The 55,216-nt window shown below is 26.3% G+C and overlaps 2 protein-coding genes across 3 annotated transcripts in view; one reads left to right on the top strand and one right to left on the bottom strand.

Moving 5' to 3' along the window:
- Positions 1-9,680, top strand: part of LOC145834015 (nuclear cap-binding protein subunit 2-like) — a 22,638-nt gene extending 12,958 nt beyond the window's left edge. The window contains exons 3-4 of the mRNA XM_082941320.1: positions 5,487-5,625; positions 9,503-9,680. Coding sequence (XP_082797446.1) covers positions 5,487-5,625; positions 9,503-9,583 — 220 coding nt within the window. The 3' untranslated portion in view covers positions 9,584-9,680. The remainder of the gene's footprint in view (positions 1-5,486; positions 5,626-9,502) is intronic.
- A 12,286-nt stretch (positions 9,681-21,966) lies between these two features.
- LOC145835120 (molybdenum cofactor biosynthesis protein 1-like) lies at positions 21,967-51,758 on the bottom strand. Of its 2 annotated transcripts, XM_082942668.1 has the most exons (10): positions 51,603-51,758; positions 48,146-48,278; positions 42,892-43,059; positions 38,486-38,730; positions 36,294-36,405; positions 33,547-33,659; positions 33,138-33,248; positions 31,401-31,515; positions 24,937-25,008; positions 21,967-22,705 (listed from the first exon to the last, which is right to left on the bottom strand). In XM_082942668.1, exons 1-9 carry the CDS (start codon positions 51,702-51,704, stop codon positions 24,953-24,955), a joined length of 1,155 nt encoding a protein of 384 aa, XP_082798794.1. In that variant the 5' UTR covers positions 51,705-51,758; the 3' UTR covers positions 21,967-22,705; positions 24,937-24,952. The 2 variants fall into 2 exon arrangements, with proteins under 2 accessions (XP_082798794.1, XP_082798793.1); XM_082942667.1 differs by lacking the exons at positions 21,967-22,705; positions 24,937-25,008 and adding an exon at positions 30,274-30,341.
- Positions 51,759-55,216: the final 3,458 nt, after the last annotated feature.

Below are 55,216 nucleotides of genomic sequence, written 5' to 3' on the forward strand. Positions count from 1 at the left end.
GTTCTGTTTTTATACTTTCCTTATTTTTTTATCTAGACCAGGGTTTCCCAAACTTTTTTTTTTTTCATTTTTCATTTCAGTTTTTCATCAAACCCTTTAAAGAATTCAAAAAGGCTATTGCCCCCTCCAATAAGACTACTCAAAAAATTAACATTTAAAAACACCTAAAACCTTTTTTTTCTTTGCTCTTCATCTGCAACTCCAGAATATCTAGTGTAAGTTTATAAATTTTAAAGTCGCCCCCTTTCGCCCCTTTACTAGTTATTGCTCCGCGACTTACTAAAATCGCCCCACATTGGGATACCCTGATCTAGACCTTCTAGCAGTTAAAGTATGTTTACTGAGCTTTTGTTTTCCAATCATTTATCTTTTTAAACTTTTAGTGGTAACCCTGTATAAAAGCAAATGTAAAACTTATGACAAAAAAAGCACAATGATATCAACTAATAAAATGCAATCAAAAACAAGTTCAAGACTAAGATGAATTGTAGCTTAGTTCATTGTTTCTTTAGCTTAAAAATCTTAGCACAGTGAATAAATAATGGAAAAGTTTTGTGCACACCAGAATAAAACGTTAAAAAATGCTTTTTGTAGTGAGAATTATAATTAGTTGAATAGATATAAGTTTAAACCAAAAAAAAATTGAACCATTTTTTATAAAATTTTGTAATTAAAAAAACTGGGTCTCCTAGCAAAAAATAAAATTCAATTCAAATTTTTTTAAGGGCATAGGGGGGGGGGGGTAAACACCCTTTTTTGGTTTTTGATCTTAGTTTATATAGTTTTTACCAAGCTATAAAATGCTTTTTACAGATTTAAAAAAATCAAAACAATTTTTGAGATATAGCCGGTCAAAGTCGTAGGCAACAATTGGACCCTTATAGGAGGCGCAAACTAAAACGGCAAAAATAGACTATTTCACTAAAAATCTATCTTCTACGTTTTTTGAGATAACTACTTCAAAATTTTCAGGAAATGTTTCTTGATATATTAGAAAATTCTGTTGAAAGAAATTTTAAAAAAATTTAAAAATAAAATTTTTTTATAAAAAATAAACAAAAAAAACAGTTTTTTTTTAGTATTTTTGTTATAAAACTTTTATCCCTAAATTTTTTTAAAATCTGTTCCGACAGAATTTTTTAAATATTGCAAGGAACATTTCCTGAAAATTTGAGGAAGTTATCTCAAAAAACGTAGGAGAAGATAGATTTTTAGTGATTTCTAGTTATTTGCTGTATTAGTTTGCGCCTCTCATAAGGATCCTATTGTTGCCTCCAACTTTGACCCGCTATATCTCAAAAATTATTTTAGATTTTTAAAATCTGTTAAAAGCATCTTGTAGCTTAGTAAAAACTATATAAAATAAGATCAAAAACCAAAAATGGGTGTTTACCCCCCCCTAAGTGCCCGTCAGTTACAAAAACTCTAAACATGTTGTAGATAGTTTTAAGACATAAATAATTTTTCTTTTCAAAAATAAACAAACATTTTTTTTAAAGGTCAATAGTTTAAATTTTTTACAATTAATAAAATGTTACTAAATATTTTTTCAAACATTGAAATGAACATTTCCTTAAAATTTGAGGTATTTATCTCAAAAAATATAGGAGAAAATGTAACAAAGTAGATACATTTTTTTAGATGACCTTTAGTGGCGCTAAAGGATTGTTAATTAAGTCACTTCATAAAAACCAAAACAATGTATGTTTTTGTACTCATTATAGGGTTACCACTTGACCTGGAAAAACCTGAATTTTAAGAAATTTTGAGAAAAACGTGGAATTTTGAAACAATTTTAATATGTTAAGTAGAAAAGCTTAGATTTGACACAAAAAATCTACCATATAGATAAATATTTTTTGTCATCATCAAAAATTTTTTATTAAGAAACACATTTGAAGTAGCTTTACAGTATCTTTTCAATGTTTTTATCCTATTTAACTCAGTTTTTTACCTTAAACTTGAGTTTAAACTAAAAATAGACCCAAAAACAAGTACTTGAAATAACCTTAAAGAAATTTAAAAACCTAGAGAAAATTTGCCAAAAGTTAGTGGCAACCCTGTCAGTTAGCCATAAGCTTGTTCACAAAGCATATCACATTTAAGATTATGTTTTTTAATTTTGTTTGTCATAAGATCTTATTGTTTTTATTTGTTATTTCTTGTTAGCAGTATAGATTGTTCTACTGATAGATTAGCTTTTTTGTTACGTATTAATAAAATTACTCCATTGAAAATTATATATGTTTAATGTATGACTAAATTTATTAATTATTAAATTAATCTAATGAGTCAAGGAAACTCATGAAATTTATTTCCGAATTTAGTTACTAATATTTTAACGCCCGGCGCTTAGCCGAAAAGAGAGCAGCAGGTAGGTCTAGATCAGGGGTCGGCAGCCTTATGTGACTCGCGGGCCAATTTTCTTAGAAAAATTTGCTCGCGGGCTGCACTATTTAGAAAAAGACCTTTGAGAGCCGCATTTATCTTTAAAAATTCTAGCAATCAGTAGAAAAATATTATTTAAGATCAAAAATATAACAAATTAAGTAATATTAGACCACTAATAAAGAGTATTTATTAAACTAAGAGCCTAAATGTAAGTTTTTATTATAAAAAGTTTAATTTTTATTGTTTTTAAATTTTTTTTTTTGCTGAAAAGGAGCTCGAGGGCCGCAGATTTTGACTTAAAGGGCATCATTTGGCCCGCAGGCCGCAGTTTACCGACCCCTGGTCTAGATAACTACTCAGTAGCTTTCACACAATACCTAATCATCTACCCAATAACACTGAAGAGCAAACTTCTATAAATAATAGTAGTACGGTTTCTGAGACCCTATTACCCCGATCATTACATCGCTACAGAGGTAGATTTTTCGTGATTTGTATTTATTCACCGTTTTAATTTGAAATGTAATCATAAAAAAATACTCACAAAATAGAAAATGTAATTATACTTATCAAAGCTAATATTTATGTAGTATAAAATTAGAAAGTGCTGCTTGAATGAAGTTAGATAAAGTTAAGCATATTTAACAGCTGTGTAAAGATTAAGTGTTTTATTGATACCTTTGTTCAAAAAAACATTATGTACTCTACAGACACTTCTGTACCTCGACCCTGGCTCTATTTGAGTTTTAGTTAATTTATTTCGATAAATACTCAGTTTTATAAATTGTAGCCTTCTTAAAATTTTTAAATTAAAAACATTTCTCATTTTATCTTCCTAATATTTGAATTACACTTAGTTAATTAAGTATAAAAAGTGTTCAAAGTTATTGAAGTATAGTATGTTTTGTAAACTTTTTTATTTATGAAAATAATCAAACTTTGCATAGTCTTAAAAGTTTAATAATTTAAGTTTTATAGATTTATAAGTTAAGATAATATGGTAAATGTTTTTGAAGCAGGTAAAAAATAAAATTTCAATGTAATAAAAACTAAAAACTAAAGCTATTTTTTGCAATAAGGTGTGTTTTTTATATTAAATTTTAAAGGTTCGATTTTTTTTGTTCATAACACTTTACTAGACAATTTAGGCGTGATACCTGCCCACTGGTATGTTTAAAATGCTGTAAAATTAAAACAATTTTAACTAGAGTTAAAAAAAAAGTTACGATGGTACTTGAAATAATCTGAACTATATTTTAACACACATTTTATGCTAGTAGGAAAAATAGATAATAAAATATTTTTGTTACTGTCATACAAAATATTTCATGATCTACAGCAGAGTTGCCAGAATGTTAATGTTAATATGTCAACTGAACACTTGATACTTAGTAAAAGTTTGTTTGATTAGTTTCAGAAGGTCATGCTCGAGTATCTTAGTAGCCCTTTTCGCATTAAATTCTGACAACTCTGGTCTACATTTATTAGATTTCTGACTCCATTTATTCTAAATAGTTTGTAGATTACAGTATACTACCGCTTAAGTACGCACTTTTTTTGGTACGCATCACTCCTTAAGTACGCACTTATCCAGAAAGACTAAGTAAAGGATGTTATACTAGAACTTCAAGAAATTCCAGTTTTTTTGCCTAAATTTTCAATCATCAAGTTTTTCCAGATAATTTTATGTTTCCAGGTAGAATGGCCAGCCTGCTGAGTTAGCCTGATACTTTCACAACTTTTAAATTAGGATGAGTAATCCTGAGTAGGCCAAGTAGCCTGAGATTGAGACAGTCCTGTTATTAAATGTTAACAAACTAAATACTTATGTAGTGGTTGCAGAAAAGTAAAAAGAATAATGATATTTGAGCTGTAATGCTATAAAATAAATAAATCTAGATGACAAAGTTAAAAAACCTACATATACAAAATAGTTAAGTCATAATTTAATTTAAATGTACATACATTGATGTTTTAAAAATGTTTGGTAAACACAAAGTAGTTTGGTACTTTCCCTCTAACAAAACAAAAAGTAGCTTAATATTTTTTTTTAAATCATTGACTTTCTATATTAAATGTATGTATTAATTATGTAGAAGCTTTTTATAGAAAAAATAAATCATTTTAAAATCTATTAAAAAAGTTTGCAAATTAGAATTATGTTTTAAGGCCATAGGGGGGGGTAGGCCATGTTTTTTACAAGTTAATCTTATTTTATAGAGTTTTTACTAAGCTTCAAGTTGCTTTTTACCGTTTTTAAAAATTCGAATTAGTTTTTGAGATATGACCCGCCAAAGTCGGGCCGCATAACAGGTTCCTTATGGGGAAGGAAAAACTAAAACGGCGAAAAAAGACTAATGCATTCAAAATCTATCTCCTCCTTCATTTTTTAAGCAATCTTCTTCAAACTTTCACAGTCTATTCTTTATACAATAACAAAAAAACGTTATTTGTGACTTTAAGAAATTTTAAGTAAAAATACCTTTTTTTTGAAAAAAAAAATTTTTTTTTGATAAAAAATCACTTTTTTTTTTTTTTTTTTGTCATAAAATTTTTATTTTTTAAAATTATTAAAATTCACAAATAACGTTTTTTTCTCATAATGCAAGGAACATTTCCTGAAAATTTGAAGAAGATTGCTTGAAAAATGAAGGAGAAGATAGATTTTAAAGCCCGTTTTTAAAAACTCGAGAAAAACGGCTTTAAAGTTACCCTTTATATATCCTTTATAAAGACAACCCTTTATATAACCGGTCATAAAAAAAAAGTTACTTAATATTTTTAAAATCTAAAAAAAGCATCTGAAAGATTATGAAATTTACTATAATATAAGTCTATATGTTATTTTTGGTCAAAAAATGGCTTCTACCCCCCTATGGCCTTAAATGTTATTTAAAATAAATGACTTGTTTATTTGGCTTAATTATTTGATGGCTAGTTGTAAGAAAGAAAACAAACAACTAAATTTCATATTATACTATATCGTCAAAAAGTACGCACTACCCGTGCTAAGTACGCACTTTTTGGTCGGGTTCAATTTGCGTACTTAAGCGGTAGTGTACTGTAGTTGTTAGTCTTAAAAGATTTATTTTCAGGTTTCATTCCCGGAAAGACGCTGAGGATGCGGTAAGGTACATCAACGGCACAAGGTTGGATGATCGAGTGGTAAGATGTGACTGGGATGCCGGTTTTGTTGAGGGACGGCAGTTTGGACGCGGAAAAAGTGGTGGACAAGTATGATATATCTAGTTTGCATATAAAATATTAATTATTTTTCTTATAATTTATTATAATACGTTATTTAGCCTAGTACAGGGTTGTCACTCGGTCAGGAAAAGACAGGAAAAGTCAAGAAAAAATGGGGGGTTTTGAAAAAAAATCAGGAAAAGTCAGGAAATTTGATAAAATAAAAAAAAAAGTCAGATTTTGTCAGTTTAAATTTACAAAATTCCTTGTTTCTAAAGCCTTCAAATGGTAAAAGTTAATTAAAAGTCCTTTAAAGTCAGAAAAAAATTCCAAAATTTTCCTAGAAATTTACAAAAATATTTAATTTTATTTCCAATGCCTTCACCTGGTATAAATTAGTAAAATGTCCTTTATAAAACTGCAAAAACTTTCTATTAAGGGCATAGGGGGGGGGGGGGGGGGTAAACACCCTTTTTTGATTTTATTTTATATAGTTTTTACTATGCTAAAAAATGCTTTTTACAGATTTAAAAATTTCAAAATAGTTTTTGAGATATAGCCGGTCAAAGTCGGAGCCAACAATAGGTTCCTTATGGGAGGCGCAAACTAAAACGGCAAAAATAGACTATTTCACTAAAAATCTAATTTCTTCTACGTTTTTTGAGATAACTACTTCAAAATTTCAGGAAATGCTCCTTGATATATTTAGAAAATTCTGTCGGAAGGAATTTGTAAAAAAAAATAAAAATCATATTAAAAAAATAAACAAAAAACAGTTTTTTTTTGTTTTTTTGTTATAAAATTTTAATTTTTTAATTTTTTTAAATTCTCTTCCGACAGAATTTTCAAAATACTGCAAGGAACATTTCCTAAAAATTTGAGGTAGTTATCTCAAAAAACCTATGGGAGATAGATTTTTAGTAGTTTTTAGTTATTTGCCGTTTTAGTTTTCGCCTCCCATGAGGATCCTATTGTTGCCTCTGACTTTGACCGGCTATATCTCAAAAATTATTTTGAATTTTTTAAATCTGTAAAAAGCATCTTGTAGCTTAGTAAAAATTATATAAAATAAGATCAAAAATTAAAAAAGGGTGTTTACCCCCTATGCCCTTAACATATTGAACAAGTACCCTACTTGAACAAGCAGATTTTCTAAGCTTTTTAGTATTGATGATCTGTAGCAAGGACACTTCTATAGTGAAAATGTGATATATACACAAAAGTTTATCTAGCATAATTTTAGAATCAAAGTGTTTTTTGTTTAAGTAAATGAGTTATTTATAACTAAGCAGTTAGTTTAATATTTTATGTAAAAGTTAATGTGTATACTTTATCTCTTTATAATTTTTTCAAAGTTGTTTAACTTATAAAATAAGTTATAAGAGTTATAAGAGTTACATGCCAAGATTAAGTTTACTTATTATTTGTATTTTTTGTAGAGTAAGTTAAGTTTTTAAAGTAAACAACAGTATATTTATTTGTTACAAATTTTATACTAAAAAAAAAGAGTGCCAAAAGAAAAGAAATGAAGCCCACAAGTTGTGGCTTGATTTAGAGAAAAGATTCTCTTCAACAAGTGTAGGGGCAGCAGATGAGAGCGATTTAAATAAAATGAGGCAAATGATTTTAACTGCCGAGAAAATAAAGCGGGATGCAGACCAGATGAAGGAAACCATGACTTCATTAGACGAAGAGGTTGAAGTGCTAATAAAAAAACAGAGAAAATTAATTTTAGTACATACATTTAAAAGAACAGTATTTGATTAAGTTCTTTATTGTTTTAATGTTTTAACTGTAAAAGTTCGTTATTGTTTTAAGGTTTGAGTTGTGAAAGCTCGTTATTAATTCAAGGTTTTAATTATAAAAGCTCCTTATATGTCGTTTGTTTATCTAGATACATTTATGCTAGGAAATGCTAAAAAATTGTGTCTTTTTTCAGACAAGCTGTGTTTATAAGGTAATAATACAAGTATTTTGCTGATAGAGCTGTTTATTGCAAATACATCAATCATACACAGACAGTTTAAGTAATGTACTGGAAGTTTGATGATAGAATTCAACAAAATAATGTTGTTTTTAACCTGTATTAAAATTAGATTAAAAGCTTTACATAGTTTCAAGTGTTAGATTATGTATTTTAGAATAAGTTTAATTTAAGATATTGATTTAGAAAAGTCAGGAAAACTTTGGTAAAAAGTCAGGAAATTTTTCTCAGCTTGATCAGTGGCAACCATGCTAGTAGGACTCTTCAGTCATAAATTTAATCTAAAAAATATTATTTACAATAGACGAATAGACGGTAGTATAATCTAAAACAAAAGGCTTATAAGAGGGTTTTGCACGAAAACTAAGTTTGCACTATAATGCAAGCTTGAAGTATGAACTATAAATCAGTTTTTAGATAATAAGAATTTATGTCAAATTTAGAGATATGGTTTGTTTTCTATAACGTTTAGGATACAAACCTATGAACTGTATTTTTTCGTGTTTTTTTTTGAAAATTATAATTATCTATCTACTTATTTTATCAAGCTAAAATTTTTAGATTTGTAGATAATGTTAATTGAATTATTTAGAAAATTTGTTTTTTATTTAATTTAGAAATAATGTTGTTTGACACAAAAATAAATATTTTTTTTGCCTATTTTTGAAAAAAGTTAGAAATAAAAAATGAGATTCGGTATATAATTTTTTAGTTTTATAAAGATTAAACTAGAAGAGTTTCCAAAAGATTGCTTTAAAATTGTAGGAGATAAATTTTTAATGTAACATATTATTGCCTTCCATAAGAAAACTATGAAATTATTTAAACTTTGATCGCTTATATTTCAAAAGGTGCTTAAAAAAAGATGATAAAAACTTAGTAGCTAAAATTTAGATATTAAGACTAAAACAAAAAGTAAAAAAAATATGAGTATGTAAACTTGTATCTAACATTTAAATTTATAAAATATAAGTATAGAGTTTGTTTATTTTACTATTTTAGATGCTATAAGATGAACTTTCTTAGTGAACTACAAAATCTAAATTAAAATCGGAATAATGTTGTCTTAAACTTCGTTTTTGCAGTTAATACTTACTTAAAATATTGTTAGGTTCAAACGAACTTAAATGTAAAAATTAACAAAATTTTTATTTGATCCCTTGGTGATACCAAAACTGTAAATTGTTTGGTTACAATAATGGTTTCTAAATATATAAAATAAACGGCACTAAGTTATTGATAAATGCTTGGAAATAAACATGGAAACATTAAATATGATAAAAAATTGTGCTAGGGACCTTATAAAAAAGCTGTCTTTGAGTTTTTACCTAGATTTTTTATGTGGCAAGTATCACAAAAACAACTTGAGCAAAATTTTAGCTGATTAAAAAAAAATTTCACAGAAGTTGTTTTTGTTCTGAAAACAAACCCAATTTAAAATGTATGGGACCCAAAAAATTATGACTTTGGAGTTTTTCGCTTAAATATATTTTACATGTTACAATTATCACAAAAACACATTGTGCAGAATAAAAGACGGTTTGAAGGAAGTTTAACGGAGGCATTTTTTGATTTCTTGAAAAAAAAACTTAAAATTCAAGACAAATTAAAAAAAATTATAAAAAATTACATAATATCAAGACCTGGTGTACGAAAAAATATTTCGGTTGTTGAGTTATACGTCAGATATAGTTTACTATTGTAAATTGATTATTATTACGGAATTAGTATAACATTACCATTATCACAAGAAAAGTGCAAACTTTAATTTATTTGCGACAGGTGTTTTGATAGACTAGATATTACTAAACAGTTATTAAATTTTAAGTCAGCTAAACAGTCTTATCATTATTATTGATGTTAGGTTTTAATAGTTAAATTTAAAGAATGTGTCGTCAGTAAATCGTAAAAAAAACTTATTTATATTATTTAAAATCATAGGTACGAGATGAATACAGACAGGATTTCGATGAAGGAAGAGGTGGTTTTGGAAACAGCGCCCGTGTTAAAACAAATAACTGATATTTACAGTTAACTTCTTTCTTTAATAGTTTTTCTTTCGTGAGTCGTGTAATAAAATGATGGTACTTTTGAAGAGAATACAAAGTTTTTAGCTAATTTAAGTTTATAAATACGGTTGTTATATAAAAAAAAAGGTTAGAAATGTTGAAACATTGTTATCAAGATTAAACACTTGTTACATTTAGCCGTCTGAGTATTTAACTAACAATATTAATTTTTACTAAACAGTAAATAATTATTTACAACTTATTCAAGCCACCCCACAGACAAGTTGAGCTTGAGCGCTTAATATTTGAAATACTAGCAATTTTTGGTTTAATTAAATATCTAAGTAGTTAGATTGATTTAAAACTCGATTAACCAATAAGTACTATAATTTTTTGGTTGCTAGATTTTAATTTTAAATTTTTTAGTATATATTTTATACATAATTATAGAACGTAATAGAATATGCATTATCAAATAAAAAACATTTAATTATGATATTAAGTATTTAAAATTGTTATGTTTTTGTTAATTGTGTTATATTTATTCTAATAAAGATTAAAAACTTTCCTGATCATAAAAAAACATTCGTATTTTGTTGAAACTTAATGTAATAGAATTATCAAAAACACAACAACAATTATAAATAGCAGTATTGGAATAGAAAAGAGTATGGAATTTTAATTATAATCATTGGTTTTCGAAGGTGATGCTTTTTAGCTTATAAACATTTAAAAATTGTTCAATTGCAGTGTGAAACTTGTTCTAACAATAATGAAAAAATTGAAGCTTGAGTTTTCAAACCTAAAATAACAATAAATTAAATTTTACATAGTATTACAAAAAGAAGACGCTCAAAGTATTTGGTTCCAGGACAAACCTTTTGGTTATCCAGTCTCACACCACTTGGATACTTTTTAAAGTCTCGTGCAGGACATACAGGGTTGCCAAAAAACTTAGATTTGAGAAATTTTGAAAAAAAACCTCGAATTTTGAACAAAAATAATTAAGAAACCTGAAATTTTAAACAAATTTTACATGAAAAGTAATAAAATTTCGATATGACACGTAAAATCTATCATATTGATAAAACTTCTTTGTCATCCTCAAAAAATAAAAACAGATTTAAAGAAGCTAGAAGATACCTTTTGGTTATACTATTTAACACAGTTTTTTACCTTAAACTAAAAAAAGACCCTAAAACATGTAATTAAAAACCTGGAGACAATGTGCGCAACTCTGGACCTAGTGATTAGAAGATATTTTAAAGTAGAAAAACGCTTATAAACATGGAACTTTAGTTCTTAGATAAGTATGAAAATGTTTAACATAAAAGTTTCACCTTTGGCCAGCGAGTGACTTCAAAGTCAGTAGGTTAAAAGACCAGATCATTTTCACCTGCTTTTTTTACTATGTCTAGAGTAAGTTTCAAATTTCCAGTAAAGTATACCTAAAGCTTTTTTATCTCTTTATTTCAAATCCAAGAATATCTAGTTCAAGTTTTAAGCGGACCAGATTATGTTTAAATTTTGATATGATGAGTATAAAAATTATTTGTTTTTCAAGTACACTGAACAAAATATAATTTTTTAACAGGATTAACAAATCACTCTACGCACCGAACCTGGCCTGCGGGCTGTACGTTGCCCATACTCTACTTTAGCTAAAAATTAATTGAATAAAGATAATATTTTACTCATCTTATATTTATTAACTTTACTTTAGAATAGTGTCGGCAAATTACAAACCGCAAGTTAGTAATATCTAATTGCTATGCTTTTTTTAGCTTTAAACATCTTGTGCAAATACTAAATAAAACAATTTACAAATTTAGTCTTTTTATTTCGTATAAAGTAGTTCTTATTTATTGATTAATTTAACAATGTTCTGTATAGCTTTAAAGCTTGTCGCCTAGATGTTTTTGAAAAAAAAAACCCAATGTAAATTTTAAACTGTATGGGATATAAATAATGTGACCTACAATTTTTTAGCTTAAAATTATCTTAAAAATAGTTGTGTAAACTTAAGACGGTTCGAAGAAAGTTTCAAGAAGGCTTATTTTGATTTTCAGTAATTTTATCGATTTTTGTAAACAAAAGTTTTTTAATCAAGAAGAGCTTCCGTGGAAGTTTTTTTCAAAATATCTTACATTTTACACAGGGTGTTTTAGTATTAAGAAATGTACTCAAAAATATAAAGTATCATACCTTCTTAAAATAACACATTAAACAAAACATAGAGAAGTATATAGATTTAAGAATGAAATGTTCCGTTTAAATTGAAGTTTAAAAATAGTACCGTAACCTGTCACTTAAGTACGCACTTGGAACAAAGCGACACAGCGTATCTAAGAACTTTTGGTATTTAATTACGAAAATAAGGCCTAAACATTTTAGTATTTATTAATATCACTTTTTCATACGCTTTTTACAATTATGTTTCAATCTTAGAGTGTAGAAATTTCAACTACACTGTTCATTTTTTTCGTTTATTTATACTTAAATTAAAACTTTTATCCGATTTTACATTTATGTTTCAGTCATGGGGCATTTAAATAATAGTTGCACTTTTCATTACTTTCATCTATATAACTTTTTTTTTTGATCTTTTGAATGTTTATTGTTTTCTATGTATTAGTCATGTATGTAAATTTAAATTGCACTGTTCTCTATTTTCGATTAATAAACAAACTGTACTAAGTTTGTTTTAAATACTGTATTTGAAGTACAACTTTTAAGCTTATAAATTTTTTATGGTTCGTTTAATTTTATAGGGTTGCAAAAAAAATAACTTAAAAATACCTGGAACTTGAAAAATATCTTTTGAATAACTTGGAATTAAAAAAAAAGTATTAAACGCGTTGAACTTTAAACAATTTTTAAATATAAATTTATGGAACATAGAATAGATACGAAAAATCAACCAAACAAAAAAACTGCATTCTTAACAATTTTTTAATTAAAAAACACATTTAAAGTAGCATTACAGTAGATTTTCAATATATAAGAGAGATTTTTACCTAAAATTTAATTTTATACTAAAAATGGACTAACGTAGCTGTATTAAAAAAAAACTTAAAAGAAATACAGAAAACCTCTGGAAAAGTTTTCAATAAACCTTTGGCAACCCTTTTATAATTTTTTTTTAATCTAATAAAGTATAATTTACTAAAAAAAAAGAAATCTTTTGTATTAATACCTTTAAATATGTTTTTTTGATTTTTAGTAGAAAATAAAAATTGAACACAGCTCCTTTAGGCTACAAAGTAAGTACAAACCGGCAGTGCGTACCTAAGTGGCAGGTTACTGTATTGGTTTGTCATAAATTGAAGGAAGCTAAATGGTTTCATCAGTCAACGTGCTTATAATGATTCAATTTATAAAAAAAATCATATAAATTTTTTTTTAATAAGCTTTTAATTTAACGTTTTTGTAACTTCTATAGCCAATTAAAAAGTACATGTCTTTTAAAACTTTACAATTTAAGTCAACTACTACTTTTTAAAGTTTCGTTAATACTTCATAGTTTGTTTACAGCTTGTTTTTTTTAGTTGGGTTTTTTGTTGTAAATCTAGTGTGATCGTCTTAAAAAAAAAAATAAAAATGAACTTTACTAAACGACCATCAACAACAGCATCCGAGTCAACCTACGACTGATTTCATCCTTTCATTGAAATACGATAAAAAAAAATGCACGAAGACAATTTTGCACGAGTTGAACTTTTTTTTTATTAATTTTTTTTTTTTTAGTTTTTTTTTCTTACTATCACTGTTACCCCTAACCCTTACCCTCGGTCGGTAGCTTATTTTATTATTTATAAAATTTTTTTTTTATACTTTAAGTGTAATTCCTAAGCCTTACCCTAGGTCGGTAGCTTTTGTTTTTATAATTATCTTTATTAGTTGTTTTTATTTTTACTATCACTGTTACTCCTAACCCTTACCCTTGGTCAGTATTTTTATTTCCTTTTGTTTTTTATTAATTTATCTTCTAATTTATTTTTTTTGTATATACTTTTTTTCTGTTTGTTTTTACTCTCGTGCAAAATTGACCCTTGGTGCAAAATTGTCTTCGTGCATTTTTTTTTATCGTGTAATTTTGTGCCCTCGTGCAAATTTGTTTTCGTGCAATTTTGTGCACTCGTGAAATTTTGTTCGATGCAATTTAGTCCCTTCGTGCAATTTAGTAACGTCGTGCAATTTTGTCTTCGCGCAATTTTTACCCGTTTCCGCCAGATAACTCATCAAGGACGAAACCGGTCGTAGGTTGTTTCAGATGCTGTTTTCGATGGTTGTGTGGTAAATTTCATAATTTATTATTGATGGCAGAAAACATCTTTACTTCGTTAATGATCGTTAGAATAAATAATGTCTAAACTACAAATGTCTTGATCTTACAAATAGATTATTCATGCTCAGACAAAAATGTATTTGATAATTTTTTGTTTTTAAAATAAAAGGACAAGCTAGAACCGGATGTTTAAAAAAATAGGTTGTGATCGTTATGTAATTAGTTGAAGCAAGTTAAAAGATTGTTTTGAACTAATATTAGATACATTTTATTTTTACTATATATTCTTCTATCGAACTTGTTGGAAGTTTTGTTTTAAGGGATTATCCAGGTTAATGATGCTTTTTAATAATTCTTTATAGTAACATGTTCAAGAAATAAGAAACAGTTTATTACATTCTTGTTTAAATATTTTCAAAAATAAAGCTTTACTTGTAAATCAACGAGCCTTAAGTGGTAAACTAACGACACCCATTAAACTTTATGTGAACATGTTCTGTAACTAATTACAACAAAGAAAGTTAATCTGTAGAGTATGTGTCAAAAATACCTTTGTAGTAGGAATGTTTATAAGATAAATAACCGAACTAAAACTACTTTTGTCGAACCTAGCTCGGAATAGCTATCAGTTTTAAAATTAGATAACCAAGTCAATAAAAAATTAACTTGTAAAAATTCCTTATGATTCAATATAAAAGTTTAAATTTCCAGTTTTTAAATAAAAAAATTTAATCTACTAATATTGAATTTTGATTTTTGTGTTAAAAATGTTCGATTGTTGTTGTTGTTTTATCATGATTATAACTCTGTTGTTTTTCATTTCCTTTTCCAGGGGCGTGTTTTGACTTGTTTCCTGTGCACCCCCTATAAAAAAAAATGTTTATCAAAAGCGATTAAGTATGGTTTTCTTTTAAATATTTTATTAAAAATTCATATCAATATAGTTGATTTTTGATACTAAGTATAATTTAATTCATATTTTTTAAAGAAATACGTCAAAATGACGTAGTTTTATAAAAATGTATAAACTATATAAAAATATTTTAACTTTAAAAGTTTAACAGTTTGAAAAATTAAACTTTTCATCATAATCTTTTTTTTTTAATATTTATACCCTTAACCCTAACCCACCTTACCTAAAAAAAAAATTAAAAATTATATTATTAAAACAAAAAACAAGAAAAAAAAATGCTGACTCAGCAAATATACAAATTAGTTGCATGATTTTCAAGTACTAACTCAAAATCAGTAGTGGAAATTTGAAGCTAACCTCATAAATTAGCCAACTAGAAGTGTTTAAAAAAGTATTTTACATAGCTGTATATTCTATCCATGTGTTGCTGATCTATATTCTTGAAGATATAACTATCCAACCGTGAAACCTAACAACAATTGATACTAGAGTCTTGTTGTAATCTAAAGGGGTTTTCCCTAATATTTACTGAGATAGCAAAAATAAACGTTTTTTCTCATAATTTTTTATTTTTAGTTGTAACGATACGTTATTTAATTACAATTTTCTATTTTTTAATTGGAAACACTTTGTTGTTGGGAAAGCTAAAAACAACAACAAATGAGATGTTGACAAGTTATAGTACAAGAAGTTTGAAATTGTTGCTATAACAACAGTCATCGTTCAAAGAAATGACTATTGTGAGCTTGGGGCATTGTTATAGAGAGTAAGTCTGAGTTCTGAGGAAAGAATTGGAGTGAAGTTTATTGTCTTCCAGTAGATCCACCTTTTCCTGTGTGCTAGTGACTAATTTTATTGACTTTTTTTATAAGCAAGATACTTAAATTGTTTTTAGACAAATTTAAGTATTTTCTTGAATTTTGTTAACATTGTATAAAATTTTATAACAGTTTATAAAATTTTATTGATTTTTTCATACCTGAGTTTTTTATTGTAATTTTTGTCTAATTTTAATTACTTTATTCATTTTAAGTTTTTTATATTTTGTTACAAATTGGTTTACTATTAAGTTTTTAGTATATAAATTTATCCCAACTGCTTTGTATTTTATATTATTAAATAATTTTTGTTAAAGTAAATTTAAACTATGTCACGGGTCAGTCTTCCAGACACTAGGATTCAAACTCGGGCTAAGAGTGCTCGCATTCAGAGCTAAAGACCTCTTAGCCATGAGTCAACCATTGACCCCCCTACCCTTCTAAACAAACCCTTGGAAGTTGGCATGCCAACCTCCTCTGGTTTCATTGGCGTCCTCGGGTACAAGAATAACGATCTTTCGGTCAGTCAAACACATGAGCCTAACATAAGTTTAAGTGGGTCTTACCATACCAGTCAAATTGATCCATGTTTTTCACCAAATTCAGATTTGGCCATCACAACTCAGAACAATTTGTTATTTACTAAAAATGATATTAACAATGTACAAACAATAGTAGGGGAAAGTAAGTCACATCTGACACAAAAAGACAACTTACCAAACACTAGCATAAGTTGTAAAGACCCTCAACATTTTCACACAGATCATACCTATTATCATGGCTAGCTTTATGCATGATACCCATAATGATTATATACCATATACCATTAATAGTAATACTAAAATAAATCACAATCAAAATTACAGTCAACAAGCCATAGTGGGCCAGTTTCAGCCTGACATCAAGGGTAATTTAAGCATGCATAATATAGGTGGGTATCACATCACAACTAATTCTCCCCACTTAGGTACTAAGATCTGTCTACCCTACCAAGTGTCCAGTGAGGTACGAGACAGTAGTCAGGCCATAATCTCAGACAACTTAGCATCTGCAACAACTGAGCAAGAATTACATATGGTTGAGTTAGAAATTAAGCTTCAAGCTTAACGTCTCAAAGAGTTAAAGTTACAAAAAAGAAAAAAAACTTTGTTGTCAATAAACAAAGAAGCACATGAACTTGAGCTTGACATGCAAGCCAGTTGCAGAGATCCTATACAGCAGACCTGTCCTAGTAGAACTAAAATAATCAATGGGTTAGTGAATGCCAGGGGTGAATATAATCATATTGATAATAACTCAATGAGGACAACTTCCAAGCCTGACTCAAATTTCAATAATATAGTTGACTTTAACTTGCCAGGGGGTGGTTATAGGGGATTCAATTTAAGCAATAGGATCTCTGAACTTAAATCTATTATTAAGATAGATATAACCGCTAACCCTAGAGATGAAATAAGCTATTTTGAAGATATGTGCCGAAGTCTTGAAATTTTTGACTCTCAATTGCGCTACCAAATTTTGACTTCAGTCTGGCCACATAAAGATATACGAAATTTTTACACTACTTTCGAGTATGGGAGACGTTGTTACAAGAGTCTTATTGATTACTTGTCAAATAGGGATGGTCAGCTTGGTAGAGTTCTTCTGCCTAGACCTGATTTCAACAATCTAAACGGCCAAGCTTTGGAACTAGAAGTCACGAAGTGGGAGGCAGAAATGAAAGACTTTAACACTTTAAGAAAGTTTTTATACATTCACCTAGCTCCTGAACACTTAAAAGGTAAAATGAGAGAAATCTTAAGCTTAGATATAGAAAATTTTAAGCGTCGTTGTAGGGACATTTGTGATTCAAATCACCAACGTAGTATAGAGGCATCAAGAAATATTAATTACAATGTTAATAGACCAAGTCAAAGAAAGAGTAAATCTAACTATCACATGAATAGCTATAGACATATAGACCGAAACTCTGGCTACCAAAATAATGCAAACAACTATTTTTGTCATCAAGATTGTAATTTTATTCCTGATACTAGAGTCATTGGCCACCCTATAGATAATTTCCAGGGTCGGACACACCAAAACAATACCCCTGTTGTCAATGGGTATCAAGGCAGACAAAATAGCAATCACAACAATACAGGCAACAATGGGACTTTAAGTACTCTCTTATAAATAACTTGATGTCATTGTCTTAGTTGAAGCTGATTAAGTTTAACGTCTTATTCTATATTTTTAGTCCAATACGTTTTCACAGTTTTTTTTTTGTGTTTTAACATAAAAAATTATTGACTGTTGATTTTTTTATACTTTTTAATTTTTTTAACTAAAAGTACGTTTCTTTTAATTAATTATTTTAAAGTTTACGTAAATTTCGATTAATAATAAAATAATGAAACAATAAAAAACCTATTGTTGATTGTAAGTTATTTTTTAAGTAATATTATTTTAATTTGTGCTTATACTAAAATATTGTTTTAAACTACGCAAGTTAATCAAGCTGTTTAGGATCATTTATTATTTATGTGTTTGCTTTTTTAATGCTTTTGTAAGTTTTAATTTATAAATCAGGAATAACTTTTGAAAAAGTTGTAGACTAAATTTATTTTATCATTTTTACATTAATTTTTTTTTAGTATTTAGATATCTTTAATTTAAGATAAAAAATCTAGTTTTGTCCCTGCAATCGTAATAAGTTTAATAAATTTTATGCCCTTTAGCGCCGCAAATTTTTAACAAAATAGTGGCGCATTGGTTGAATATTCAGCAGTTTTAAATTTATTATACAACTTCAAGAGATTCATTTTAACTATGGAAACTTTTGACGATTTTGAAAACATGCTGTTTTCATTTTTAGAACATTAAAATAACCGTAGTTTTGTAACTAGTTTTTTTAAGAAATTTTAGAATAATGGTTCACGTCTGTTGTTAGTTTTTTTACAAAAATATAATTTGTTTTGATTTAAATTGAGTTTTTAGCTCAACTATTTTAACTAACACTGTTTAACTAAGTATTGTTTACATATCTTTGAATAGGTTTTTTATTATTCAGACAAGTTAATTACTAATTTTGATTAGTACTTTGTTTTAAGTATCTTATGTATAAAATATTTTGTTATTCATCTTAGCTTCACAATGTATTGGCAAAATTTTCACATTATTAATAAAAACAGGAATTATGTTTTTCTTTACTAGAAATTAAAGAACTGGATTATATATTAAGATTTGTATTCTGTTTTACTGGTATTTTCTAATTGCTTAAATTTTAAACAATTTTATGTACCTGAAAAATTTTAGACAGTTATTTAGTAGAGCTATATTATATTCTAATGCGTATTATTAAAATCTTCTACACAAAGTACTTCATTATTGAACAAAAAAGTTGTGCGACCCCACTGAAAAAAGTCTAGACCTGCCCCTGACCATGTCATTGTAGATTCTTAACAGTTGTATCCTTCTTTCCGTACAATAGGCTCAAATTTTTAAAAGTGTTTTAAAAGAGTTTATTTTGCATTGATAATTTATAGTGTACAAAAGTTTTTCTGTACTTATCGTCTCAGTCGTCATTTAGCCATTAAATCTTCTCGCTTTCATCAATTATGGTAGTCTTATTAAGTCTTTAAAAGGAGGTTGGTCCACTAAAATAAAAAAATGTGTATTTTATAAAAGAAGCAATCGGTTGTTAGTATAAAGCAGTATTTTAAAGTATGCACCGCTTAGTGGGCCGAAATCGTGTTTAAATAGAAATAGGGAATGAAACTTAATATCAAATCGATGTCTTCAAATCATTAAAAATATTAAGTTTTAATGTAGTCTAAGGTTATATCTATTGAATTTTCCAAACTAACTGAAAAATGTCCAATAGTATAAATTTATCAGACTTAAAGTTATATCTCTTATAAAATTTTTCTAAAAGAAAAGGATTGAATAACTAAGAGAATTTATTTAACAGATCTCTAAAGTACCTATTTTAAACTATGAAAAAAGCAATAAAATACTTTTGTGTTAATGCATTTTTTTTCTACCGTAAAGTTTCGATTTTAAAAACCATCAAAACTTGAACTAATCAAAAACCGTTTAAATCTCCTCGTACAAACTAGCATCGCTTTTGTTATATGTAGAACTTTTTTGTTTAGTTTAAACCACTGAATGCGCTATAATCTTGGCTTTCTACCCACAAATTTTCGAAGAAAAAAAAATTATGCTACATCCAGTTGCAGGCCCACTGTGCACCTGTTTACACAAAAGTATTTTTTTCTCGCCATGTTTAGTTGAAGTGGTACTTGACTGCAGTCAAAGTGGTGTCTATGAATAATATAGAATCGAAATTTAATTGAGATTCTTATGGTTAGTTGATTTAACTAGGCCATAAATTTAGTTTGCTTTATAAATACTTTCTATGCAATTGTTCACGTACTTAAGTTAGGTTTAGAGAAATATTTTTAAATTTAGGGTTGAATAAATATTTGCAACTAAAGAGATTCCAAGCATTATTTGAAATTATAAAAATTTTACTTTGTTTACTTAAAAATCCAATGACCTCGGTTTTGGTCCCTTTGTTATAAAAAATAAGGTTTTTTTTTCGTGAGAAGGTCTATAAGTGTTCAAACAAGGGAACGCTTCGAAAAAATGATTTTATTAGTAATTTCAACGGAGTTTAGATATTTGACGCATGCTAAAATTCCTTCAAGGTGACAGTAGCATACGTTGATCTGGAACATTTTACGTGTCTTCTGCTTATTAAAAAACTATTTCTAGTACTAATAAATAAAGTTTCAATATATGTTTTCAGTCACTTAATATTATGAAAAAGGTACTTAATATTTAACAGTTCTTAAAAAAAAACTCATTTTTGACCACAAAAAACAACATTTGAACATATTTTAAGATTTAAGTATTTCATGCACTTACTATAAAAACATGAGCTTTGTTAAACTTTTATTGAGTATGTATCATAAGTTGTTTGTTTTATTTCTTCTAAAATTTTTGAAAAACAAATATTGTTACTTACACGAATTGCTAAAACAAACACACTACATTTTTTACGAGGTTAAACATTAAAGAAAACATTTATACTATTACTTGAAAGTTTTGTTTAACACTTAAAAGTTTTTATACATGTATTAAACAAATTTAATTACTATCTTAAAGTAAATTTACTTGATATATATGTGGCTTAAATCTTAACTTATTTGTGAATTTTCAATGTTTTCCTAAAAAATCATTATATTAATCGACTCGATAATTAATGCTTTCATTTTAAAAATCTTTTACTATTAGATCTTTAAATTATTGTTGAAAACTTTGAGTAACTAAAAACTTTTTCCACATTAATTAAACTTAAATACAATATACTCCTCGTTACTATCATAGAAAGTAGTTTAAAAAATGATTTTTAAAGCATAAAATTCTCTACAAAACTATGTAAGTAGTACACATTGTTTCTCACTACATTATGTTCATTTCTTTAACTTGATATTTGTTAGTACAGTAGTATGCTAATTTTGGAATGTCTTTAAAATGCAAATTTAGCAAAATTCTGAACTTAAGTATTCTAGTAGACTCTCTGCAGCAAACTTTTATTCTAATTGTTTTTTTTACTATTTGTTTTATTGTGTATTTAAATTAAAATAGCAACATTAGCTTACAAAAGCAAAAAAAAAGTATTTATAAAAATAGTAAGTTAAGATTGAATTATCAACCTACATCGTCACCTAGGGGCGGTGGTAGTGCGTTTGTTGTCTTAGAGTGTTTTTTATACTCCGCATCAAAAATTTTAGAAGTGTTTTTGAATGTATTTTAATTGCAGAGTATTCAATGTAGAAATGTTGAGCTAAAGAATATTTGATATATTTAAAACTGTACTGTGCGTTTTCATAATTTTCATACTGATATTTTACTCTTTTCGTTCACTTAAATTAAAAAAGGTACATTTAAAAAAATAAAATAAATTTTAAAATCGTTTACAACAAAAAATTTTTAACAGAAAAGGCGAGCTCAAGCGGCACACTACTGTACTTAGAAATTACTTTTATTAAACCTCAACTTTACTTAATACAGCTGTGCAGTGCATTATATGCTTGTTATTTATAAAAAAACTTTATTTTCAAACCTTTATTATATATGTAAACATATTTTCGTAAGTTTAGAAAGTTATAATAACTTATTTGTTATAAAATTAGTTAAGGTAAATTTTTCAACTAGAATTGCTACCATTTCGTAAAGTAAAAAGTGATCTTTAAAAATTAAAAGACAACTTAAAACAAATTTTCAGATAATTTTTTGAGAACATATTGTATAACATTTATTTATAATACAGTATAAATTTTATTTAAAATAGTATACTTTATTTATATAACAGTATGAAATAACGGTCGTTAATAGAATATCAAAAAATATATATAACAGGCATTTATTCGAAAAAAAGAAGTAAACAATTAAAACAAAATCTTCATGGAATTAAACTATCTGATTGATTATGAGAATTTTTAAGAACAATTACTAACATGTTAAAAGTTTATTAGTAAAACTAAAGAGAATAAAACATAAATTTTGTTAATAAAAAACATTTGTGTTAGTAAAAACGTATATGAGCGTTAAAATAAAAAATATTGAAATAAAACACACCATTTTAAAAACTTCAGATTAACTAAACGCAACTTCAAATGAGGCCAAGAAACGTTCTTCAATCTAAAATTTTCTATTACGAAGTCCCGAAAATTTCATGATAAACATAAAAAGTTTTACTTGACTAAAATGAAAAAAGTTCTATTGGTTGTAATATAAATGTTTTTTCTTATTTATGTGGATAATTGATTATATAATTTAAAAAAAAAGTTGTAAATAATAGCTAAAACGACGCTTTTTAAAGTTGATAATCATCTTTAATATTTGTCCATAAAAAATATAAATTAATTTTTGGACCCGTACGCCAAACTTTTGGACCTAAGAAATTTTGGTTTTTAACGTGTAACTGTAATGTAACATTTTATTTTTACTTTCAACCCCATGTTTCAAATATTTTTAGAGTTATTAAGTTTAGCAGATATTTCCAGAACAAATTTTGTAGAGTTGGCACAGATATTTTTGAATTGAAGTTTGCATCATAAAAAGTATCTAAAATTTTTAATTATAGTTGAAATTATTAAAAGATAAGGTATAATAGTTTAAAAAGTATAAGTTTTATTAAACTTAGTATTATAACTTACACTAGTTTTTTTTAAGTAATCCAATTTAAAAGACAAGTTGTGTATAATTATCATAAAAACTAATATTTAAAAGACCCTCTAGTTTCACTTTAGATTAAAATGGTCAATTAAGACTTTGGGTTTTTATGACTTAATTTTTTTTTGCAAGCACAACAAATTTTCTGTGCATACAAAAGCTATATACAATTACTTACAAAACTTTATGGTTGTAGCTTTAAAAAAATCTTAATTATTCAGGCAATATTATCCTTGTATTAGATTTTTGAAAAGTATTAATTGTACATTAACTGTCCAGCATAGTGCAGGGGTCGGAAAACTGCAGCCCGCGATGTAATTTTTAGCTAAAAACATAATTTTTTTTTTAACAAAAATAAAACTGTTGTAAAAACCTATAATTAGGCTCTTTATTAAATAATTAGTAATCAATACTGCTTTATTGTTGCTTCTTTTATAACAATTGTGGTTTAAAACAGTATTCTTTTATTAACTATTACAATTATTTCAAATAACAGCAGCCCGCAGGAAAATTTTTCTATATAAGTGCATCCCGCGGATGTTTATTCTTAGAAAACTGGCCTGTTACTTAAATAAGGCTGCCGACCCCTGGCATAATGGGAGGGGGTAAAAGTTTTTTTTACATAAATTTACCTCAGCTTATATATGAAAGCTAAGTATGAACTAGAAATAAGTTTTTATTTAACGTTTTAGATATACTCACTTTTGTAAAAAAATTCAAAAAGTAAAACGATATGTTTCAACTTTGCAGGAAATTAGAAAACTATCTATTTTTGAGTCTTAATTTTCAGGTAAAATTTCTTAAACAGTTTAAAACAAAAGACAAATTGAAGGTTTGAAAATGTTAATGATACAAATTAAAAAAAAAATTGATATAAAAGATTTTTTTTCCAATGAAAAAATAAATCTTTAACTGAATTTTTAAAATACTAGTAACGGACTAACTATAAAAACCTAAAAAGATTATGTTGAAAATAAAGGAGAAGATAGATTTAAGTAAAATAGTCATTTTCACCTTATTAATTTGCGCTTTCCTTTTGAGTTAATAGAACTAACCGAATTTGATCTTTAATGTCTCAAAATTATTACGAACTTTGTTAAGTGGTAAAAAGTGTATGATAATTCAGAAAAATTTTACAAAATACGATCAGTTTGTAAATAACAAGGCTTCCCCTTATTTCCTTATATTAACTTAAAAAACATACTTATCACTTTAAATTTTAGCAAAGAATAACTACAATATTTATTACTAATATATAAATCTATAACTTATTCTTATTACTGTCCTTCTGATATGCAAAACATAAACTTATTTTTTGAATTAATAAATAAGGATTGCAAATCAATTAAGTAAAAAAACTACCGAAGTCACCTTAAAATAGCCGTATTTCATGAAAAATTGTTTAAAAAATTTATGAAGTATTATTAAAAGTAGCCATATAAACGAAAGCTAAATTTTTAAGTAAGCTAAATATTAAATGTTCCGAATTTTATATCAAAATTTTTAATATTTAAACAAAATCATTAGCTTAGAGCACAGTTTTTCAAAATTATTTTCATAATCCTCCCATTGGCAGAATTTTTCAATAAATTCGCACCCCTTTGTTATACATTTAGTTTTTCGCCTCTTTATAAGTTACTTCATCTTGGTAACAAACTTTTTAGGAAACCCTGGTTTAAATTTTATCTGAGGGTAAAACATTGAAAAGCAAGATAAAGTTAATAAAACACGAAGCTAAAAAGAAAAAAGTTATATGACTGTTGCAATTTAATAAGCTTCCCCTTTCGGGAAGCTCGACTTAGAGAAATATAAAAAAACAGTATGTGAAAAATTTGAATCGCAATAATTTGCAAGAAAATCTTATTAGCTGGAGTTATGATAAGTCTTTTAAATAACTTTGAAAAAAGTTCAAACTAGCCTGATTTGAAAAAAATTTTAAACTAGATTGAGTTAGGACGAGTGTAAGCCTTGTTATTATAATTTTTATACATTATTTTTAATTTTCATAAATTTTAAAAACTAATGAAGTTCAAACTATATCTATAATCAAATTAGTTTTGAATAAAATTTATAAATATAGAAAACAATAATCTTAAAAAAAGAAACAAAAATTAAGAACTTACAAAGGTGAGAGATATCTTATCCTCCAATTAAAATCATTGGCCTGTTTTTTAAACTCTTTAGGTTTGACATTCCTGTAATAAAATCTAAGTATGAGAAAGTTCTAAATTCTAAAGAACTCGGTGTTAAATTTCAGTAAATTGAGCAACCTTTTTTAGTTAAAATAAATAACTATATAGTGTTAATTTAATTAAAAGTAAAAGAAACTGCAAATTGTAAGTTAAAAATAAAATGGGAGACTGAGTTTAATGCATAAAATTTTTGAAAATTCAGAACAGCTTAAACTGTTGATGAAGACCTTTTAACTTCATCGGAACAAAAAAGAATTTCAAGCTTGTAAAGAATTTTTATAATGACACTTTAGTTAGTATTAGTGATGTACCGGACCCACAATTTCGGGTCCGGCCGGACCCGGATCCGGACTTTTTTTTCAAATCAGAATCCGGCCGGAACCGGATCCGGACTTTTTTTTCAAAATAGAATCCGGCCGGAACCGGATCCGGACTTTTTTTTCAAATTAGAATCCGGCCGGAACCGGATCCGGACTTTTTTTTCAAATTAGAGTCCGGCCGGATCCGGATATCAGACAAAAATGGCAATATCCGGCCGGACCCGGATAGTGAGTACGGTACATCATTAGTATAAACTAGCCTAAGTCACAATGAGGTTTTTAAAAACTAAAAAAAATAACTTTAATCTAATAATAAGTAGAACAGCTAGCCACAAGGTTTACAAATTTAGGTGATATTTACAATTAAAAATCTAAAATCAAGTTCATGAACAAAATACACTAGAAAATTACAAAATATTGAAAACTGGATCAGCTCAAACTCATTCAAAATCTAAAAGAAAACTAGCCTGAGTTTTTATAAAAAACTAAACTAGCCTGAGGCAGTCCAAGATTTTATAAAATTCCCAAAAATTTTCAAACTAGTAGGGTTGCCACTGTTTAAGTCAATAAAACTAGCTAGAGTGAGTATAAACAAGCCTGAGTTAGAATGAGGTTTTTAAAAACTGAAAAAATTACTTTAATCTAATAATCAGTAGAACAGCTAGCAAAGGTTGACAATTTGGTAGTAAAGTTGTGGACTGATTGTGGCACACTTAACTTATTTGCACTACCCATCATAATTAAATCCTACCTTATTTAATTAATATCTAACAAATACTAAATTCTAACTGAGACTACTTTCTATAATCAGACACGACAGTTTTGAGTGATGAATCTTTTATATGAAACACAACAAGAAATACTAGCATATACAAAATTATTAATTACTTTGGTAACACTTTAAAAAGTGGAAGCTACTTAAATCTATATCAAAAGACTTAAAACAAAAAACTAAAAATTAAATAAAACTTTTAGTAAACAAGAAACTGTAAAATTTTTAATAAACTATTAAACTATAAACCTGGCTTAAATATTTAAACAATTAAACACCAGTTGAAATATTCATTTTTAAAACAAAACACTACTTACAATAAGCATTCACAAAAAGTTCAAGATATTTTGTTGCTTCAAGCTGCTCACCAAACTAACTAACTGCTTACATATAAACTGCCTGTCATGTTCTGATGTTTTGTTGCATCAGTATTTAGTTTGAGACATTTCGTCATATGATTCTCATAGGCTCGTACATTCAACCGTATTAACTCTAAATATTCTCTGAGCTCAACTTTAAACAACAAATAATGCAAGTATTCATTCCAAAGTTTTCAATTTTACAACATTTGTAAAGAGTTGCATTTCTAAAATGTTTATTTCATAGTTTAAATGTAAACAAATGTAATTTAGTCACGTGTACAAAATGAGCCAATCGGGGTAGGTGTTTAATTTTAAGTGACGAAAATGACTCTTATTAATTAACACAGGGTTTGTTTTTAAAAAAATATTTTTCAATATGCTCTTTTTTACTAACTAGATCCGGGTCCGGCCGGATCTTTGTTAGGATCCGGCCGGACCCGGATCCGGACTTTTTTTTCAAATTAGAATCCGGCCGGAACCGGACCCGGACTTTTTTTTCAAATTAGAATCCGGCCGGAACCGGATCCGGACTTTTTTTTCAAATTAGAGTCCGGCCGGATCCGGATATCAGACAAAAATGGCAATATCCGGCCGGACCCGGACCCGGATAGTGAGTCCGGTACATCACTAGTTAGTATATACTTACAAACTAAAATATATTTACTTTATTTTATACTATTTTCCAACGATGTCCTTGACAAATCCTAAATAAATTTAATTGTATTATAGAGAAAAAAGTTTGAGTATTGATTTGACAGAACTTTACTAAAACAACAAATGATTATTAGTTCTTTTAGATATTTTATTTGTTACCACAAATCAAGCTGAGAAAAATTTCTTGACTTTTAATTAAAATTTTCTTGATTTTTCTAAATCTAAACTCTTAAGTTAAACTTATTCTAAAATACATAATCAAACACTTGAAATTATATAAATCTTCTAAACTTATTTTTCTACAGGTTTAAACAACAGTTTTTTTGATGAACTCAATCATCTAACTTCCATTACATCACTTGAACCATCTGTGTATGATTGATGTATTTGCAATAAACAGCTCTAACAGCAAAATACTTGTATTTTCTAACTTGATACAGTTCTAGTTTGTATGTATACATACAATATTTAACTCTTCTTCTGGATGTAATAGTATCTCATTTCATACTGTTGTCACGCAGAGCTTTGTTAATACTTAATCTAGTTCGACCTCAGCCTGGTCATTGTGCAACACAGATAATGGTTGCAACAACTTTCAGAGAGAAGATTTAGCAGGAAATTTTAATGTTTCAAAATAGAATTGGTCCAAACAATCATCCTTTTGCTTGAAGTTCTTGAACTTTAATGCATTCATTGGACAATTTACCTAAGTTCTAAATTGTTCAATGCTAGTATCGCCTTCAGAGTTGGGGCACATTTTTTACTATGAGTGCACAATGTTGGCAAAACGCTTAACAACAATTGTGACTCCTAATTTTTTAAGGCTATGCGGATTTAGGCATGACATATTTTTTACAAATGTACTTCCAATGGCCATTCTGCTCCGGAGATTTTCAACCGCTTTTATAACAAATAATCTACATTCTTTGTTGAAATTTAAGACCTTTTGTTCTTCAACTAGATCTTTTTTCATAAAATTTGCAAGTAAATTGGTTGCAGCACAACCAAGATCAAGGGCAGGTTTTAGGGAAGCTTGATCATTTAATTCAACCTTGAATTACTGGTTAAGCTGAGGTTCGTAACTATCACGTTTTTCATAATGATGCACAGCAATTTAATTAAAAAGCACGAAATGTCCTCATGCATAAAGGCAACAACAGGCTGGGTACTCTGGTACAATGTCAAAAAAGGCTGCATAAGTGATATTGCAAAACTAAAGAAACGCGAGAAAATGTTAGTGTATATATCACAGTTTCACTATTGAAGTGTCCTTGCCACAGGTCATCAATACTAAAGAGCATGAAAAAACTGCTTGTTCAAGTAGGGCAGTTGTTCAATATGATAATAGAAAAATTTTGCAGTTTTACAAAGGATATTTTATTAATTTATACCAGATGAAAGCATTGGAAATTGAATAATTTTGTAAATTTCTAGGAAAATTTTGCAATTTTAGTCTGACTTTAAAGGATTTTTAATTAATGTTTTACTATTTGAAGGCTTTGGAAAATAAGGAACTTTGTAAATTAATCTGACTTTTTTTTTCAATTTTGTCAAATTTCCTGACTTTTTTCATTTTTTTAGTTTTTCCTGATTTCCTGACCGTGTGGCAACCCTGCATTAGACTTTATTTTTACTTATAAACTTTAGAAAAAATCAAAAGGTAGCTTTGAAAAATCTTTAAATTTATTGCATATTACATAAGTTCAAAACTTTTTCGGCAAACTTATGATAAACTAATAGAACTAAAACACATTTATGCAACTAAGTAAAAATAGTGAAAAATATACTATGAAGTACTTATTCGAAACTGTGTATAAAACTAAATTTGTAAAGGATAGAAGAATTTTTACATTATAATGATATTTTTGTAAGTAAAATAAAATTCAAATGAAATGACAATAAAAACAAATACTTTTCCGATATATACCTTAAATTAAAAACTATCTTAGTAAGGAACTGTATAATGTAAGCTATGGTTAATAATAAGTTACTGTTAGCGATGAAATAAAGATAAAAAACTTTTCCCAAACACTATTAATGTAATTATAAAAACCTATACTAATAAGAAACTGTATCTTACAAACTTCTCATCTCATAGAAATTATTTTTATGATACAAAACCTAAATTTAAAAAAAAAAAATTTAACTGTTTTAACAACAAACTATTTTTCCTAAAATATTGTTTTTAAAGTAATAATTTTATGAAATAAACAAACAATTAATAACTTTTCTGAAATAAAAAGTATTTTTAATTTAACTATTCTAATAAAAAATTTGTTGTCGTAAAATTATTGGTTTTATAAGTTTTCCATTAACTAAAAAAAGCAGTATTGTTTTATTTATGTTTATATTTGCTTGTAATAAATTGACCTATTTACTCTCTAAATAATCTTAGCTCGTATGGTTGCTTGTTGAGCCTGTAAAAGTGATTGAATATGCTTCTTCAAAGGTTTTGCTTGATGTTGGATGTTTGTTGGCATATGGAGTGATCATTTTCTTCCAGTTATGTCTGTAAGAGCACCATCTTTAAGAAAAAGACGTAATTGTCTGTCCCACATAGTGCTTATCACATACATTGCACTTGCTGCATAAATTCCAAAATTTATGCAATTCAAATTCTTTTTCAATTCAATAAATTTACCACTTTTTGATTTTATTAAGTTTGCTTTTTCACCATTCCGCCTACTTTCCCTCGGTTACATAGTAAACATTTCCCACAAGGGTGAGATCCACCAATAGCAACACATTTTTTATAAACATTTCTAAAACATTCGGGTTCAATTCTCTTTCTTTCTTTGTGAGTTTTAAAAGTTTTGGAAAGTTTGTCGTCTAAACAGTTATATTCTTATTAATTTCTCTTGCCTTCTTCATTAGAGATCTAAACCGATCTTTCCATTCTGCTGTAATTTTAACCATATCGTCAACTAAAGCTTTACAGAAGCAAGACTTTAAACATTTACCTTTAAAGCCTTTATTGCTTCTAGATAATCACAGTCACGTTGGCACAATCTCCTTAGTCTTATTGACTCTCCGAATACAATTGATTTGTATATGGAGCGGGGATGGTGTGACTTTCCATTTACAAATACACGATTTTTTGCTGTTGGTTTTATGTAGCTGTTGTTATTTTGTAGTTTTACATAAAAGCCGCTTTTTTCTGGTTTGTCTATGACGTGGTTGACACCCAAAAACTCCAGTTCGTCACCATCATTTTTCGTAGATATTTCTCTAAAAACTAGTTTTAGATTGTGTTCTTCAAACGCACATTTTAATCGTCTTTTAACGTTATCTGTAACATCTAATGTCTAAGATAAAAAGACAATATCATCAATGTAGCGTTGTAAATTTTTCAAAACTATCTTTTGATTTTTTTCTAATTATTGATGCAGAAAAAAAACCACAAATAAAAAATTGGCTGTGTCCTGGGCTGTTTTAAGATTTAAAAAAATCTTGTCTACTTATAAAATTGTAAAATTTTTATAACCAGTAATCATTAGGTAATCAAATGTTAAAAAAAAATACTTAAACAACACATTTTTTATATAATTAATTAAAAAACTCACTTCTTTTATATAATTGTAATATACTTTTTGTATTTTGTAATAAAAGACAAACCTAAGTTCTTATTTTAGTGAAAGTTTAACTAAGCTACATAGTATAAATAGTTAAAAATAGTTAATTTACAAAATTATTAATTCTTTAACATTAAACTTTGACATGACTTGGATCATTATAGACCACAAGCTATCAATAGACATATTCCTTTGTTTCGTACTTGAAACTTATCAGTAAGTCGTAAGAAAAAAACCTATTTCTCAGTCTATCGAGAGCTTGTGGTATGATGATCCAAATGGTATGATCAAATTTTAAGCTTGTCTAATGGCATATTAAGTCTAGGCTTTAGATATTTACGCTAAAGTTTTCTTTATAAAATAAACAAAGAGTTAATAGATGCAAAGATAACTGTAAAAAATTATGTTTAACATAAAACAATTAGTTATTTTACAGTAGATCATGATGGACCAATTTGAGAAACAGGGCGATTTTTTAAGTTGTTTCAGAAAACCCTGATCTATATAGATAAAAACTAACTATAAATAGTAGATCAAAATGAATAAGTTAAAATTTTTGTTAATATCACAGTATCACAAAAAAAAAACGTTTTAGAAGGTTAAATTATTTTATATATTAAAAGTTTAAACTAAAAACTACAACAAAATTTTTTATTAAGATTTTAACTTGTACTAAAAATTTAATAATATATTTTACTTCAAAGCTCTCAAGTACCTGCATGTTGTTTCTTTTTTCGTTTTACTGCTTCACCAATTACATGCTCAATAATATCTTGCTTTTCACGTAAAACATCTCTCAAAGACACTTCATTGTTACCGAATAAACAAACCTTAAAACAAAGACAGTAATTTAAAATTAATTAAAGCTAAAAATATTAAGGGCATGGAGGAGATGGTTCCTTTTTTTTCATTTAATTATATTTTAAAGACCTTTAACTTTACTAACAGCTATTTTTACAGTTTCTTAAAATTAAAATTTTATTTTAAGACACAAGGTTCTTATAGTTAGAGTCCGAGTTATACAAAGTCTGAGAGATCTAAAGGTTCCTTATAAAGGGATCAAACTAAAAAGATGATAAATAAAAATTATGTCAAAAATCCCTATTTTTCTAAAATTTTCAGCAATCGTACTTAATTTTTTTTTGTTCTAATCTTAATTTAATAACTAACAATCCTTTGTAACTATTTTATTATTTAAAAATTTTTTTTAACCTAAAGTAATACGACTGTTTTTTTTAATACTTTTAATCACTTTTTTTTTTGTACTTTATGATTATTTTTCTTATAATGAAAAGACTATTTACTATAGTTTTATACTAAAATTTGAGGTTAGTTGATTAATTATGAAGACGATGACATATTTTTAGTAAATTTAATGAAACTACATAAAAATCAATATGTTTGTATAAAAAACATTTTTATAAACTGACTTTATCTCAATAGTCAACAGTTTTTTTTTGTATCATTAAGATCATTTTAGTATAAAACTTGAACTTTTAAATAAGAAGCTATGTTTATTTTTGTAAAAAATGTTAAACGCCTACTACAGCCATAAATATAATAACTAACAAACTAAAATTTTTAATACTATGTACAAATTTAAAAGTATTAAGTTTAGCTGAAACAATTCAACGTTAAAATGTGATTACATAAAAATAAAAGTTATAAAAACTCACATTACAACAATTTGAATTCCAAAATTTAAAATTTCTATATTTAAATTACAACAACTCTAATTCGACAATTAAAACTATGATAGTTCAAGTTTTAGTTTTTTCAAACAGTCAATTCAACTTACAGCTTTCAAATTCTAATATATAAACTTTTGTCACTTAAACTTTAAAAAAATTAAATTACGACAACTATAAAATCAAAAATCGAAATAATTGATACAATAATATTTAAATTTATGGTTTGCTTCAAATTAGTTTCACTATTTTTCTTCTACTTAGTGACATTGAAAAGTCTATACGTTAACAAAATTAAACAGATTTTCATTATTGATATTTAAGTTTTAGCCGATGTGTTTCAGCTTAATGATATTCAAACTTCGTTTTGTTAGATAACATAAAACTGCTTTCATTGCTTATAAATTAAACTTGGTTTTATACACTAAGTTTAAACTTTAACTGAAAAATTCCAATTTCTTTATATTCTATTTTTTTTTGATGTCATTAAACTAGTTACAAAATATTAAGAAGTGTTTTATAATCTTCTACATTTTAAAAGTCAACGTAAAACCTAAAAAAACATATTTTACAATACTATTTTATGAAAAATTCTTTAAGTAGTTAAACGTTTATTTTTTTATAGACGACTAATATTTAAATGTATTAACTCATTTTAAGGTTCGGTGTACGTTAGAAAAATATCAAACAATTTTTAAACTTTCATTTCAAAGAAAACAATAAATTCATAAAAAAAAAATTTAAATATATTTATAGCATATAACCTTTAAGTTTCCATCAGCTGTTATTCTTAGTCGGTTGCACGAAGAACAAAAGTTTTCAGACATTGATGTGATAAATCCGAACCTACCAACAAAGCCAGGGACTTTATATGCCTATTAGCATATTTTAAAACATAAAATTAATAAGAAAACATCACATTAAGTTTGTAGTTGATTAATAAAAAATCTAACTCTATAAACATTTTTTTTTAAATAAAATACTTATTTATATAAAAAAAACTTTTTGGCCACCAAAAAAAAAAAAAACTATTCAATAGAGAAGAAAATAGTTTGAATAAAAGCTATTTACTTGCTGGTAGTGGCTTTTACACTTTACTCAGTAAGTAAATAAAAAGAGCTAACTAACTGAAAAAAAAACTTAACAAGTAAATGCAAAGCTTAATAAAAAAACCTTTGAAGTGTCATTGTGATCGTCTTGTAGTTTTACTACATTTTTAAACTTTTTTCTTATTTCTTCAAGCATAACTTGATACGATATCATTTTATTGTGATTCCACTTGTTACCTACAAATTAATATTTCTTAAACTTAATTATGTTATTTATTAGATTTTTAGTCAAAATATTCTAAATATACCAAATACTTTCTCTATAGTTTTTTTAGATGTTTGACAAACAGGTATTTTTAAACGAAATATTTAATCTTAGATATTGGTTAACAACAATATTGTAATAATTATAATAACTGTAGAAACAAGCAAATACTGTTGTATTGTTTTTGAATTTTTTTTTTCTTAAAGCAGTGTTTACGGGGTTCGCACTAAAATTTCAAAAAAATTTATAGGGAAATCCATAAAATATAACAAATTTATAGGAAAATTATCAAAATAAACAATGAATTTTAAACGTTACGAACATATTTTTAAGGTACATAAAGTAAAAAATGTCATTAACCAATATGTCTATAAGCACAGTCTTAATAAGAAATTTACGAAAATTCGAAGGTTTTTGAGCTCTAGTTTTAGTTAAATTAGCAAACTTTAGACAAATTGTATTTAACATAAATAATAAAAACTATCAGCTAGGTGGCGCCATAGAATCATAATTTTGTATTAAGATTGCAAAGATTTAGATATAACAAGAAATTATTAAAACTTTTTTTACGTGTTTTATACATCGCGGTGTCACTGTTTGGGCTTTCAAATTTCAATCACCAACCAAAAAAGTAATTTATAGGCATTTTCACATATTTCTCAATTTTTTCTAGGGATTTTCATAATATTGCAAATTTCAAGGGAGTTTTAGAGAAGTGGGAACCCTGTGATTAGCAGCTTTTAATAAGCAACACACTGAATTTAATATACAAATTCTTTCGGATCGTCGTGTTTTTAAAACAAATTCTAAAAAAGAAAAAAATGTTCTACAAGATAGTTATATGAAAAGTGACTAAATTCCTTACTAACAATCAAATTAACAGCATACTTGTTCTGTTCCATTTAAACATAATGTAGTAAATTTAGGTTGTTTTATATTAGCTTTAAACTAAAAAACGTCTTTGGAAGAAAATTTATACTTTCGAAGAATTTTGACCTTTGTCTTAAAACACAAATTTAAATAATGACATTGTAAGCAAAATTTTTATTTTAAAATACTTACATTTATTAACTTAATAAACTTATTCTAAGCAGTAGCTTCAATATGAAAAATAAATATCTATAGATTAAAACATTAAGTTTTAATTATTATTACTAAAAATTAAAAGTTACATATTTGAAAATTAAGGTTTGGAGAATAGATATTTGATACATTAGTGATGTAAAAAAAAAACTTTAACAACAGACATCTTCGTCTAATTAAAAATAAAAAGTTTTTTGAAGTTATAGATCTGTTGTTAAACGTAGGAAATATTGTGTAGACTTGCTGAGTGGGAAAGAGCTAACTACCGATCGCAACATCAGGTCAACAATAACAAGAAAATGAGTAAAACATTTTTTTAGCAGACCGAAGAGTATGGATGGTTCAAAATAGTTATTATTTTAACAAAACTTTTTTATTTAATTTTTTTTTTTGCAATTAAAAAAAAGCTACAATTTTTTAGTAAAACTCTTGCCATATCGACTGTGTGTTGTTTTTGTTTAGTGTAAAAAAACCCTGTGAGTACGCCACTTATGGTCGATTTTGACTGCAAACAGATCATTATTATAGTCCCGACAATATAAATCAATTAAGAAAAGTATGTATATTTATTAGTAGGAAAATTGTGATTGATTTGTTTTAGTTTAAGTTTCAAAATTTTAATTTAGTTTATTCTTTTTTTAAATTTTTACTGGTACTGACGTTATTTAGTACAAACAAACTATTATAATTACAGTAGACCGCCGCTTAAATACGTAAATTGAACCCGACAAAAAAATGCGTACTTGGCACGGGTAGTGCGTACTTTTTGATGACATTGTATAAAATTAAATTTAGTTGTTTCTTTTCTTTTTTACAACTAGCCACCAAATAATTTAACCAAATAAACAAGTCTTTTTATTTTAAACAACATTTAATACATAATTAAAATTTTCAAAGTATTTTTAATAGATTTTAAAATGATTTATTTTTTCTATAAAAAGTTTTTATATAATTAATACATAATTAACTGTAGAACGTCAATATCAGTCAATAATATAAAAATAATATTAAGCCATATTTTCCATATTTGTTTTGTTAGAGAGAAAGTACTAAACTACATTGTGTTTAACAAACATTTTCAAAACATCAATTATTATGATGTATTAATTGTTATTAGTTTGATTTTTATGTAAAAAAAGTAAAAGAATTAAGCTAAAATAATATTAAGTACTTTTTATATAGTTTTTGGGCATTGACTTATGTCAGCTGATAAAAAACGATTAACTGAGTTAGAAAGGTTGGAGATCATTTAAAAGCTTGAAAGGAAAAATCCACCTAGTAAGCGTTATCTTGGAAGAAGCTTTAATGTTAGTGAAGGTGCAATTAGAAAAATTTGGCAGAACCGAGATGAGATTAAAAGACAATCTGCTTACTTTTTGAATAAAAAAATTTATTAAAAAAAATTAGAATTATTTTTTGCCTTTCCGGAAAAGTGCGTACTTAAGGCGGGGTGCGTACTAAAAAAAAGTGCATACTTAAGTGGCAGGCTACTGTATTATACAAATTAAATGTTTTTCAATAACCATCAAAAGGCATGTACTCTATAAACCGAACATCTACAGGAATTTCTTTAGTAAAATTAACAAAATCACATACTTCGTCTTCGTTTAATCCCTTCATTACAACACAATTGACCTATTAAATATATCACTATATAAATTTGCTTCGAAATCGATTTAAAACTTTTATAAAAAAGAAAAGATTTAAAAAGTTACATATTATACATCTTAAAGTTACACAAAAGTATAATAAAAAAGGTTTAATAATTAGTGCAGTTTACTATTATAGTCTTCCATTAAAACATTTGTGTGCTTCGTAATACTCTATTAAACAAAACAAATTTAAAATAACAATATAATGATTGCTATTATTAAATAATTTCAACTCTAACTTTAAAATAACCTTTTTAAGTGTTCGAACGTGTATAATTTACATAAAATCAATTTTAGTTTTAACTATTTACATAGTGCTTACGACTTATATCAAACTGTATAGATTGTAGTATTGAAACTATAATATTAAACTATAATATTGATAAATTTTTTTTTTAAGTTTTAAGCATTCAATAGAAAAAAAAAAACTATGGCAATTTATTTGTTTTAAAGTAACAAGTTCAACTAAATAACTTATTTTGAAGGAGTCAAAAAAATATAAGTAATTCCATAAGTTTAAGATTTAAAAAGAAGTTATGAAAAATGTGTATTCTTAAATCTAAAAAACCTTGATTGGTTCTTTTAATGCATTATACCTATGAGTAATACTAATAATTTTGAATTCTGAATAAATAAAGTATGCTTGTATTGGCTATTATGAAACACTATTTTTCATACTTTACCCAGCTGTATAACTAATTTAGCACAGAAAAAAGTAATTAAAAGTATTTTTCAATTTGTTGTTATTAAATTTAACTTCATTAGATTACATATTATTAAGTTATATTTTAAACATTTACATACATTTATAATGATAAATTCAATTTAGTATGAAACTATTAAATTGTTGGCCTACAATTATCTAGATACTAAAATAGTTAGAAAATATAAAGTCTGATCTCAATGGTAAAAATGTTAAAACCGTTTACTGCATGTCAGCAATAATATTTTTTTCCTACAATAGACTTCATTTAATTCTGCTATAAGTTCATGTTTAGTTTAAAATTCTTAAAGAATCTGTAAAATAAAAACATTTAAATTTCTAAAAGCTAGACTAATTCTTTATAAGAAACCTACAAAAACTGAAAACTTTAAACTGTAACCACACAAGGATTGTGGATTACTTAATTTTTTAGTACTATTCATTATAGTACTATCTTTTTTAATTACTACTTTATAAATATTAGATGCTTTTTTTATATAAATCATACAGTACAGTTTGAGCAATGTATCTATTATAAAAAAAACCACAACCCTTTTTTTTTAAATAACCTTTTTCAAAGATATATTTTGCTTTTATAAATCACTTGGAAATAATTAAAACTTAATAACAAGTTATGTTTAAATGAAAAATACTTTAAAACTGAAGCTAATGTTAAATACAAAATACTTAAAAAACTCTTAAACAATTAAATATTGTTTAAATAATGTTTTTTATACTAAACCCATAAACATACAATCATTATACAAACATTTCTAAATATAGGTTTAATTATAACTTCAATCACGATCTCCATACAAAATCTATATCATAATAAAACAAGTCTCTCTTTTTTATGTTTTTAATGCGCTTTCATCAGTGTTTTAACGCTTCTCATCCTCAATGGATTTATTTGTAAAACTCGATATTCAAGTATTCAATATTAAACCAATCAACATTCAAACAAGGGAATAGCATATGAAAGATGCATTACATTACAAAACAATTTTATGCATAAGTACTTCAAACATAAATTAGTTAAGCTATACTGAAAAGTTGAAATATTAGTTTTTTTTAATGTTTTTTTTTTCTCTTTTAACCTATTAGAGATTTAAAGGCATTTAAAAAATAAGACAAATTTTATAATTCTTTAACTATGTGTCATACATCTCAAACAAAAATATTCTATGAGATTCTGCAAACTAAAGAGTTCAGATAAATAATAGTTAGGCTGAAGATTAAGTATAACAATTCAAAAAAAGTAAATATTCTAAAAACGAACTTGGCTTTATTATAAAAAGTTATCCTTAAAATCAATATAGTAATACTTTGATTACTTATAAAACATAGAGCTATTTACTACCTTTAAGCTTGTGAATCCCATTTCAGCACACTTTTTTATACTACTCATCACTCTTTCAAAACCTCTTCTTCTAGTAACAAATTCGTACTTTAAAGGTTGAAGTGTGTCTAAACTTATATTGACTGCATCAAGGCCAGCTTGTTTAAGTGCTGGTAACTTTCGTCCTAAAACAATCCCGTTTGTAGTTACTCCAATTGTTTTAAGTTGGTTTCCATATTGGTTATGCTTTAGGTCGTTCAGCGAAGCTATATACAACATAATAATTGTTCAAAATATTAATACCAAAAGGGTTATAATTTTCAATTAAGTAGGTAAAAAGATTAACATTCAATGAAATAATAACTATATAAAATTTATCAAAATCTAGATATTTTAACATATTTCGAAAAGCTTGAGAGCCGAACTGCTAGTTATAATTAATAAAAATGTTCATTTTAACACAAAAAGGTAAAATACATAAAATTTTATCGTAAAATATGTTTTACAAACTGAAACTTATGAGACTTTCTCATCTTTTTTGCAGGGTTATCTAATTTTTAGTGCTCTTATAAGGCTTTTTCACCGAAATAAATGCTGTTTTAACTATTTTGTAGACAAATTACCTGAAACCAAGTAACCACCGAAAGTTTAGAAAAAAAAATTCTAAGACTTATACAAAACTTTGTTATCAAGATTATTACTGACATAAAACCTCTTTTTGAAATTTCTAATTGAACCATTAAGTATTTAAATACACTTGTTTTTTTATCTTTTTATATACATAATTTTATTTTTTATATTTTAATATTCAAACACTTCAAGTCATATAAACTATTTGAGGAATGTTTTAAAAAAAATGAAGTATCTCGGTCAAAAAAAAGGTGAAAGGTTGAATTTTAATAAATTTAGAAATTTTCAAGAAAATTTATAATAAGGGTAGCTGAATGTTTTTAGAAAATTTTCTCCAGCTTTCGTTAGTTTTGGAATTTATTTTTAGTTTCAAAAAAGTTTAAGGTAAATAGCTCTCTTAAATAGTATAATGACATTGAAAAGATATCTTAAAACTTCTTTACATGTGGTTTTTAATAAAAAAAATTTGATGATGACAATATTTTTTTACATATATGATACACTTTTTGTGTCAAATCAAAACTTTACTAATTAAGATGTAAAATTTGTTTTTTAGTGATTTTAGTTCACAATTCCAGGTTTTTTCTTTATTTCTCAATTTCCAGATTTTTTTAGCCTACATTGTCAAATTTCAGGTTTTTCCCGGATTCCAATTTTTTTGGAAACCCTGCACAATGAAAAAATTGTAGTCTATATTTCTGAATCATAAAAATTTAATTTATCTGACCATATAATAAAGTTTAATTCAAACTTTTCTTTCTATAAAGATATACTTATATAGTTCATACTTTTATAATCATATAAAAGCTAATGTTATTTTTTGTAAAGTAAACAAACGCCTTAAACCCCCTATAGCTTAAACAGAGACGGGTAAGTTTTGCACGAAGAGAGTAAAAAAATACTAATTAAGAAAAATTACCAACCAAGAGTATGTGTTGAGTGTAACAGTGATAGTAAAAAACGAACAATAAACAAAAAAAAACATTTTTAAGAAAAAGCATACTGATCAAGGGGTAACAGTGATAGTTTTTAAAAAATGAAAAATATTTATATACATTTATAAAATTTCAACCCTCGCAAAAGTGTCTTCGTGCAAAAGTGACGTCACGCAAAAGTAACCCTTCGTGCAAAAGTGAACCTTAGTGAAAAAGTGTCTTCGTGCAAAAGTTTCCCTTGGTGCATATTTTACACCTACCCATTATTAGCATAGTAATTAGTAAATTAGATAGTTTTAAGTGCAACATTAAAGATTAATTTAAGTTATAGCTAAGAAATTATTAACATCAACCTATAAAACAAACGACAACAAAAGATAAAGTACAAAAAACTAAAAGCGTAAAACAAATCACTTAGTACTTCAAAACTCCAATAAAATTACAGACGATGTAAACAAGTCTTGCAATTGTATATCAAAAATTAACGGTCCGAATAATGGGAAAAACCTCATTAAAGGAGTGATTTATAAAGCTACAGTAGAATACAAAAATAAGGAGATAATATATATTGGGTCCACAGGGATACAATTTAAGAAAATATATTACAAGCACATTCAAGCCTTTAAGAATAAAGTAAAGAAATAAAACACAAAACTAAGCAAATTTATCGACAAAATTAAAGATGACAACAGCATTGGGAAAAAACTAAATGATAGGAGATTCTTCACTCCACAAATCAAAATAAACATGGCAAAATATGCACACTCTGCAATCTAGAGAGACTTGAAATTGCATTTGCAGACAATAACAAACTATTAAAATTTAAATCGGAATCGGTAGGAAAATACAGGTATTTTACAAAACATTAATTAGAATCTAAATTGTCAAGCTCTATTTTTCATCTTTAATTTTATGAATTTACCTAACTATGTTATTATACGTAATTTTGTAATTTGTTTTACACTTTTAGGTTTTTTTACTTTATCTTTTGTTGTAGTTGGTTTTATAATTTAATGTTAACTATTTGTTAGCTATTTAATCTAAATTTAATTACTAAATTCAATGTTTAATCTTTAATTTTACTTAAAATCACCAAGTTGACTGGTCACTATGCTAATATTATATAAATCATTTGTTTATTGTCACTTATTAGTTTATTTACTTGTGATCATTGCAGAAGCATGAAACAAATTTAAAGTAATAAACTATATATAACTTTTAAACTGATAGTATATTGGCTCATCCACTGTGCAGCTCTCTGTAAATTGAATTGTTACACATTAATTAATTTCCGTCTTGTTTTATTTATCATAGTTTTAACTGTTTTTAAATATTTTGCAACCTGTAGAACAACCTAAATTTTAAAAGCTGTTTTTCGTTTTCAAAAAAATATTTATCTCCGTGAACAAAAATTTTTTAAAGTGATTTATTGTTTTACTGTGCACAAATCTTTTGATATGTTGATATCCACTGCTTTTGCTTTGTATATACTTTTACTATATTTTTAAATCACTAAGAGCGCGACTGAAAGTATATGTTTTTATATATTACGTTTACAAATTACTATGACAAATACCTTTAAGTAGAGCGAACTCCAAGGTAGAAATTTTTACCTCATAACTAAAAACAACACCTATTCTAGTCTACTGTGTCCCATAATAAATAAGCACACAGAACAGCTGTGTGCAGGATATCACATTAAGCTAGTTTTTGATAGCAGAAAACTGTAAAACCACATTAGCAAGCAATATTTTAAACGAGCCATAAGTTTCTGACTCAAAAATAAATATGACAACTTCAAACATGACAGTTATCTATTAATAATTGTTAGGAGTTTAGATCGTTCTTAACAAAACAGAGAAATAATAGTAAATCCTTAAAAGTCTCAAAGGTTCCTCAGGCTTTTTACTTAACGTTCTCCAAGCTTTGTCATCAAACGTTTTCTGAGATCCGACATTTAAAAGCTTTTCCAGCTGATGTCCTCCAACAATATTTGGGCTTTGTCTGTCTAGGTTTTGATGCACCAAAGCAACATCAGTAAACTGTTTGCTTATTTGAAAGTCATTGTAATAGCAGACTTGAGATTTAACTTATACTACTTTTACTTCTTGTTTAATACTGGCTAAATAACTTTTTTGAAAGATATGCACTTGCCTCATTCCCTAATGCCTTAAATGTAGAGTTTTAAAGACACAATATAGTTAACTATAAAATCCTACGTCCTTGTAAAGTATGACTTTAATTTATTAGATATTATGCATCATTATACTTTAAGTAAACTGACTTAGTAAATATCTAAAGTTCATCCATCTTTAGACTTCGACTTTTTTTTCATATACCTGATAATTTTTGAAAGGACTTTGTCAAATCAGACTCTGTTGAAGTTTCATTTAAGTACTCTCCAACAAAAGATAAATAGCACTAATTAACAAATTTAATTTATTTTTTTAGGTGGTTTATGATCAGGGTTTCTTTTTATTTCTATGATTTTCATTGTGCGTAGATCAAATTATAAAGTTTGCTCGAGTTATTTCTTAATATCTCATTGTAAGCAGGACAAAAGCTATAAACAATAAATTGAAAAAAAAAAGACATATCTGAAGCTTAAAACAAAATAACAGAAAGACAGAAGATATGCAGCTATAACCAAATATTACTTTTTAATAAAATCTAAAACAATCAACTTAAACAGAAACAAAAGCCGTAGATACAAGCAGTTTTTATTTACACTATCTTTTCACCAACTTTTATTACTTTTTACTATACAGCTAGCTTTCAAATTTAATGTTTTCTTATTTATATTTTTGCATCAAATAAGCAACATAGTTTTGAAAATGTACACTACATAAAACATTAACTAACCAACGATATCAACAAAGTCTTTTCTTATTAGTGGTTCTCCTCCAGTTAACCTTATTTTTGTAACACCATTTTTAACAAATAAAGTTGAAAGTTGTAGAATTTCCTCATTTGTTAGAAGATTACTTTTAGATGTTAAATCAACTCCATTCTCTGGCATGCAGTATTGACCTGTTATATATTAAAAAAAGGCCTTAAAAATAAACCAAACTATACTTCAATTATTAGATCTAAAGTAGAATACAAAAAACTTCATAATTGATATTGTTATTTGTTGTCTTTATAATGTATAGAAAAATTAAATACATACTAAAAAATTATTTATTTAATTATATAAAAAAAAAGTTTTATACAGCCGCTTTCTGTCTCATATATTACTGACTAAATGAGCTAAAGTTTATTAAGCATGTTTTACAGTAACTTAGATTTTAAAAATTTTATAAGTATTATGGCGTAGTAACAATAAGGGTTTTCGTGCAGTAAGCTAAGTTTGAAAAATATGCTGATTTTAGTTTTGTCATTGGTTTAAGAATTTGTGTATTTTGAAAAAGTTTTAGTGATTGCTATTAAAAATTTTGTTAAGTATGGAAAAGAAAGGTTGTATAAGAAAAATGTTTTAAACTGTTAGTGTGCGAGGATTTTTTTTTGATTTAATATTTAGTTTTAATTTTGCTAAAAAAGTATTTTTGGTAATGAATGCATATATTTTGTCTTATGCTTTTCTTGTTTAGTTTTATGGTGTTGTCTGATTTGTCAAATTCGATTATTTCTAAGTTGCAAAGTCCGCAGCCGAATTTAGTATAAAATTTTGATTTTGAAATGTTTAGTATTTCTCATTTGATTTTATATTCTGTATTGTTATCTTTTAAATTTCATATGTAGTTTGCCAGTTCTGTTGTATGTATTTTCTAAATGTTGTTGAATAAAAATTTGTGATTCCTATACCTTTGTTTAAAACTATTTCACGTAAATTTCACGTACTGTTTGGTTGCTTTTTGGATGTTATTGTTGCTCTATAAATTATGTTAGAAACTAGGCACTGGTTCTTAAAAGGGCAGGGTTATTTGCGGAGATTGCAAAGTTTATTTTTTGTATTACTTTTATCGTTTATATTGTTTTTGTTTAAACTATTATTGTTATGTGCTTTTATTTTGCTTTTAAAACTACTTGTACAACTGTATGATATTTTAATTGGATTGCGGTTGAATATTTTTTATATGGTGGGTTTTCATCAAATGATGTGCTATTTAAGTTTAAAAACTGTTTGCCTATTTTAGAACTTACAGTTAAACTAAAAGGTGGGTTGAAAAGTATTACATCTCTTTTACTTTGTCTTTTATTTCTTTTTGATATAATGGTCTTGTCCTACTTTAAATTATCTTTGTAATTGGCTGAAATCAATGGTTTTTGATACTAACTTTTTAAATTGTTAAAACATTCTTCATTGTTAAATAGTTTTATGAGTCTACTGTTCATTGTTTCGGGTAGTTGTTTTAGTACTTGTCAGGGGTGATTAGAGTTGTTGTTTACGTATAAAGTTGGCGAGTTTGGTTTGTTATAGGCTTGGTAATTTGAGTTTAATATATCAAAGGATACATCTAAGAAATCTAGATTTGGAACTTATTTAGAATCAAGAATTTAGAATAATCCTATTGTTATTGGACACTAACGTTATTTTTAGCCGTTTTGTTTAAATAACTTAATCAAGTATGTAGCAGTGTTTTTAGCTGATCTTGGTGATTTGCTTCTTATTATCCCTAGTCCGTCATCTCTATATAATCAAAATTCATTATCTTTAAAAATCTTACTTTTTTAATTTCATTCAGTAAAAATAACCCTATTAAATCGCAGATTTCTGCCCCTTTAAATGATTCCATGCTAAGTTTAAGTAACTAGTTTGAACTTATTTATCTCCTAGTTTTGATTGTTATGTGTTAAAATTGCCTTACAAGAGTGTGTTATTAGACTCATTTCTTTGTTTGTTATTAGGTAAAAGTTTTCAGCGAATTCTAATGCTTTAACTAAATTACTTTTAATTATACTTGGATAAATATCAATTTTTACAAATCTTTTGTTTTTGTAAAATTTTGAATTTTCGAACCATGTAACTACTTTGTGTGTGATTTTCCATTTATTTAGTTCAGAATGTTTTCGTATTGTTGGATTAACTTTATCTATCAAGTTTTTTGAGTATTTAGTGAAAGAAGATTTACTTGGGATGATGACTTAGTATTCCATTTTATTAAGGAATTTTCTTTGTGATCTTTAATTGTAAGGAACACTTGGTTTTCTTGAAGTTTTGATATCTTGCCTTCTACGTTGTGTGTTTTTATTAGGTTATAGGTTTCATCTTTTATTTAATTCACACTTTTTTTGTTTGATATTTTATATTTGGCGCATACTTTTTCGTTTTAAACATTAAAAAGTTATATTTTTTTATATATTTATTGTAAACACTACTATATTAAGAGGTACGGGTCATACTCTAACAAGTTATATCTAAAAATAAGTTTAAAAACTAGGCATGAAACTTTTAGATATGTTTTAAAATTTAATGCGTAGGATAAAAATAGATAACAAAACATATACTTTTTTTTCCTTGTAAATAAGTACTTGAACAGATTTTGTAAAAAAACTAGTGCAGTATTAGTATACTTGGAATTTCAAATTTAAAACAATTTAGTGTAACTTACTGAGAAGTACAAAATGATTTACTACTTATACCTAGTTAATATAATTACTAACAATAGGATGGTTAATGTCAAAATAACTTTTTTATGTAAGTAATCATTATTCTTACAGACTCATTTTGAAAATAAATAAAGAAATGCAAAAAATATATAAAATAAATTAATAAATAAAGAAAAAAAATTGGGTGGATTTTGATAGTATACCAAAATTGCACAAGGGGACAAAATTCCACGAACACACTTTTGCACGGAGACATTTTTGCACAGATTGATTTTTTTTAATTTTCTTATTAATTTTAATTTTCTTTTTACTATCACTGTTACCCCTAACCCTTACCCTCGGTTGGTAGCTTCTTTTTTTTTTAATTTATTTATATATATATTATAGATTTTTTTTAATAATAAAAATTTTCATTAGTTATTTTTTATTTTAATGTTTACTATCACTTTAACCCCTAACCCTTACCCTCGGTCAGTAACATTTTTTCATTTTGTGTTTTTATTAGTTAAACTTTTAGTTTTTTATCTGTTTTTTTTTTTGCTCTCGGAAAAAAATTACCCTCCATGCAAAATTGTAACTTGTGTAAAATTGATCCTTGGTACAAAATTGTACTTGTGCAATTTTGTTCTTTCGTGAAATTTTGTCCCCTTGTGCAAATTTGTCTTTGTGCATAAGTATCTTTGTGCAATTTTGTACCTTTGTGCAATTTTGTCTTCGTGCAATTTAGTAACCTTGTGCAATTTTGACCCATTCCCCATTTATCTAGCCTAGAAAAGTAAAAAAATAAAAAAATAAAAAAGAGTTATTACTTATAAATGAAAAGACAGCAACCCTGTCTTCACTACCAAAATATGTATTTTAAAAGAACAAAAAACACTAATCAATAACAAAAATAGCAACAAAATAAAACTAAAAATAAGAACAAACAAGGCAAATCATGACATAAGTTAACTTGTACATAAATTGGTTTTAAGATTTACTAACTAAGATAATTATTCAATTTTATTTGAAACGTCATAATGTTTTTTTTTGTGATTATTTTAAAAAACACTTGGTACTTGCTTAAGATTGTTCTAATTAAACGCGTAATGCGTAGAAACATTAGTAAACAACACTAACATTAGTTGTTTTTTTGTATTAACAAAATAAATTGTAGCATATTGTTTTTATAACTTAGGAGTATCAATTTTTTAGATAAGGTTCTAGTACACTTAACTGATAGAAGACACTAAACAATAACAAAATAATAACAAACTTAATCTATCTATTATTTTTATTTAGTGTTTTTTATCAGTTAAGTGTACTAGAACCTAAAAAAAAATTGATACTTCTAAGTTATGAAAACAATATATAGTTTTATAACAGGCAGACTTAACACTATATACTGTATCTATTATTGACTATTAATCTACAACAGCGTTTCTCAAACTGGACCAAGTGGCTCCCTTAAGGGTCATGAGGTCATAATTTGAAACTTACACTAGATATTATGGAGTTGATGATGAAGAAAAAAAAAAGGAGATTTTAGGCGTTTTTAATGGTAGTTTTGAAACTTTTACTAGATTGGATATTATGGAAAAAATTAGAAATTTAGGGGCCTACAAGCTGTAAAAGGGGGAGCCACAAGACTATAATTTAAAACCTACACTAGATATTCTTGAGTTGATGATGAAGGGCAAAAAAAAAAAGGTCTTAGGCGGTTTTAATGGTAGTTTTTTGAGAAATCTTGTTAGAGAGGGCCATAGCTTTTTTTATTTCTTTAAAGTTAGTCTTTTGAAAAAAAGTTTGGGAAACCCTGATCTACAATAATCTATATTCTAATTATTCTTATCTTTAATAAAAAAATATATACACCTACACAAGCTTTAATTCTTTCCTTACGGTATTTATTTTTTTACAGAGCTCCGTCGAAGTGTGTTAACTTGTTAATAGACAGAAACATATGTTAGTTTAATAAAGAAACAGTACTGTTTAATTTATATTTGTCTTTAAATATTCCAGTGAACTTGTTTTGCTAGGATCTCTATTATTTGCTAGGAATGACTTTGAATTTTGAATAGCTTAATTTTATGTATTTATTTTTTATTGTTATTTTATTTTTATACTTTTGCTCTATCTTTAGTAAAATTACTAACCAACTTTAATGTATTTATGATGTTATAATATTTTTTTTTTAACTAATTTTGCTTATTTTTATTAAATGTGTATTTCTCTTGTAACTTAAAATTGATAACTTGCTCAAAAGTTTCAAGTTAGTTGCTAACTGTAGTAATTGAAAAGGATTATCCGAAATAAATATTACATGTATTTGCTCAATAAAAAACATATATTAAGTGTAAAATATATTTTTATTGTAAATAATTAAAACAGCTTAAGTAGCTAATACTTATTATATACTTATAATGTTATTTTTCTAAGTTTATAAAGTATTCCATATCTTTAAATATAACACAAAATTTAGACTAAAAATCAATAAAAATCAAGATATGCAAAACTAAATAAATTACTTTTCACGTTTCCTATACTATATACAAAGTTTTAAAATTACAAAAATAAGCAAACTTACATCTTAAATTGCACCTCTCTGTTAATGAAATTCTTAAATAATCATGTCCTCTATTAAACCTATCAAACAAAAAATCCGAAATACTTGGTTGATCTTTTTCTATTTGTTTTTTCAGCAAACTCAGTTTATCTGACTGTAAAATTAAAGTTGTATAAATTAAGTTTCTAATGACTACTATTAAATTTTATTTATAGTGATAACCAAGTACTTGAACAGTACAACGCAAAAGAAGGTAAAACCAAGAAAAATATTTTTTTTTATAATTTTTCTGGATAAAACAAGCTTTTTTTTTTATTCTTTGATTTTAATTATGTTTTCATTTTGACATATTGCAAATATTTAAGACAATAAAAGGTATGTGAGTAAGAGTTAAAGTAGTTGACAGAAAGATGAAAAATCAAATTTTGAGCAATAAGTAGAAAGTTTAATGAAATTAGTAAAAATAATTTCTTATAAATAATCCTAAAAGACTTTTTGACATACTTAAAAAAAAAACTATCCAAAAAATTTTTTTTTATTGAAACTTGCCAAAAAAGAGGGTAAAATTAAAACTTAATATTTTTTAATGGTTAGAATAAATACCTAATAATGGTTTTAATAACTACCTTTTAACACTAACTTTCAACTATTTTTTTTTGCTATGCTCATTATTTGCTCATTACCATGTCCAAATATGTACATTCAAAACTTAGTATTTATAAACACTATGTACAGTTTAGTTTGTTCTATGTTATATCTTGTTAGTAATTAATGTTAATTATATATATTTTATAACTTTTTTCCACTTGAAAAAATAAAATCTACATAATCTAAAACTATATTTCAATATCAATATAATTTAAAAGATTTTTTTAACTGTTGAACAAACTTACATAAAAAAACAAACAAATAATGTTTATATACATTTCTAATACTTTAGTTCTTTACTTTATAATATTTAAACAATTTAAAGGTTGCAATTACTTACTCATATAAGGACATAAAAACTACAGAAACCCACTATGGAATTCTTATTATAAATAAAGTTTTTTTTTTTCTTATGTTCTTTGGTAGAAAACACTTGCAGATAAAATTGTTTACAAAACTTCAGTTTATAACAAAATATCAAATAATTGCTTAGAAAAATCTTTTAAATTTTTAATGCACATATAAGTTTAAGTGCTTCCTGGTTCAAAACCCTTCTACAATAAATTTTAAATAACTATTAGTTTATAATAATAATAATGAAAATGTTGTGTATGTTTTTTATTTTCCAGATATGCTCGAGGATGCTCCATTTTATGCGTAATTGGTTTTGTTGTTTTTCAAATGCTAAGTTTTGCTAGTTTGGTCCTGTTGTCTTCAAAATTTTTGAAGCTGTTATTGTGATTATACCATCTACTTTTTAAAGTATTTCCGGTTGAGCCTACATAACTCTTTGCTTCCTTTGCAGATGATATCATGGCTTTGTAAATTACATTTATTATTTAGCATTATTAATTATAATCAATTACGACATAAAATGGAGCATCCTCCACCATATCAGGGAAACAAAAAACATACACAACATCTGCAAAACTTGTATTTTAGAAAAAATAGAGATAGCCAATGCTAACAAAAAGACTAATTTTAATAAGAGGTACGAACTGTTTGCAATCAGCTTGCATTTCCAAAAACTCTGTTTAAAACTTAAACTATCACTCATTAATTAGTAAGTTAAATTATTTGTAATTGTAAGGAGTTATCTTCACCTCTAGAATCTACAAAATACAACCCTAAATTATAAGTTATTGATTACATTAATCTTCTAAAATAGACACTTTAGTAAAAATTTTTTAAATTTATGGCAAAATACAAACTATTTCTATTTTGCACATCCATTTAAACAGCAAGATAATTATGCCACAAAATTAAATCAAAAAAATTTTTCGAATTTTATTCTTCAGCTTTTTTAACTAAAACCTATACCAATTGCAAGTTTATTATTATACTTTAATTTGTTAACAACTAACTTCAACGTGGGTTCAGTTTTTTTATCAATTATTTAGTATTTTTTAATCTATAGTGTTTATGAAACTTGTACAAATAAAAAAAATAATTAAAAGTTGTTGTTAATTTTTTTTATTTTAAACACAAGTTAACTTTTATTTATTATATTATTTTATATATTATATTTTATTATTATACCTTCTATTTATTTGTTAAACATTTTTTAAAGATTTATTTGTAACAACTGATGATCTCTTATACGATAGTATAAGATAGAAACATTGTTTTGTTGATAATAAACTGTAAAATAAAATACAGAACTAATCTCCTTAAGACTACTTAAGTTGAGAACTTTCTATTGTTTTTGATTTAGAGCAAACTACAATAATAATAATAAAATGGCCACCCTGGAATCAATCAAGTTGTTTTACCTAACAATTATAGATTACTTCTCTGAGTGTAATTAGAATGCAGTTTTGAATAATTAAAATGTTGTTGCATCATAAATACTGAACAGATAATTTGAATTTTAAATTGCTGTAAAATAAAAACTATAAATAGTACCTATACAAATGTTCTATAACTTTGAAAACTGACAACTTTAAGACTAATTTAAAACAAATTACAGGTAAAACAGAGGTAAAAGCAAAACAATATTTTTTTTGAGTTATATGTTAAGCTAATACTTACAAAACTTTATAATACTTGTTATTTTTTTTAATATGAATAGTATTATTATTTTGTATTATTTTCTATCTTCTATATATTTTTATAGATTTAATACTTTTAGTTGAATATTGGTTTACTTAACTTTTTAACAGCTTATTATGATGTCAATATTTATTAAGTCTGATGTTTTTTACCATAAAAAAATTAAAATATGAGCCAATAATCAAGTTTTTAGCTAAAAAACAATTTTCATTGTTTTGACATAAAAACTAAAAAAAAGTTAAACTTTGCATGCCGTTATATAAAGTATATCAATAGAACATATAAGAATTTTCATTACTATACGTAAAGTAGTTTTTGAAATACTAAGGTATTTTGCTGAAAATTCTATTTGTGAAATCAAAATTGTTTACAGTAAGATATAAATTTGTAAGTGTAATATTTTTTTTATAAGAACTCTACCCCAATCAGAAGTGCACCTAATAATTGTAATTACAACTATAAAACTAACAAAAATTAAAAGTTGAGTTTAAAATAATTTAAATACACAAATATTTAAAATATAATCAACTTTATTTGAATTTTTGAATTTAAATAAAAAAGTAAGCTAAGTTTTTCAAAAAAAAAAGTTTCTCATAAAGTTGGTAAACTAGACTGAGTTTGTGAGGTTTTCTTAATGATATTAAGACTCAAATTACTAATCTTAAAAAAAACCTTCAAAACTTTATACTACATGATCAGCAAAATTTACTTATATTCTTTTTAAGATTTCAAAATTTAGACTTATTTGTATTTATTAACTATTTTATTTCATCTAAACCTTAAGCGAATTGTGCAAAAAACTTGCTTGGCAAGCAGTCAATGAGTAGCTTAAAGTCATCTGCAATTGTCTTTTATAGCTTTTAACTGTTGAAGAAAACATCACATTTGCTTACAAAATGTAGAAGTTTTCAGCAATGGTCTACACAACAGGTAGTTAGAAACTATAAATTTAATTTTGATTGTTGTCTACAAATGATTTATACAGAATTTACTTAAATTCTTTTTAGGGTTTTACCCAAAAACAAAAACCATATTTTACAAGCTGAGAAACAGGGCTGCTGCAATTGTTGATCTATTTGATATACAAAAATTATCTAAATATGACATTAGAAAAAAACACAAAAAATATTAAGAATATAATAATGAAAACACTTTATTTCAAGCACTAAAAACGCTGCTGAAAATTTTTCAATTTCATATAGTTAGCACTAATTTGCACCTTAATCATTAACAGTTATCGCAACGATCCATGACCGATTTCGTTCTCATTAGAATTAATGTGACTGACATATCACAAAAACTGCTGATTAATTAAATCGAAATTGGCGTAATTAATTTTATTAATACAGCTTATGCCTTAAAAATCATACTTTTAGCTTTAAACTATTAAATAATTGCTTTGCTTTTTAGTCAGTTATTTTCTTTTAGTTTTTAAGATAGTTAAAGTTAAACTGATAGATTTCTACTTTATAGCAGCTTATATTTCTACCGAACATTTATTACTTAAATATAGTTTGTCACTGGAGCAGTTGTTAAAGGTCGTGTGATGAAATCTAGTTCTTTTTGTTTTGTGGTAATAACATCTAAACTTTGCTGACGATATTCAGTTTTTTAGTTAATTACTAGACTTTCAAAATACCAATTTATAATGAATATTTATACTCTAGACTAAATCTAACTTTGACATAAGTTTTTTAACAAGTATGTTTAATGTTGCATTTTGGTCAGAATTTTATGAACATCGCTAAAGAAACGGTTTAAAGTTTTAAAATAAATAATGAACAAAAAATAACATGTTCTATGATGACATATAATAAAATGGCTTTTTGTGAATAATATTTGTTAAGCGAAAGATAGAATGAGGGTTAGATTTAAGAACTTAAATTTTAAAAAAATAGTTGAGAAACAATCAAAGAGAGTATAATCTACTAATAATCTAACTTAAAAATGTATAATAACTTAAATTAAAAAAATAATAGTTTACAACTGGAAATGGGTATGTTATAAAGCATGCACAAATTAATTAATTGTTAATAAAATATAATTTACTAATGAACTGACTAAAAAGACAAATTAACTTGAGTGGTTTGTTTATATCGTGATTTATTGTGTAATTTAGTTTACTTTACTAATTTTAGAATTAATAATTACAAATATTATATAGTTTTATAACAGTCGGATTTAATATTAAGTACTTTACCTATTATTAATTATTATCTGTAGAAATTATTTTATTGAAAACATGTATACACCTACTTTATTCTATGCTTCTATTCTTTAATTATAGTAATTATTTTATACAGAACCTAGTTGAAGTGTGTTGATTCGTTAACATACAGAAACATATGTTGGTACAATAAAGGAAGTTTACTGTACATTTTGTTTTTAATAAAAAAAAAGATAAGTATAACAATATAAAATGGGAATACTATCATAACGCACACACGAAAATCTAATATCTTAATATAATTTATACCTATGTGAGGTACAATCTATGAATATTCATTTAAGTATTGCGGGCATTGGGTTATCAGTTCGTTTCTCTTGTTTAAGGTTTTTCTTTTGTCTGCTAGGACTATATGGAGTCTTTCTATGTTACATAAAGTGCACATGTTAGTATGGTTTGTGTTAGAATTTACTGATTCTACTATTTTCCATTTAATTGAGTATTTTATATGGTTACTGTTAAGATACCATAGGTGAGTTGCAAGTTGGGTACAACTTTTGGGTTTGCATTTAAAAGGTTTGAGGAAAAATGCTTTGTGTTCATTATATCTAGACTTGAATGTTCTTTTGGTTGAATCAATGTAAATTTTGTGGTCATTTACGGATGTGTAAACCTTAGCTTGATATATAAAGTTATTTAGGCAACACTTGTTATTCACGGGGCAGTTTGTTTTTGATCTACAATTACAAAGTTTTTCGTTTTTTTTCTGATTTTTACATCAGTTTTTTGTTGTGTGAATTTATAAGGGCCATAACATTTAGTGTGCGGCAGTATGATATTTTAATACAATTTCTCTTAATTATTTTGTGGTAGATGCTGTCTTTGTTAAAATGCTTATCTATTAATTCCAGGAAAGGCTTGCGAATTTTGGTCTGTACAGGTTTACAAAGGGGGGGGGGGGGGTTGTAATAGATGCGATTTCTTTTTTTACTTTTGTTAATGGTTGTACTATCAAATTGTTTGTAGGTTAAATTTTATTTAAAATTACTTTTGTTTAATGCATTTTGGTATAAGCATGGTTGCCACAGATCAAGCTGAGAAAATTTGCCGGACTTTTTACCAAAATTTATTGACTTTTCAAAATCAAACTCTTTGTTTAAACTTATTCTAAAATACATAATCTAACCCTTAAAACTATATAAAGCTTTCAATCTTATTTTTCTACAGGTTTAAACAACAGTTTTTTTGATGAATTCAATCATCTAACTTCCATTACATCACTTAAACCATCTGTGTATGATTTAAGTATTTGTAATAAACAGATCTATCAGCAAAATACTTATAATATTACCTTATAAACATAGCTTGTCCATTATTATTCCAGCAAGATGTTTTCGAAATATGGTCTAAGTCTAAAATTTATCATGTATGATAATTTTGTTCGGGCCATCTGACATGACTTTGCTATTGCACTGTCAGGAAATATTTTTTGTTCATCTCCGCCAGTTTGTTACACGAACTGGCTGAGTAAATGTATTTGACAGTGTGTAATGCACATAAAATTTCAGCGGTTGTGGTTTGTGACTTACTTACCAAACCTACTGATGGGCTTACACCACTGCTCTCACAACTTGTTACTCTGTAGCTGCTCTCACCACTTACTTCACTCAAGCTTGATCCAACATTATAGAAAAATTATTGGAATCGGTGAACTCCTGGCCTTTTATTTCTATGTCCAGCTCCATTCATATGTACAGTGAGTGCTTTTCTTCCCATATTTGACAGTGACAGAGAACATGAAACCACTTGCATTTAAACTTTTGTGTATATATCACAGTTTCACTATGGAAGTGTCCTTGCTACAGATAATCAATACTGAAAAGCCTACAAAATCTGCTTGTTCAAGTAGGGTACTTGTTTAATATTTAATAGAAAAAATTTGCAGTTTTATAAGGGATATTTTACTAATTTATACCAGATGAAGGCATTGGAAATTAAATAATTTTGAAATTTTTTCTGACTTAAGATTTTTATTTAATTTTTACCTGTTAAAGGCTTTAGAAAATAAGGAAATTTAAACTGACTTTTTTTTTTGTTTTATCAAATTTCCTAACTATTTTTTCAAAACCCGCAATTTTTGCTTGACTTTTGTCATCAAAAAAAAAAATTCCTGACCATTTGGCAGGGAACGTGTCAGAAAAGTACGGGTGACACTTTAGCACAGA

Source organism: Thalia democratica, chromosome 4 (assembly GCF_965202585.1).
Source record: "Thalia democratica chromosome 4, ktThaDemo2.hap1.1, whole genome shotgun sequence".
Taxonomy (NCBI): Eukaryota; Metazoa; Chordata; class Thaliacea; order Salpida; family Salpidae; genus Thalia; species Thalia democratica.

Excerpts from the sequence above, each read along its gene's own strand:
- LOC145835120 (XM_082942667.1), bottom strand. The coding sequence starts at position 51,704 with ATGTTTTCTTCAACAGTTAAAAGCTATAAAAGACAATTGCAGATGACT. Across the intron at positions 48,279-51,602 it reads TTTTGCACAATTCGCTTAAG|TCAGATAAACTGAGTTTGCT; the intron begins GTTTAGATGAAA and ends TTAATTTTACAG. Across the intron at positions 38,731-42,891 it reads AGACTTTGTTGATATCGTTG|CTTCGCTGAACGACCTAAAG; the intron begins GTTAGTTAATGT and ends TGTTGTATATAG.